The sequence below is a fragment of the Muscardinus avellanarius genome, assembly GCF_963383645.1.
Source record: "Muscardinus avellanarius genome assembly, chromosome: 2".
Classification (NCBI taxonomy): domain Eukaryota; kingdom Metazoa; phylum Chordata; class Mammalia; order Rodentia; family Gliridae; genus Muscardinus; species Muscardinus avellanarius.
Window position 1 is genome coordinate 149,160,056 of NC_137787.1, and position 72,089 is coordinate 149,232,144.

General features: G+C 45.3%; 1 protein-coding gene across 1 annotated transcript; it reads right to left on the reverse strand.

Annotated features, from left to right (window-relative positions):
- Positions 1-21,171: 21,171 nt before the first annotated feature.
- Positions 21,172-40,403, reverse strand: RGCC (regulator of cell cycle; the record flags this gene model as incomplete). The annotated part of the gene is made up of 6 exons (XM_080689465.1): positions 40,211-40,403; positions 39,500-39,685; positions 31,646-31,753; positions 29,524-29,644; positions 21,604-21,769; positions 21,172-21,333 (listed from the first exon to the last, which is right to left on the reverse strand). Exons 1-6 carry the CDS (start codon positions 40,257-40,259, stop codon positions 21,172-21,174), a joined length of 792 nt encoding a protein of 263 aa, XP_080545591.1. The 5' UTR covers positions 40,260-40,403.
- Positions 40,404-72,089: the final 31,686 nt, after the last annotated feature.

A 72,089-nucleotide genomic window follows, 5' to 3' on the forward strand; every position in this document is an offset into this window, starting at 1 on the left:
CGTACGCTTGTAATCCCAGCATTCGGGAGGCTGAGACAGGAGGATCGCAGTTCGTGGACAGCCTCAGCAACTTAGTGAAGCCCTTTGCAACTCAATGAGACCCTATTTCAAAATAAAGAATAAAAAAATAGGGCTGGGGGTGTATCTTGGAGGGCGAATGCCCCTGGGTTCCATCCCAGACTCACACACACACAAAAAATGTCCCTGGGTTCAACTCCCAGTACCACACACAAAACAAGAAATAAATGACTAGAAGGGGAAGAGCCCTCCACACCCAACTGCTCATTCCCATGGCCACCCATCCACTGGCCTCCTTTTCTCCTCGTTATTGGTCACATGTCCCCACTTGTCCTTTTTTCCATAGCTGTTGTCACTCCCTGAAATTATTTTTTGTCTATTTGTTTCATTATATGGGGGGGGGGCGGTGACTGGGAATGGAATTCTACCTCTGAGCCACAACTCAGCCCTATTTTATTTTTTAAGTTTTAAGTTTTTCCCAATGTAAATGTCAAAAGTAAAATATACTTTCAAGGATGGAGTAGATCAGAAATGAGAATAACAACAAAACGATGATTGAGGGAAAGACTGATCAGTTGTTATCAGTTAGAACTAAGAATTTCTGATCATTGAATCACACCATTAATAAAGTAATAATGTAAGGTGCCATATGGAAAAATAAACCATTTTCAATACAATTAACTTTTTTTTTTTAGATAAGGGCTCAATAAGATGTCAAAGCTGGCCTCGAACCTGTGATCCTTTGTCTCAGCCTCCCAAGTGCTAGGATTATGAGCATATGCCACTGTGCCTGGCTTATTTATTCACTTTCTTATCTTTAAGCCCACTGGAACTTACCTATTTTCCCCCTGGAACTTAAGTCCTAAGAGAGCAGCAACTCTGTTGGTCCTGACCACTCACCGCTGCATCTCCAGAACCCAGAACAACTCCTGGAGAGAGACAGAGGACAGCACCAGGTGGCCTGACTGAACATACTTTACCCTTTTGTGCCTCAGTTTCTCCATGTAATCATAGAGTGTGATAATGAATTCACAAACACATTTATTGAGTTAATATATGTGAAATACTTAGGCTAGATTCTAGCACATAAACAGCCAATACACATTATTTAAATTATTAACTTAGGACCAGGCCCAGACAAACCCATGCTCACCTCTACCATTGTGGCCTGGCCTCCTCTCATTTGCAGCCCTATTTGGTGAAGGTCCTGGTGTCCTAAAGCTCTTCCCCAGCTTCTCCAAACCTCATGTTGTACATCCATGAGAAGTACCATCTGGGGCCCATGCACACAGATCTCCAACACTCTCTCACTGTCTCTCCACTCTCCAGCCCATTGCTGGGAGACTAAAAATACTTGATTGACCAACTATGCCAAAGTATGTACTGGTTTCTCCTTTGACAAAACTGCTGCTTATTTTAACACCATGGTTGGCAGGAAGCAAAAATCTCAGCATGGATAGGGCCAGCCAAAAGACCTGACCCATATTCCCAAGAACTCCTGACCTTGGGCTCTCTCCATAATGATCCATATACTCAGAGAGGTTGGCCCCAACCCAGGCTTTGGAGTGCCCCCATTCTGCCACAACACAGCCAAAGTCAGCTGTTGCAATCGGCATTCTATTTTCTATGACCACATGACTTAAAGAAAGGAAGATTTATTTACTCACAGTCCTGGAGATTTCAAAGGTTCAGTCCACACTGGGACAGCTACATCAGTGGAGCTCTGGGCCTGGTGATGGGAAGCAGAGAAAGAGAGAGAGAGAGAGAACAAGTCCTGCGCGCTCACATCACGGAGGCCAGAAGCAGAGAGAGCAAGCAAGAGGATTCAAGGGCACAAGCACAATCCCCAAGGCCGTACCCCACCTGCCTAGATTACCACCCAGTAAATCCATTACAGTAGACTTATATCCATTGGTGAGATTGCAGCCTTCATGATGCAATTGCCTCAACTCTGAACATGAATGCATGAACTCTTCAGAAAACATTCTATACCCAAACCATGACAACAGCTTAGAGCATTTACTGACTTTCCTATTACTCAGAGATGAGAATCGTTTCTTGTCCTGGGTACCACCACTCTGCCCTTGGCTGGAGCACTCTGCCCTCTGCCATCCAGCTATGCCTCTCACCCTTAATCTCTGTGTGGATGCCACTTTCACACAGAGATGCCCTGACCCTATAACACTGGGCCAACTTCCCTTCTTGTGCCTGGTCTCTGCTCACACAGAATCATGGTGGTCACCTGATTACCTGTTTGTATCTCTGAGAACAGGGTCATGTCAGTGTTATCCAACTCACCATACCAAACACCCAGCTCAGGACCTGGCACGGAGTTACTGTTATGGATTGAATGTGTACCCCCATCATTCACATGGTGAAACCTTGGTGTGATGGTCTTAGGAGATCAGGCCTTTGGGGGTGAAGATGGAGGTGATTAGGTTACCAAGGTGGAGCCCTCATGAAATGGATTAGGGCCTTTATAGAAGGGAGCCCAGAACTCTCCTGCCGTCCGTGTGAGAGTCTGAGCTCACAACCTGGAACAGCGTCCTCACCAGAATTCAACCACACTCATCTCAGACTTCCAGCCTCCAGAACTGCGAGATAAACATTTCTGTTTTTTATAAGCTACCAGTCTCAGGTACTTTGTTATGGTGGCCCTAACAAGCTAAGGCAGTTACTATTGGTTGAGCTGCTAACCTGAAATTTTATTTCCATTTGCACTCCTGGATGATGTATGCTTTTCCTTCTGGACTGGAATTCAGCAGCTGCTATAGTATTGAAAAATGTATTTCTGTAAAACATGAGAAAGTAAAGGGCTTAAGGGCAAAACAAAAACCTTCTTCTTCATCCTGGCCCTAAGAGACTTTCAAGAGGTCAAAATAATGCACAGTGGCTGGGTCAGGCTGATCCAGAGGGACCAACCAGAGCCACCTTGTTCAGGAATCTGAGGATAAGTGGCTCCTCTCCCAGCCTTAATTTTATTTATTTATTTATTTTTTATTTTTTATTTTTTTTGCGGCACTGGGGATGGAACCCAGGGGTATTCTACCTCCAAGCTACACCTCCATCCCTATTTTTTATTCTTTATTTTGAAACAGGGTCTCACTGAGTTGCAAAGGGCCTCACTAAGAAGCCTGAGACTATCCTTGAACCACGATCCTCTAGTCTCAGCCTCCCAAATGCTGCGATTACAAGTGGGCACCACCATGCCTGGCCCCAGCCTTAATTTTTTTTTTTTTTTCTTTTGGTGGTACTGGGGTTCCTGGAAGCCCTTCTACCTCCGGGCTACACTCCCACGGGCTACACTCCCAGACCTAATTTTTAACTTTTTTATGTGGAAACAGTCTCTTAAGCCAACGAGGCTGGCTCCGAAACAGTGCGATCCTCTTGTCTCTGCCTCCCAAGTACGGGGATTACAAGCGTGCACCACCACACCCGGCCCCCAGCCTTAATTTTGAAATATTCTTAGATGGGGTAGGGTGAGCAGAGGGCCCTCTGGCAGGAAGCCCCTCACTCCCATGTGGCCTGTGAGGACCTCAGCTGTGTGGGACTCGCTGCAGGTCCTCAGTCTTGGAGCATGGTGACTCTTGCTTTCCTGACTTCACTGCTAGGAAAGCTGTCAAAGTGCATGACGAGCGCCTTCAAATGCATCCTCGGTGACTGCAGTCAGAAAATGCCGACCCTAAAGGCACTTTTCCTCAGGCAGAACAAAGGTCAGATATCTTCTCAATGGAAAGTGACATATTTTATAAAAAGGTGATATATAGCCGAGCTTGGTGGCGCACACTTGTAATCCCAGTACTTGAGAGGCTACGACAGGAGGATCACAGGTTCTTAGCCAGCCTCAGCTACTTGGTGAGGCTCTCCATAACCTAATGAGACCTTGTTTCAAAATAAAGAATTAAAAAAAATAGGGATAGGGGTGTAGCTTGGAGGTAGAAAATCCCTGGGTTCAATCCCCATTACGGCAAAAATTTTAAAAGTGACACATGCACACTGAAAAAAAAAGTCAATAGCACAAAAGGAATCTAGGGAGAATAAATCTCTTCCCGACTAAGACTCCAGCCCGCTCCATATAGGCTCTTCAAACATGGAATTGCTGGGCTGGGATGTAGCTCAGTGGTAAAGTACTTGCCTTGCATGCACAATGCCCTGGCTTTGATCCCAATTACAAAGAAAAGGAAAAAAGAAAGAAATCAAGCTCAAATATGGTACCACATTCTTTTTCTTTTCTTGAGGTTTAGGGATTGAACACAGGAGCAAGCTGTACTCTCAGCCCTTTAATTGTTTTTTTTTTTTTGAAACGGGTCTCATTAAGTAGCTGAGGCTGGTCTCAAACCTACAATCCTCTTGTCTCAGCCTCCCAAGTACTAACAGCCTTAACCAGTGTGCCACCACACTGGTACGTTCATTTTTATTACTTTTAATGTGCTATTTCTAACTAAATGTTAGTGTTGCTTTAGCTAAATGTTAAACAAATGTTAATTAAAATGTTTTTTATTTTATGCTTAAAATATTAAGACTCTTCTTTACATTTTTTAGAAATATGAATACATGATAAAGATTTTCTAAATTAAACTAACAAAAGAAAAGCAACAAAATGCCAGCAGTTTATAATGGAGCTACAGATGATTTTTTAAACTTCCCTCTTTTTATATTTTTTTCTGATGTTCTTGCCATAAAAATGTAATATTATGATACCGCTTTAAAAATCACTCTTTTTTCAAGCTGATTGTTGAAGTATAATTAGCATACAATAAACTATACATATTTCTTTAGAGTTTGTGTGTGTGTGTGTGTGTGTGTGTGTGTGTGTGTGTGTGGCAGTGGGGATTGAACCCAGGGACATTCTATCTCCAAGCTACACTCCCAGCCCTATTTTATTTTTATTTGGAAGCAGAGTCTCACTGGTTTGATAAGAGTCTCACTACTTGGTGAGGCTGGCCTTGAACCTGTGATCCTTTTGTCTCAGCCTCCCAAGTGCTGGGATTACAGGTGTGTGCCACTTTGCCCGGATTTAACCTGTACATGTTTAATACTTATTATTCAATAAGCTTTTTTCTTTTTTTGGTGGTTCCTGGAAGCCCTTCTACCTCCAGGCTACACTCCCAGACCTATTTTTACATTTTTATTTGGAAACAGGGTCTCCTAAGCCAGCGCGCGCGTCTGGCTTCGAACCTGCGCGATCCTCCTGTCTCTGCCTCCCCGGGGATTACAAGTGTGCGCCACCATGCCCGGCCAATAAGCTTTAACTCATACATATATCAGTAAGACCATCACCATTCTAAAGGAAAAAATAATTGTCTCTTCTATTTTGTGTGTGTGTGTGTGTGTCTGTGTGTGTCTGTGTGTGTCTGTGTGTGTCTGTGTGTGTGTGTGTCAATTGGAGATTGAACCCAAGGACATTCTACCTCCAAGCTACACCCCCAGGGTCTCTCTAGGTTGATGAGAGTCTCACTACTTACTGAGACTATCTTCAAACCTGCAATCCTCCCGTCTTAGCCTTAGTATTAGTATTACAGGTTTCTACCATCACGCCCAGCTTCCTCTATCTAACATACAAAAATTAATTCAAAACAGACCAAAAGACCTAAATGTTAAGAACTAAAGCTACAAAACTCAGGAAAAAACATAAGTTCAAATCTTTATGAGCTTGGTTTAGGCAATGATTTCTTATATATGACAACAAAAGTATACAAAACAGAAGAAAAATAGATAAATTGGATTTCATCAAATTTTAAAATTTTTACTTTAAAGGACACTATCAAGAAATTGCAGGTGGGTGGGCTGGGAGTGGTGATGCACACTTATAATCTCAGTACTTGGGAGGCTGAGACAGGAGGATAGTACAGGTTCAAAGCCAACCTTAGGTCTTGGAAATGATCTGAGGAAGTAACCGCTGAGCTAAAGCCGACCGGTGAAGTTAGTAGAGGAGAACATAGGTTCAACACTATAACATATTGGCACAGGCAGTAACTTTCTCAACAAAACCTCCAAAGCTCAGGAAATTAAAGCAAGAATAAACAAGTGGGATAACATCAAATTAAAAAGTTTCTTCTCATCAAAGGAAACTATCAATAACCTAAAGAGGAAGCCTACAGAATGGGAAAGGATCTTTACCAGCCACCATTCTGATAGGGGGCTAATATCCAGAGTATACAAAGAGCTCAAAAGGCTCTACACTAGCAAAACAAACAACCCAATCAAGAAATGGGCAAATGAACTAAATAGACACTTCACAAAAGAAGAGATACAAAGGGCTAATAGATACATGAAAAGATGTTCTTCATCACTGGCCATCAGGGAGATGCAAATCAAAACTACACTGAGATTCCATCTAACCCCAGTCAGAGTAGCAAGCATAAAGAAATCAAACAACAACAAATGCTGGCGAGGATGTGGGGAAAGAGGAACTCTTTTACACTGTTGGTGGGAGTGCAAACTAGTTCAGCCACTATGGAGATCTGTGTGGAGATTCCTAAGAAGGGTGGGAATAGATCCACCATATGATCCAGCTATACCACTCCTCGGTATCTTTCCAAAGGGGTTGAATTCAGAGAATTACAGCAACATATGCATACCTATGTTCATAGCAGCACAATTTGTAATAGCCAAAATATGGAACCAACCCAGATCACCATCAACAGATGAATGGATAGCAAAACTGTGGGAAATACACACAATGGAATTCTATTCAGCCATAAAGAAGAACAAAATTTTATCATTTGCAAGAAAATGGAAAGCCCTGGAGAGCATCATGTTAAGTGAGATCAGCCAAGCACAGAAGGAGAAAATACACATGTTCCCTCTAATATGCCCAAACTAGAAAACACAAAGGATACCAGTAGGACCCCAGATATTAGAGGGGAAATACTAGCTAAGTTTTAATGGAAAGATAGGAGAGGAGAAAGGCCGATCTTGATTAATGAAGGTCTACACCTGAACATGTGTAAAATTATGAATAAGACATGGTTAACCTGGACAACCATTGGTGGGGGGGGAAACAGGGGCGGGGGGGAGAGGGCACCAAATATAGTGTAAATGTATACTACTTATGTTCAATAAAAAATTGTTAAAAAAAAAGAAGTAGAAAAATTGAGAGAAAAATGGAAAGTAGCATAAAATTATTTTGTTATTAAAATTATCTTTTGTCTTAAATTTAAAAAAAAGCCAACCTTAGCTACTTAGGGGAGGCTCTCAGAAATTTAGTGAGACCCCGTTTCCAAATAAAGTATAAAATAGGTCTGGAAGTAGAGCCCAGAGGTAGAAAAGCCCCTGGGTTCCACCCCTAATACCACAAAAAAAAAAAAAAGAAAAGAAAAGAAAAAGAAATTGCAGGTGACTATGGTGACTCTCACCTATAATTTCAGCTACTCAGAGGCTGAGGCAGGAGGATCACTTGAGCCCAGGAGTTTAAGAACAACCAGGGCAACATTGGGTGACCCCATTTCAATAAAAAGGAAGGAAGGAAGGAAGGAAGGAAGGAAGGAAGGAAGGAAGGAAGGAAGGAAGGAAGGAGAAAAAGAAGTTGCAAAGGTGAACTACAGAAGAGATAAAATACTTGCAAATCATTATATATCTTATAAGAAACTTGTATCCAGAATCTATAAAGAACTTTTACATCTCAACAATAAAGTTCAGGGAGAGGATCAGGCAGGAGATAAAATTGTAGTCATCAGCATATAGATGGCATTTAATATCATGAGACTGAGTTGGTCTGAAGGAAATGAGTGTTAATAAAGGGCTCAGCCTTGAGGCCTCCAACCTGAAGATACGAAGATACAGAGAAATAGCAGAAACTGATAAAGAATAACCAATATGCAGAATGAAAATCAACAGTATCCCAGAAGCCAGGATGAGGTAAGAGCCCAGGAATGACAGGTGGTGCCTGAGGCCAAGAAGACCTTGAAACAGCTGTTTTGACACTGAAGGCTGAGTTCAAGTGTGGTGAAGAAAGAATGAAGCTGGACATGGTGGCACATGCTTGTGATAACCAGTACTTTGGAGGCTGAGACAGGAGGATTCACAGCCTCAGGTACTTAGTGAGGCCCTCTGAAACTCGAGAGAGAGAGAGAGAGAGAGAGAGAGAGAGAGAGAGAGAGAGAGAGAGAGAGAGAGAGAGAATATGATGGGAGAAGAGATCAGAACAGTCAGTGAGTGAGTGAAGCAAATCTTTTTTTTTTTTTTTTTTTTGCCATACTGGGGATGGAACCTATGGACATTCTATCTCCGAGCTACACCCCTAGCCCTATTTTTTATTCTTTATTTTGAAACAGGGTCTCACTGAGTTGCAAAGGGCCTTAGTAGCTGAGGCTGTCCATGAACTGCGATCCTCCTGTCTCAGTCTCCTGAATGCTGGGATTATAAGCCCAGCTAGTGAGGCAAATCTTTGAGGATATTGCCATCAAGGAGAGAAGAGGCTGGACCAGGAAGGGGATTTGGAGGCAGTGATAAAGTTCAGCGTGATAGCGGCATACATGCACACAGCACCTGGTGAACCCCCTTCCCGCCTCACCCCGCTCCCTCCTTTCCCCCCAGGCATGGTGGCACAGCTGTAGTCCAGCTACTCAGGAAGCTGAGGCAGGGGGATCCCCAAAGCCCACAAGTTCATGACCACCTTAGGCAATATGGCAAGACCTCATCTCAAAAACGAAAATAAAATAAAGATGAGAGGCATTAGAGCACGTTTGTGTGTCAATAGCAATAATGCAGGAGAGAGAAAGTGCTGCCAGAGGGAAGTCCTTCGTGGAGGAGAGAGAGGGCTAGCAAACACTGAGAGGCTGACCTCAGACCAACGTCCAGTCACAGGAGGAGGGCAGACAACAGGACAGCAAAACAAGCCGATGTGCAGGGAGCAGGTGGGAGTCCCATCGCTTGGCCTCTGTTTTCTCAGTAAAATATAGAGCAAGGTCATCAGCAAAGCAGAGGAGGGGGAAGAAAGAGGGTTGCAGTCAGGTTGCTGGCAAAACCCAGAGACCACAAGGTCGCACTCCTCACAGCAGGTGTGGACTAAATGACACAGCGTTCAAAGAAATGCAAAGGAGGGCAGAAAGCATGTGTGTGTGTGTGTGTGTGTGTGTGTGTGTGTGTGTGTGTGTGTGTGAGAGAGAGAGAGAGAGAGAGAGAGAGAGAGAGAGAGAGAGAGAGACTGGGGATTGAACCCAAGGGTGTTTTACCTCCAAGCTACACTCCTACCCTATTTTATTTTTATTTATTTATTTATTTATTTATTTATTTATTTTTATTTCTATTTTTTTGTGGTACTGGGGTTCCTGGAAGCCCTTCTACCTCCGGGCTACACTCCCAGACCTCTTTTATGCTTTTTTATTTTTGGAAACAGGGTCTCTTAAGCCAGTGCAGATGGCCTCGAACCTGCGCGATCCTCCTGTCTCCACCTCCCAAGCGCAGGGGAAGCAGTCTCGCTAGTTTGATGAGAGTCTCACTACTTGGTGAGGCTGTCCTTAAACCTGTGATCCTCTGGTCTCAGCCTTTCAAGTACTGGGATTACAGGTGTGTGTGGACAGTCTCCACTACTTAGTGAGGCCCTGTTTCAAAATAAAGATGAAGACGACGGAGGAGGAGGAGGAGGAGGAGGAGGAGGAGGAGGAGGAGGAGGAGGAGGAGGAGGAGGAGGAGGAGGAGGAGGAGAAGAAGAGGAAGAAGAAGAAGAAGAAGAAGAAGAAGAAGAAGAAGAAGAAGAAGAAGAAGAAGAAGAAGAAGAAGAAGAAGAAGAAGGAGAGCTAACAGGAAGCCAAATGCATGCCTGTAATCCCAGTACTTGGGAAGGTGGGGCAGGAGGATTGCAGGCTTGAGGACAGCCTCAGCAAGTATTGAGACTTCATTAACCTAGGGAGACCCTGTTTCAAAGTATATTCAAAGCCGGGTGTGGTGGCGCACGCTTTTAATCCCTGCGCTTGAGAGGCTGAGACAGGAGGATCGCACAGGTTCGAAGCCAGCCTCAGCTACTTAGTGAAGCTCTCAGCAACTTAGTGAGACCTTGTTTCCAAATAAAATATAAAATAGCTCTGGGAGCATAGCCTGGAGGTAGAAAGCCCCTGGGTTCCACCCCCAGTACCACCAAAAAAAAAAAAAAAGTAAAAAATAAAATATAATCTGGGGGTTTAGCATGGACGTAGAAGATCCCTGGGTTCAGTCTCTAGTACCACAAAAATAAAAGCTAAATGTATTTAAATATTATTTACTTTTAAAATGTAAAAAATTAGAAATAGCTAAATTGCTAACATTAGAGGATTGGAAACACAAATAACAGGACAACCATATATGAAATAGTAGCATTCATTAAAACCAATGTTTATAAAGAGTCTTTAGCAGCCAGGCATGGTGGTACATGTACCTTGGAGCCTGAGACAGGAGGATCACAGGTTCAAGATCAGCCTTAGCAACTTAGCAAGACCCTGTTTATAAATAAGTAAATAAATAAGGCTGTAGGTGTAGCTCAGAGGTAAAATGTCCCTGGGTCTAATCCCTAGTACCACAAAAGAAAAAAAATGGAAGAATTCTTAGAATATGAGGTTTTTTTTTTTTTTTTTTTTTTAAAGCAGGAAAAGGTACATTTTTTTAAACTAAGGGAAAGTTCCAAATGCCAATTGTAATTATCTACATGTGATAATTATAGGGCTTTTTTATTTTCTTCTTTATTATTTTCTGTTTTTCAAATGGGTATATATGTCATAATCAGAACTAAAATGCTAAGTTTAAATCATGTTTACTAAGTACTTAAATAACATAATTATAATCCCAAGTACTCAGGAGCTGAGGCAAGAAGATCATAAGGTTGAGGCCAGCCTGGGCAACTTAGCAAGACCTTGTCTCAAAATAAAATAAAAAACAAAAAGGACTGGAGAATGTAGCTCAGTGGTAGAGCCCTTACATAGAATGCTCAAGGCCTCAAGTCTGGTCCCCAGAGCTGCAAAACAAAACAAAACAAAACAGGGGTCCTTCCCAGAAGCAAGAGGAAGCTTGCTGGTGCCTGTGTTCTTCCTGCCCTGCAGTTCATGTGGAGCCTCCCATCTCACATTTTGGATTATACAAATTCCAGGTATATCCAAAAACTCCCACCCAAGCAGTCTCAGTTTCTCTCACCAAATTTTGAACACTCTAAAGCTTTAGCCCAAAGAGAGAATGGAGTCATTCATTTTGCAACAACCTGTTTACTCAATACCAGATTCTTATTCCAGAATGTTCAGCATCTCCTACCTGGAGGCGGCTTCCTGCACTTGGAAATGTCTTGATTCAAGGGTAGATCATAGCCAAGTTTTGGGCAAAATTCTTTTACTTGTAAGTTCAGTAAAGAGAACATTGGAGTGCAGCGAAAGAAATTAGTGCTAATTTATCAGTTATTACAACATAACAAACCCAGAATCTGAATGGCTCACAGTAGTAAGCATGCATGGCCCTAGTGTTTGCTAGTGTATTGGCTGGAGGAGTCTGATATGGGCCCAGTGTGTTTGAGCAGCTCTCTGCTGTAAATTGCACCTGATCTGCCTCATTTCTGTTCTCTGTAGACCAGAGGGCTAGCCTGGCGAATTCCTCTTGTGATGCCGGTAAAGGCATGAACACACACCCACCCGTGCAAATACATGTCAAATCCTTGCCTACATGTCTGTTACAGCCAGTGACCAAAGCAAGCCACAGAACAAGCCCAAAGTCAAGAGATAAGTCAGAAAACTCTGCGTCTAATGAAAAGAACCACAAAGACATGCGCAAAAGGTGTGAATACAGGAAGGAGGCTGGAACTGGAGTCTGTCTTTGCCAATGATAAAGAAGGAAAAACAAGTAAGATGCAAACATGGAAGGTGAAAACTAGTTTACAAAGTGCAGACTCCTCCTGCTCTAGGTTACTTTCTCAACATCTGTGTTGAAAACCAACTCCCAAAGTCCTAATCCTCACTCCTTGGACGTCTCTCCCACCATCTGCTCCAGAGGAGAGCCTGAAGCCAGATTTTGCCCAGATGGGGCAACAGCTAAGGAATATCATCCTGGGGAGGAGATGGAGTCCTTGGTTTTTCGCCTTCCCGGGAAGGGACAGCAGAGGCCTCTCCAGCCTTCTAAGCTAGTCCAGAAAGGGCCTCAGGGTCATCCGTCCAGAGCAAGGAGGAAACAGGTTTAGGGGGTCATTTCTCTCCCGGAGATCGCAGCCTGAGAGACCTCCTGTTAAGTTTCTTCTAAATGAAAGATCTGGGGATTCATTGTCGTTGCAGGGACCAGCATCCATCTTATGTGCAAAGAACATTGACTGATGGCCCTGGCCTGCCCTTAATTCCATTGCACACCGCTGAGGAGCTGCAGGGTCTGAGAGTGCATCTGAGGGCATGTGGCTCGGGCGACTCTCGAGTAGTGACCTGAAGGCCTCTGCTGGACATCATGGCTGGCCAGGCCCCTAGGGGTGACCTGTACCTCCCTTCTGGCAGATCGCGTGGACTCTGGGAGAAAGTAGTTTGCAACTGATGGGCACTTGGCTCGGGTGACACTTGGGTAGTGACCCTGAAGGCAGCTACTGGACCCCGGAGTTCCGACAGCCCCTATGGGGTGTTTAGCCACTTTTCTCTATTCCCTTCTGGCAGATCGTGCGGACTCCGGAAGAAAGCAGCCTGCACCTGAAGGCAATTCGGCTTGGGCTACTCTCAAGTATTGTCCTGAAGGCAGCTGCTGGACCCCAGAGTCCCAGCCCCTTTGGGGGTGTTCAGCCACCCTTGCCCCATTCCCTGCTGCTTCCAATAAACCCTTTACTCCCCTTCCAAAAAAAAAGGGGGGGGATTTGTCATTTTAGCGTCAAGCACAGAGCGGGTTCCCAAGTTCCTGCCCTGCTTCTCAGCAGCCGCACCAGCTCCGCCAGCTGACGGGAGCAACACCAGCTGCTGGCTCTGGACCTCCCCGGCTTCAGGTCCTTCTTCTTTTAAAACATTAATAAATACATGCGCACATTGGAAAGCTGTTTTCTTATCCTTGGAAAGTCTCCCACTGAAGCAGAAGGTAATATTTTGTGAGCTAGTAGGTTAATGATTGGAGTGATGGATTTAATGCTTGCCCAATTGGATAAGCTGCCCTACACAAAACTCTCCAGCTCAGCCAGGTTTCCCTATCACTTCCTGTGGGCCAGAGACTAGGGATACGGAATGGAGAGGAACTGCCCAAGTCCTTAGGAAGCTCCTAGGCTGGTGGGAGAGAATGACTTGTAGACAGACAGGTGTGTGGATATAGCAATGCCCTGGTAGAGGTGGGCAGAGGCCTCCAGTCTGGGCTCCCTCCATGGTCAGGCCTGATCTCCTTCAATTCCTGGTGTAAATTCTAGGGGGGAGGCCTCAGTGGGCCTTTCAGAAGTAGAAGACAGGAGAGGAGAAGCTGGGACATCAGAAAGAACTCAAATGAGGATGACTTCAGTACAATACTAGAGATCAGGAAACTCCAACCTGGAGGTACATTTAGAGGATACTGACTGTAAAGGGCACATAATGTTTTAAAAAAATCAAAACAAAGTCCTAGGCCTGCCATGATAACTAGGCTCATTCATTATAATTTTTTCAATAGTACAAAAATTCTCCACCATCCATTTCCCATGTACAAAGGTTTTTCATCTATGTGATCTCCTTTATTTCTCTTAATAAGCCTTAGATTAATTAGGTCACATCCTCTATGCAAAAAGCTCAAGCGTGAATAAATTAAATGACTTGCCCCAAATCACTCAACCAGAAAGTTTGAATCAGTTCTCCTAGCTAGAGCTCTATTCTTATTATTCCAGCTAACTTTAAAGTGGTGAGCCACATATATTTTTTTCTAACTGTAGAATTTTAAGGTCACAGTTTGCATCAAACCAGCCCCAAAGACTTCTCTGAGCTAATTCTAAAATGAACTCTTTGCAACTCCGTGTAGCCAGGCCTCTACCTGTGCTCTGGAAGCCTGGAGAGGAAGCCAGCCCGTCCCAACAGCTCCTGATCTCAGGGAGGAGAGGGTGCAGAACTCAGGAGAAGCAGGGTGTGAAACAGTTGCTGTGCTGGAGGTACAAGGGCCATGAGAAGGTGGGAGAGATGGCCGTGGTTTCAACAGCATCAGTCTCATCCCCAATAGGCTTGGCTGCCTCAAGGACCAAGCAGGGTAGCTGCTTCATTCAGCATCTCTATTACTTGACACGTGTGTGTGTGTGTGTGTGTGTGTGTGTGTGTGTGTAACTGAAGATTCAACCCAGGAGCATTCTACCTCCAAGCTACACTTCCAGCCCTATTTTATTTTTATTTTGAAACAGGTTCTCACTAGTTGATGGGAGTCTCACTACTTGTGAGGCTGTCCTTGGACCTGTGATCCTCCTGTCTCAGCCTCCCAAGTACTGGAATTACAGGCGTGCACCACCATGCCAGGCTCTATTGTTTGACTTCTAAAGGAACAGTTTCTCGAATTTCTCCAGGTGACTTCTCTTTTTTCCTCTTTTCCATGTAACTCCCCAGGCCCAGCCTTGGAAGCCAAGGGAAGTCCTAGAGTTTACTCATCAGCCTCCTCCCTGGCAGGCATCAAGTAGCCATGTCAACACCACACCTGGCACGCTTCAGCTTGAAGATAGGTGAAAACATTGGGTTTCAATGACAAGGAGTAACATCTATGAGATTTCTGCCTGATCGAAGCTCCAAGGAGCCAACCTCTGAGTCTCACACGGTAGTCAGCCGACTTGGGTCTTTCCTTGGCCATCATTTGCTATGATAGAAAGAGCATGCGCTTAACCCAGATGAGCCTCCGTATGGGCCAGCTCGGTCGCTCTCCTCTGCTGTAGCCAAGGTCTTCTCTCTGCAGCCTGGGATGACAATCCCCACCTGGCAGGGCTGCTCTGGGGATGAAAGGAGAGCTTCCACTGTAAGAGCCACAGACACTCTTACCAACTGGAATGGCATTCCCACCATAAAGATCTCCCGGAGCCTCTCATGGGAAGCTCTGCCATGGATTCCCTTATTATCACTTTCCAGCAGCCCTCTGCAGATGACTTCACACTTCTTAAAAACTAGGCTTGTCTATTTAAATCTCAGAACAGGATGTCTTTGCCCTCGGAAACCCCAATGTGACCTCTGAGGCTTCCGTGCTGCCTGCAAAGGGGAGATTTCATGTTCAGTCACTCGTCCTGCTGCACAGAGGAGAGGTAGCAAAAAGATGGTTTCAGGTGGCCCCAGGCAACGTGCTCATTTTTAGCCTGGCCCGCAGACTGTGTGCTGTTCCTCCATGGAAGTGGTACTCAGTTCACTAAATACAACAGCTCAAAGGGCCCACGGTAGAGAAGAGAGGCACAGACACAGAACAGAAAAACATTATTGTGTCACAGACCCACCCCCAACCCTCAGAAAATGTCTCCCCTAGACCCACTTGGACAAATAGTGATCTATCCAGAGCTAGACGTGGTGGTGCATATCTGTAATTCCAGTACTTAGGAGGCTGGCTCAGCAACTTAGTGATACCTTCAGTAATTTAGTGAGAACCTGTTTCAAAAATAATTTTTTTTAAAAAAAGAGCTGATCTGAGGCCGGGCATGGTGGCGCATGCTTGTAATCCCAGGATTCCGGAGGCGGAGACTGGAGGATTGCGGTTTGTGGACAGCCTCAGCTACTTAGAGAGGCTCTTCACAACTCAGTGAGACTCTGTTTCAAAAAATAAAAAGACTAAAAAAAAAAAAAAAATTGGACTGGGGATGTAGCTTGGAGGTAGAATTCTCCTGGGTTCCATCCCCAGTACCACAAAAAAATTTTAAAAATGTTTTAAAAGCTGATCTGGCTATACTATTCTTGGATGTCTTTCTAAAGGGGCTGAAATCAGAGAACTACAGTAATATATGCATAGCCATGTTCACAATTCACAATAGCCAAAGTATGGAACCAATCTGGTTGTCTATCAACAGATGAACGGATTACAAAATTATGGGATAGAAATACAATAGCATTCTACTCAGCAGTAAAGAACAAAATTGTGTCATTTTTCAAGAAAATGGAAGGACCTGGAGAACATTATGTTAATTGAAATTAGCCAGCCACAGAAAGTGAAGGGTCATATATTTTCTCTAATATGCTCAAATTAGGGAGTAACCGGGATATCAGAGGAACTCTAGGTAATGGAGGAGAAACCTCAGTGGAGCCAGGGAGGAGGTCTAAGGGAAGGAAAGGGGAAGAATGAGGTTCATTAATAGAATTACTACCATCAACTATGTGTACCTATGTGAAAATACCAATGTCAATCCCATTATTCTGTATTGGGGAGGGGGCAAGTGGGGAGGGGGCACCAAGTGCTGTGTGCATGCATGTCATTTTCTTTTTTTTTTTTTTTTTTTTTTTTTGATCCCATGCTCTGTCCTTGGCTACATGGAAAGCAAGTGAGTAAACTTTCCATTCATCTCTGTTCTGCAGACTATGCCCACTCAGCCCTTTGAAGGAGGGTTTTATTTCCAAACCCCTCTGTTTTTGCCTTTCCTGTGTTTCTCCCAGATTTTACAGCCGAAAACACACTCAAAAAACAAGTATTTGAGGTCCAGGGAAAGAAACAGGCCAGGCGTCTATCATCTTAAGGGGAAGAAAGTAATGATTGTCCAGCTCAGAGTCTTAATTACCAGGAGGAAATGCTAATGCGACCTTTCGGACCATTAGGTATCTGTCTCCTTTTTCTTCCCAGGTGGAAAACAAATTTGCCTTTAAAAACAGGAGATAATGGAGCTACATTCAAATATGTGTAGAAGTATGAATGTAGCTTGGTCAACCTGGACACTCATTGTTGGGAGGGGGAGAAGGGGAAGCGGGTGGGAGGGAGGGCACCAAACACTGTCTGACTGATGCCATTTTCAATATGATCCCCATAAAAATAAAAAGTATAAAAAATAAGAAAAAAAAAAAAAAACCCAGGACCTAATAGGGCAAAAGGTGCATTCAGGAGCTGAGAGGTGAACTGCGAAGGCAGAATGCCTCGGTGTGTACAGCCCGGCTGGGCTTGAAAAGCTTCATGCCTGCCAAGGAGAAGCAATCTGTTCATTTTCTCAACCAAGATTAAAATTTGAAAAGGATCCACATCTCATTTTCCCCAGTGGCTTGGGGACCCACCAAGGTCCCGACCTGTTTCCCAACCTCCGGGAGGCTCTAATCTTAGCACAATGGGCTTCCTTGGATCAAGGTGACCTCCCTGGCCAAGTGTTTTTCTTGTCTGCTGCTAGCCGCACCCCAGCCTGCTGTCTTAAGCAACTCTCTTGTCTGCAGGCAGGGAACTGGCAATTGAGTATCCTCTGGAGGCAGCTAATCACTCCATCAGCCCCAGATCACCATTGCCCTGGTTAAGTCTATTTTGGGTCTACGGAGCTCATTCCCCACATGCTGCATTCAGAGCTCTTACTTCACCTTCCTGTTTTTTTTTTTTTTTTTTTTTTTTTTTTTTTGGTCTGAGAGACAAAATGTTTGGTCAATCAGTCCTTTGGCTCCAACCTCAGCTCTTTCTTTGTCTCTAAAATGAGGTGGCTTGACTAGATGAGGGTTGTTATGTGTCAGCTCAAAGAAACGTAGCGAGTAGCCAGACATGGTGGCACATGCCGGTAATCCCAGTACTTGGGAGGCCGAGAGGAGGATCACAGGTTCCCAGCCAGCCTCAGCAATTTAGTGAGACCCTGTTTCAAAAGAAAAAATAACTGCCAGGCTTGGTGGCGCACACTTGTAATCCCTGCATTTGGGAGGCTGAGACAAGAGGATCATGGTTCATGGATAGCCTCAGCTACTTAGTGAGGCCCTTGGCAATTCAGTGAGACCCTGTTTCAAAAAAACAAAATAGCACTGGAGGTGTAGCTGGGAGGTAGAATGCCCCTGAGTTCCATCCCCAGTACCACAAAAACAGAGAATGAAAATAGGACTGAGATTGTAGCTCAGAGGCAGAATGCCGCTGAGTTTAATCCCCAGTACCAAAAAGGAAGGAAGGAAGGAAGGAAGGAAGGAAGGAAGGGAGGGAGGGAGGGAGGGAGGGAGGGAGGGAGGGAGGGAGGAAGGAAGGAAGGAAGGAAGGAAGGAAGGAAGGAAGGAAGGGAAATACAGAGCTGGAATGAGGATCAGATGCTATTAACTCTTGTGTGTGGAAAAGATCTGCCAGCCAGGCACAGTGGTGCACACCTGTAATCCCAGCCACTCTGGAGGCTGAAGTAGGAGAATCAAAAGTTTTAGGCCAGCTGCAAAAACTTAGTGAGACCCTTTCTCAAAAACTTAGTGTTCTCACCCCTTCCTCTTCCTCACCATTTGGTTCGATACCCAGAACTACACACACACACACACACACATATACCCTCACACACACATAAAACAGTGCTGCCAAACTGCCTTCCAGAATGATTCTTAATCTTCTTCAAGTTTCATGAAAAAAAAAAAAAAACCCAAAAGTTGTCAGAGTCAAAATGGAGTTGCTTGTGTCAACCCTACTAAAAAAAATTAAAAGAAAGTAAATAAAGCTGGGAGATTATAAAAGAAGGGTTTTTACATATGATGCCTGATAGTAACTCAAAAGACTCTGTCAGACCCCAGACAGAGCCCACCACAAACTTATACAAAAAGTACTTCAGCAAGGCCATCTGCCCAGCAATGTCTAACCTCAGACTGACGTCATTCTGTAATCACCGTGGCCAAAAATTACTGTGTCAAAATATATGACATAATCCTCCTTGTTCTTCTGAGATTATTTATTTTTAATACTTTTACTGGTGCACTGTAATTATATATCATAGTGAGGATCTAAGTGATTCAGTGTGACACACACACACACACACACACACACACACGCACACACACACTTGTATGTTTCCCTCTGGGTCCCACCCCGCTCACCTGTGATATTATTCCTGATTCGGCAGTGACGCCTTCATCTATGGATGTTTCCTTAGATGAAGGAACTGTTTCCTTCATCAGCTGTCTTTCTTCCCCTTCCCACCTCTCTTCCTCAGTCCCCTTCCACCATTCTACTGGTCTTTCTCCTTGTTTATCTAAAGTTCCTTTTGTTTCCTATTTTCTCTCTAGCTTCCACGTAGGAGAGAAAACATACAACCCTTGATTTTCTGAGAATCCTCCTTATTTTTGTCTTTAAAAACTTCCCTCTGCTTCAGTCTCCTTGATTATGTACATAGTTGACTACAGCACAAGTCTGCCCATTGTGCTGTTCTGCTACTCCCAAATAAATACCAGAACTCTTTGGGGAATCTCTGATTTTTTTTTTTTTTTAGGCTGGCAATTTCCTCCAAGTCTGCTCACCTCTCAGAAGCCCCACTAGGTAACTTTCCTCTCCAGCTGCTGAGGGATCCCAGGAACTTACTCCCACTTCCCCACTCGGCGCAGGGGGTGGCTCGCTCAGAATCTCTTCCCAAATGGCTGGTGCCTCCCCTTTGCTCCTTTCCCCACCCACAGCGCCCATGGCCTCCTCCTTGCAGCCCCAGGCCTCACGCTCAAGACACCCTTGACTGAGAACGAGGCGTCACCCTCTGGCCCTGGCCCTGTTCTTGGCTGGGTGGGGGCTTCCTTTGGCTCGGAATCCACAGCCAAGCCCCAGCTCTTCTGGTTCCAGAACTGGCTTTGGCTCCAGGCCTGGGACAGCAGGTCACGCACCTCCTGGGAGCACATGGGACTGGGCCTTTCCCATGTGATGCGTGAAACCCCAGCTAGGAATGGGAACCTGTTCCGTAACATTGACGAGCCAAGGCAAGCCTAGAGAGGGAGGGCAGGGCCAGCCCGGGAGGCAGACTGGACTGTTACCATATTTGCACGCAAGTCTGGTGAGCTGCCCAGCGCCAGATCCTCAGGACCCTGACTTCTCCTGAAGGCCTTTCAAGTCAGGGTCTATGTCTTGGCCTCCTGCTCCTTTTAGGGCATAATACGCACACAGGTATGCTTGTGCACACTTGAACATGGCAGACAGGCACACGCACACAGACACACACACACATACACACGGTGCTATAATACAATACTCGTTTCCAATGGGGCTCCAAAGATTTTGCTGTCTATAGAGTCAGAGTTTGAGGACAGGTATTGAAACTGTGTTAGGAGCAAGGCTGGCCTTTTTCCCCACTGCCACTCAGAGTGCCTGAAATTCTACCATTAGGAATTCATTCCTTTTGGCCTTCAAAAGTCTCTCAGAAGCTAGGCATGGTAGTGCATACCTTTAATCCCAGTACCTGGGAGGCTGAGACAGGAGGATGACAGGTTTAAAACCATCTGTAACTTAGCAATACTCTTTTCTTTTTTCTTTTTTTTTTTTTTTTTGTAGTACTGGGAATAGAACCCAAAGGCATTTTACCTCTGAGCTACACCCCCAGCCCTGTTTTTTATTCTTTATTTTGAAACAGGGTCTCACTAAGTTGTGGAGGTCCTCACTAAGTAGCTGACGCTGACTGAGAAACCTTGATCCTCCTGTTTCAGCCTCCAAGTACTGGATCACAAGTGTGCGCCACTACACCTGGCTTAGCAATACTCTTAACAACCTAGTGAGACCCTGCTTCAAAAAAAAAAAATTAAAAAGGACTGGGGGTGTGCCTCTGAGGTAGATAACCTCTGGATTCAATTCCCAGTATCAAAAAAAAAAAAAAAAAAAAGAAAAAGTCTCTCTGAGGTCCCTTCCTCCCCATGAGGTTATAAGTTACCAGAGGGGATTGCTGTGGGCCCCAGCACCAGTGTTGGGCCTGAATCAATTTCCCATATGCTGAGGTAGGATGAGGAAAAGGCCCTGGAGAAGAGGGAGGTACAGATCCCCGCGAGGAAGAGGACCAGGCCAACAAGCTGCCCCAGACACTGTGTCGTGCCTGGGCTGCCAGACTGTGGGAGAGGTAGGCATCCACTCATTCATTCTGTAGACACGGGCTGAACGTTTACGTGTGCCTGCTCCATGGTAGTCACTGGGGATATGGTGGCTAGCGGAGCCAGAGAAGGTCCCTGCCCTTGCCGAGCAGTCGCAAGAAGCCAAGGAGACATTAACTAAAAACTCACGCTAATGAACATTTCATTGCAAGCCAAGATGCATGCATTTAAGGAAAGTTCTACACAAACATAGCACCAATGAGCCAGTCAGACCTGGGAAAGGGAAGCAGTGATGCTTGAGTTCATACCAAAGAACCAGAATTAACTAGAAAAACAGCAGAGAGGGCAATCTGAGCGTGCAAAGGCCCTAGGGTGGGAAGAAGGCACCTGATATTGCCGCGTGGATAGTCATATTCTTAACCTTCAGTAAACTTTGAACTTGAAGGAAAATGTTCCCATCTAAAAATGTGCTTCCTTTTCCCCTTCCACTTAGCCTGTACTTCATACTGAGCCGTACAGAGAAGGTGCGCTGGGCAGGAGAAAACCTTAAAAAAAACAAAACTTGCAGACAGCTGCTATGACAGTCATTTCCTGTTTGGTGTCGCTCACCACAGAGCTTCTTAGCCAAATAAATTAACACAGGAAAACATTTTGGATGTGAGTGTGGAAGAAACACAACCCCCCCCCCCAAAAAAAAAGATCTCATTTGCTTTTTAAAGAAGAGGGGCAAGTTTTCAAGAGGGGCCAAAGTGCACCAGCTGAATAGACTGGGGGTACTTGGCCCCAGTCTTGTACTTACACTGGAGGAATCCGAGGCCAGCGGGGGTCGGGGTGGGTCAGCGGGGCTGGGCTTGAGGCCTGTCTCCTGGCACTCTGTCCAGTGTTCCTCGCTCCCTCTGGTCCCATCAGACCAGAACTGCTGCTTTCTCTTACTAGACAAGGAGCCATGGGGTTGGAATGACCCTCTACAATCAGAGTAGGTGACGCTCAACTTTGCCTCATGAAGAGGAAGAAGCAGTGGCAGACACTTGTTGTATTCTTTATTTTATTTTTGCAATGACTCTAGGAGACAAGGACCACACACCTCCATTTTGCAAATGAGGAAGCCACGCTGCTAAGAGATTGTGAATCTTGCCCAAGGTCACCCACCTACTATGTGGCTGAGCTAAGATCTTAACCTAGGCTGGCATGAAGGCCCATACTTTCTCCCTCTTGCCTGTCCCCACCCAGAGGGATAGTTCCGTGGAGATGCTTCCTCAATGTCCCCACCCGACTGATTGCCAGTAGACCAACCAGCACACGTGTGGCCCCTCAGCTCAGATGTGCCTTCTCAGCCCTGGCGCAGACGTGGTGTAGCATCTCGTGATTCCCAGGGAACAGGTGTCCTTGTGTTCCTCTGCCCTGTTCCAGAGGCTGCCTGGTGACTGAATATTTAGGCTGGCACTATATCCTCTTACTCAATATATTTTGTTTAGCTGTTCCTCTCAGAAGTTAGAGCAGAGCATTCCTACTCAGAAACACACCAGTTTTGCCTGCATAATATCCTATCTTGTTCAGAAAAGCCTGCTGGCTGATATTCTCCAGGTACCAATCAGTTTCTTTCTTTCTTTCTTTCTTTCTTTTTGTGATACTGGGGGTGGAACCCAGAGGCTTTCTACCTCCGGGCTACATTCCCAGACCCATTTTGTATTTTATTTGGAAACAGGGTCTCACTAAGTTGCTGAGAGCCTCACTAAGTAGCTGAGGCTGGCTTCGAACCTCCTGTCTCAGCCTCCCAAGCGCGGGGATTACAAGCGCGCGCCACCACGCCCGGCTGTACCAATCAGTTTCTAAGGGCCATCCTCTCCACACTCAGGTCTCAGAGGAGATGGGGTGCGATAGACACCACCACCACCCCCGCCGCGCGCTCTGAGCAAGGATACCTGTCATGGTGTTTCTACAGCATGTTCCAAGAACACCAGTGTGCTCTGGATTACTCATGAGTTTCCGAGCAATAGCAAAAGAAATATTATATATATATATATATATATATATATATATATATATATATATATATATATATATAAATGTATGTATGTATGCCCTAGGTCTATTAGCTACAGAAATTTTCAAGGCCTTCAATATACCATGACAAAGATGACTAGATGTCCTCCAATACCTGATTAACTAGTGATGTTGTTTATCTATCATGTACTAAATTATAGAAAGATCAATCTCTCATAATCTTTATGGTAAGTTAAAAATTTTTAAAAACTACCATTAAAATGAGATTTTTAAAAAACAAGGTGTAGAAGCCAAATATTTCTCTATTAACACATTATTAGTAATTATCTGTTGGTTTAATTATAATTATTTTAATTATTGTTATTATCTGTATTTTACTCAACTGCATAATTCAATTTATTACACACATTTACATGTGATAAAATCTCAGTGCATGTATTTCTCTTTAAAAACATTGTAAAGTATAGTCTTTATCTTTTATTATACTGATAAAAAACTTTTATAAAAATCTTAACAGATGTCTGTTTTTGTATTAGAATACTTAATATTTTATGAATTTTAGAAACCAGTGTGACTTGAATTACTCTGCTATATTTAAGTATCAGAAGTGCAATCTAAATGATGAAGTCCTCCTTTTTTCACATTATTTGCCACACTCTTGGCTCCTTAGGTGTCACTTCCTTGATCCTAATAGAATACTATCAGAAACACGTGAAGAAAACTGACTGTAAATATAAAAATTATAACTGCTATTTGTCTGGACAAAGCTCAATGTACATTTGGACACTTATCCTTAGGCAGGACAATATTATTAACATAACTCAGTATAAAATATCAAATTTGTCAATCAAAAAAGGATGGTAGAATATGTTACTTAAGAATAAATGAAGCCAGGAGTGGTGACATACACTTGTAATCACAGTATTTGGGAGGCTGAGACAGGAGGATCACAGGTTCATGACCAGCCGCAGCTACTTAGTGAGGCTCTCCACAACTTAGTGAGACTCTGTTTCCAAATGAAGAATAAAAATAGGGATGGGGTGTAGCTCAGAGATAAACGTCCCTAGGTTCAATCCTCAGTACCACAAAAAAATATTTTTTTAAAGAATAAATGAAAATAGACTTTTCAACAAATAGAGCTATTTTATGACAACTATATGTTGACAAGCAGAAGAATAAAGTTGGATTCCTAGAAAAATTACCTCAAAGTACATCGCCAACCTACGTATAAAAGCTAAAACAATTAACCTCTTAAAAGAAAGCATATGGGTAACTCTTTGTGATCTTAGACAAAGACTTCTTAGATAAGACACCAAAAACAAAAGCAACAAAAGAAAAAATACACTGGATTTCATCAAAACTTAAGACTTTTATGTTTCAAAGGACAAAAAAAAATGAATAAAAAACTCACAAAATAGAGGGGAAGATTGCAAATTATATCTCTAAAAGAGAGCTTGGCCCAGTGTTAAAAGCCAATAAAAGATTCAAATAGACATTTCTCCAAAGAGCTATCCTAAAGGCCAATAAGTACATGAGAAGAACTCTTTAGTTATATTGTTATGGTGTGAATCTGGAATGTCCTCCAGAGTCTTGTGTTGAAATCATGGTCTCTGTCTGATGCAGCAAGGTTCAGAGGTAATATTTTTAGGCAAAGATTGGGTTATGAAGGCTCTGACTTTTGGTATCCATTGATGGCTAAATGGACTAATGGGAGATGGGACTCCATTGGAGGAAGTAGATACTGGGGGTATACCCTGAAAGGGTCTAACCCTCCAGGCCCCTTTTTCTCCCTACCTTCTCCTCTCTCCTCCTCTCTTCTCCTCTCTCCTCCTCTACTCTCTTTTCCTCTTATTCCTGTCCTCCTCCTCCTCCTCCTCCTCCTCCTCCTCCTCCTCCTCCTCTTCTTCTTCTTCTTCTTCTTCTTCTTCTTCTTCTTCTTCTTCTTCTTCTTCTTCTTCATCTCCTCCTCCTCCTCCTCCTCCTCCTCCTCCTCCTCCTCCTTCTTCTTCTTCTTCTTCTTCTTCTTCTTCTTCTTCTTCTTCTTCTCCTCTCTCTGTCTCTGTCTTTCTCTCTCTCCTCTTCTGGGCCGCCATGAGCTAAGCCACCTTCCTCTGCCATATCTTTCTGCCATGATGCTTCTGCCTCATTTCAGAACCAGAGCAATGGAGCCAACCAGCCATGGACTGAGACCTCTGAATCACGAGCCAAAATAAACTTTTCTCTTCTAGGTTGTTCTTGCTAGGTATTTTGGTCACAACAGCTGACCTAAGCTGAGTAACACATATGGTGAGTAACAAAACTAGAATGAGATACCACTCCACACTCAGTAGACAGCTATGTTCAAAAAGAGAGACAATTACAAGTGTTGATGAGGATGTGGGGAAGTTGGGACTTAATACAATCCTGGTGGAAATGTCAAAGGGTACAACTGCCTTGAAAAAGTTTGTTAACTTCTCAAAAAGTTAAACATAGAGTTAACATATGACCCAGAAACTCCATTCCTAGTTATACGCTCAAGAGAAATGAAAACTTGCACACATATGTTTGCCCATGGATATTCATAACAGTAGACTTCATTAGCCAAAAAGTGGAAACAACTCAAATGTCTGTTAACCAATGAATGTATGAACAAAATGTGGTATACCCATACAGTGAAAATTATTCAGCCACTGAAAGGGATGAAGTACTGATTCATGCTACAATATGGATAAACCTTAAAAATACTTTAAGCCAGGAGATAGTGGTGCACGTTTGTAATCCCAATACTTGTGAGGCTAAGACAGAAGGATCACAGGTTTGAGGACAACCTCAGCAAGTAGTGAGACCCTGTTTCAAAATGGAGATAAAACAGGGCTGGGTCTGTAACTCAGAGATAGAATGCCCGAGTTCAATCCCCAGTACCAAGAAAAAAATAATAACCTTGAAAATATGTTAAGTAGAAGTCAGACACAAAACACCACATATTGTATGATTCCATTTATATGAAATATCCAGAATAGACAAATCCATACAGACAGAGAATTAAATAGTAGCGATGTTTGCGATATTTTTGAATATACTAAAAGCCACTAAATTTTTATGGTATGTGAATTACATCTCAATTAAAAAAAATATTTGCATTCAACCAAAAGCTTTCCCAGAAGCTTGTGGAAAAGAGAAAACTAAAAACAAAATTTATTTTCCCAATGCCCTAAAATCAGATCACATCTAATAGTTAGCTTTGGAAATACAAATATACAATTATAAGTACAATTATCTGTTGCTTAATAAAAGGAAAATGTTCTGAGAAATGCAGTTAGGCGATTTTGTCGTTGTACAAACATCATAGAGTCATCCACACAGACTTGGACGGCCTAGGTCGGTCATTCAGTGAAATCTAGGTGCTATCAAGAGACACAATAAACACAAGATGTTTGAGGCTGCTGCCCGCATCACACAGCATACTGGTTTACAGTAAACTGTTTACAAGTAGGAGTACACTCTAAAACAACGATAAAATGCATAGGGCCGCAAAGGTATGAACCAGTAAAAGTTGTTTATTGTTGTCCTCAAGGATCATATACTGTGCATAACTTTTTTATGACTGGCAGCACAGGTTTGTTTACACTAGCATCTCCACAAACAACAGACATGCTCCCCTATGACATTACGATGGCTGTGACTTCACGAAGTGGTGTAATCTCCCCCCAACATCTGCCTCGAAGTCTTATGGGACCACCATCGAATATACAAAGTTTGTTATCCACAGAAACACAGAAAGATCATTATGCAGCACTTGAGTGTAGTTACGGCTTAGATGTTTAGCGTTTTGGGGTGTTTTTTTTTTTCGGCAGTACTGGGGATTGAACACAGGGACATTCTAACTTTGAGCTGCACTTCCAGCCCTATTTTTTTTATTATTTATTTTGAAACAGGGTCTCGCTAAGTCGCCGAAGGCCTCACTAAGTAGCTGCGGCTGGCCGTGAACCTGAAATCCTCCTGTCTCAGCCTCTTAAGTACTGGGATTACAAGCGTGCACCACCACGCCTGGCTAGAGGTTTAGAGTTTTTAACTGACTTTATCCTGATTGTGAAAGCAAAGCCTGGTTATTTCAGAGAAGATTCTAAGATTAAAAGGCATAAGTTAAAAAAAATGATAAACTTTCCTGTTCTTATGCCTCTCCTCAGCCCTCCAAAGATAAATGGAGCTACATGTCATCAGTTTCTATCTGCAGAGACCCCCTACAGAGGCCCTAAATTTGGCCCCTCTGAAGCTGCCTGGACATCAATGGCATCAAGCCAGCGCCAATGACTCTTCCTTAGCGCACAGATCTAAAAGCGCCATCCATTTTAAGTCCTCCAGCTGCCCCAACTTTCCCTCCTATTAAGGGCTAGATTTGGAGGACAACTGCTATTTCCCTGAATTCAAAGACACAGTCCAGGATGGTAGAGATAGAAAAGGAACCTAACTTCCATCAAAGCCACAAGCCTCAAATTAGTTTCCCAGTCCCATTTGACAGCATGGCCCTCTAATGCAGTGCACAAGCTCAGAGGAAAACTTTGTGAATATGTCACACTCTAGTCTAGTTCAGTCCCCAGCACCCAGCACCCAGAGGGCTTGGTGTTCCCTCTGGAGCCTTAGTGAATGCAAATACATGGAGAGAGACAAAGAAAAAAAACTTACAAAATACAGATTCCAGTTCAAATTTTATTTGTATACAAAAATATATTATAATAGGGAGAGCATATTGCTATTTCCAACTATATATAATTAATTACAAATATTTTCATAAAAGCACTTTAAATTACAGGAAAGCTATGCTTTAAAAGAAAAATACAATGTGAGCAGAGATTATCTGCTCTAATACACTGCAGGCAGGTAAACAAAGTCAGTTTCACTAAACTGCCCAGAGATGAGCCCAAAGGCTAATTTTAAGGTGTGCCTGAGAATGGCCTGGTTGTAGGTGACTGGTCATCTCTGTCCCCTCTGGCAGCAGATTCTAGTAGCTGATTTTGCTAGGTCCTCCGAGCTTTCTGAAGCTTCTCTCTTTTAATAGAAGAACACCAAAACCCCTTGTTTCACATACCTGTAAACAGGAGATAGGAAGGTTAGCCACTCACAGAGAATCTCAATTCCTGTGCTCAGCCACATCGCATGGTTTCAGCTGTGCACCCAAACACCACTTAATGGCAGGCTTCCCACGTAATGTGTCTGATTAACTGGGATGACTGAGCATCCCACTGTAATTTCCATGAAGCAGACAGGCTTGTTACATAGGTCTAATACAAATTGGGTTGCAATTAGAATAACCTCTGTCAAAACAGGCCTAGGTCTTCTGTTGTGGGATGGCACAGCAAGTAAGAAGAAGGGCAATAAAATCATCAAGTAAATAGACATGGTATGAAGACTCTTTATCTGATATTTGATCTTTCTGAAAGAGTGTTAAAACAGAGGTTTTGTTTTGTTTTGTTTGTGGGGCTGGGGCTGGAACCCAGGGGCATTCGACCTCCAAGCTATACCCCCTACCCTATTTTTTTTTTTTTTGGAACCAGGTCTCACTGAGTTGCAGAGGACCTCACTAAGTAGCTGAGGCTGTCCGCGAACCGCGATCCTCTGGTCTCAGCCTCCCAAATGCTGGGATTACAAGCGTGCACCACCACGCCCGGCTAAAACAGAGTTATTTTTAAATGGCCATTTTGGGTCTGATTTTTTCGGAGTGTACTTGGCTATTTAGCAGAGTAAACTCTTTATATAGCATAAAATAGTTCTTATAGAAAATGAGCTCTTTGGGCCAAGCATGGTGGTACACACTTGTAACCTCAGTACTTGAGGGGCGGAGACAGAAATAATTGCAGGATCGAGGGCAGCCCCAGCAACTTAGCACTTAGTGGGACCTTGTTTCAAAATTAGAAAATAAAATAGGGCTGAAGGTGTAGCTCAAAGGTAGAATGCCCCTAGGTTCAATCCCCAGTAAAACACATACACACACACATACACAAATGCACACACACACACACACACACACACACACACACACACACACACACAAGAAAAGAAAAAGGAAATTAAATCTTTCACTAAAAAATTAAGGAACGAGGACAAACTTCCATCCTGGAGACTTGAATTGATCCTCCTGACTCTCGCCCTTTTGAAGTAAGGTATGTGGATAGGTTGTAAGGGTCCTTTCCTCTTCTAGACACCCCCCCCCACTGCAGTTATGATGTAACATCTTCAGTTTCCAACACTTTAGATCACATGAATTGGGTTACATTTAGTGTAATTCCCAAATAGGAAACAATAATTATATCCCTAATTCAGGTCATTTGGTTATTAGTATGTATCGCCTCAATAATTCTCTCTTTAGCACCTAACTTTTAGAAGGCAGAGGCACCAAGCCCCTGGGTCAAACCTGGGAAAATGACCCTGTGCCCTGAGACAGAAGCCTTTGGATTGCTGGGGTAATGCTTGGTGGGGTCAACAGCTCATTTCTTCTCTAAGAAACCTGGCAAGCCACCTCGATGGGAAAGCTCCCATCTTGTTCACTCTCCATTTCCCAAACAAAATACCATTGTTTGCTGGTGACCTGTCCCCACAGTTTAGAGAGGAATTTGGTTTACTTTAATGCAGGCTTATCCTCAGAATTTCTTACCAAGCCACTAGGGTCCTATTTCCAAAACTAAAGAAGCCTTCTGATGTAACTTCCAGCCCCCAGGCAAGCTGGTAAGCATTACAGCACTTTATCAGAGGTGGGGCCATTTTCCTTTTGATATTTTTAATATGAGGCAGGTACTCACTTGCTAATGTTCTGTCAAGATCAGCAATAAAGTCTTCTAGCTCTTTTGTGTCTCCTAATTTGGCTGCAAAACAGGAGAAAGAGTTCAGTTTCCATACCAAAGACAGCTGATGGTGCTGTGTGGAGCTCTCCAGGATTATGGAATGGGATTCCTATTTTACATCTATCTGTCTTCTGAGATCCATTCAAGCATGACTTGAACCAGCCCTGGGTGTCTGCTATGGGGGTTTCTTACAGTAAACTCAGAAGCTGGTCCTAAAGACTAGCCTCAATCGTTCTTAGTTCATTTCATCCCTCTCCCACCACCCCACCCCACCCCACCTCCTCCCAAGCTGGAGAAAGAATCTAAATTTGGGGAAAAGTGAGGAGAAATAAAACGTTTAATTTTTTTTTTTTTTTTTTTTTTTTTTTTGCAGTACTGGGGATGGAACACGGGCATTCTACCTCCAAGCTATACCCCCAGCCCTATTTTTTATTATTTTTTATTTTGAAACACGGTCTCACTGAGTTGCAAAGGGCCTAAGTAGCTGAGGCTGGCCTCGAACTGGGATCCTCCTGTTCCAGCTTCCCAAATGCTGGGATTACAAGCATGTGCCACCACGCCCGGCTAAATGTTTGATTTTTAGATTGCGTAAAATATGAGTGATCTGTCAAAAATATTCATTAAACATGGCGCTGTGCAGAATGGATCCCCAGGTTCTGCAATTCCTTCTGCTCTCGTCTTCTGAAGCCTTTTTGCTTACACCCATGGCAATGCTGTGGCCCTCAGAGATGTTCCAGCATGAAATAAATGAAAAACTGCTACTACTGTTCCCCATCAGTGGTAGAGAGAAGGCAACAGGAGTCTGCTGGGTCCCGGGCAGCCCTACTCTAAGTGTCAGCACAAGGTACTGAGTCCTTATCTAGGATTCTTTTCTCTCTCTCTGGCCTGAGATGTATAATTTTTCTGTATATTTTACTTTTCCTGTGGTTTATCACTCACGCCTTCCCTGAAATGCATTACTGGATATTTTTACGATTCACTCCATACTAGCTACAAATGCCTCATTGTTCCTCGCTTTTCAAGTCAAAGTGCCACTAGGGGCTCTTTTTCCCTCTTTAATTCCTACCTCTAGAGGATCAGGTAGCAAATCTGGGCACTACTGAAGCTATTTTCTAGACTGCCTGGTCTCTGAGTTCCACAGATCTATTACAGTCTGAATAATGGCCGAGTCTCCAGTGGCTCCTAACATTGCGGTATTGAGAAGAGAATTTAAAAATACCTCTTTCAAAAAAGAGAGAAGTCCTGTCTTAATGCCAGATTGAGAAAATGATGAAATCTTCATATTTCTTTTTAAATATGTCCCATTTTTAGTGCATTCTGCAACTATGTTCAGCAAGTATAACTTTCCTTGGGGGTGGGAAAGGGGGGAGAAGAAAACTTCTTTTGTTTTCAAAAGGGCACCGGTCCAATATAACAGAACATTCAGCTCTCTTGCTGGAGACACTTTGCCAATTCCAAAAAATAAGAAACTGTTCACGCATCCTTAAAAACTTCTTAGCTCTATTAATAGCATGGTAGACAGGCTGGGGCTGCTATTTTGAATCATATTAGAGCATTCTTTGTCTCATAATGATAATACCACTTAATTGCTAAATTTGCCATGTGAAAGCACTGGTTAAATAGTTAATGCAGTCGAAAGAATCCACCTTTCTGCAAAACCAAACTGCCGAGTTTTCAACTTGAAAACCAGCTAGTCTGGGAAGAGACTTGTGAGAAGCACTCTCATTTGGTACAGTCTTAATTCACACCGCATGAGAGAGAACAGCCTAGATTCCACAAGCAGTCCTTCTCCCTGTGGACGCAGGTTTCCTACTCCAAATGACGCGATTCTGTCCTCACACGGGTCAAAATCCAGGGGAACCATAAATTCTAATTCACTCTGCTGTGCTAAGGGATTAATGTTATCTGTTTGCTTTGCATGTTTGAAAACGACTGGCTGGGGAGAAGGAAAAGAGAGAAGGGGTTGCGAAGGGGAAGGGAATAAGAAAGCAGGACATCCCACGCCCCACCTCATGAGCTTACGTTTCCGAGGACTGACGGAGGGAGAGAGCAGAGCTGGCGTAGAATCCGTGGGAGAATTCAGTTTCTCATCGCTGAAGCTGAAGCTGCTCCTATAAAGCGAATCTGCACCTTTCAGGAAGGAAACATATTCATTTGAAATAGCGCTCACTAAATGGTAGGCTCATCAATCTGTAAAGACTACTACCTGTTTATCTCAAAGAGGAAAGATTGCAAAGCCACAGTAAAGAAAACAAGTGGACTTCTAGACTTCAGGCTTATGCCCCAAAGCATCTGTAAACGGGATCCTGTCTACAGTTAACCACACCAGAGGCCCTTGCTTCCTTAAAAACAGTGTCATGGGATCTCTGCAACCAAACTTCTGCCAGCACACAGGCGCCTACTGACCAGGTATCAGGCACAGCAAGCCAGTGCTTGGCTGATGGAGGTGGGGGAGGGTTGGGATGTTAGAAATATGGAATCATCTTCCATGAAAAATGCCCCTCTGCCCTGGAACCCCCTAAACTACATACTCACAGTTGGACCCTATGCCTTCATAATCAGTCCTCCCTCTCTGTTCATGAGAGAGCGTTTAGCATGGATTTTGCCAAGATCCTGCACTCGGGACAAGCTAGAATCAACAATAAGATTTCTGCTCCCGGTGGCCCATCTGTTACAGATGCAAGGGCTTTCATGGCTCCTTCTATTCCCATATCCCCCAAGTCCAGAGCAAGACAAGGTCCCAGAAGCAGGGCAAGGCTGTAGAAGTGCAGCTCAGTTGCCAAGTACTCAAGTGCCCTTGAGCGAGACAGTATCTCTGGGCCTCAGTTTACCACTCACTAAACTAGAAAGGTGAGCTAACCCTTAAAGTCCCTCCTGGCTCTGAAGAATGTTTCTCTGAGTCCTGCGGAGGAGCAGGAGGAAACCAGCCCACAGCCAGCCCAGCTGCAGGTGGCGGCAGAGAAAGAGCGGCCACGTCAAAGGGCTGGAAGGCAGAGCAGGCAGGAAGCAGGATGTGGCCACCGAGGTCGCAATGGAACAGCTTTCGGGTTAAAGCAGAACACGAAGCCAGCCAAGGTGTAGCAGAGATAAGCTCTGGAAGGAAAGCCTTCTCAGGTAAGCAAGGGCTGCTGAAAAACAAGGGACTGGCCACTCAGCTCCTCCCCAAAGCCAAGTCCCTGCGACCCAGGAGGAGGCAAAAACATCTTGTGTTGGTTCCCTTCACTAAAAACAAACTTGCCTAACTTACCAAAGATTTGCCCAGTATGAAAAGAATCATGTTTCAGAAAGAGGTTTCTGGTCCTGAGAGAGTTCGGATTCATCCCTATCAGGCCTCTACACCTTCCCAGGCACCCTGCTCTTCCTGCCTTCCCCCCGCCAGGCACCCCAGCTGCCATCTTGCCCCCCTCTTCCTGGTCTACATACCTTCTAGTCCACTTTCCAAATATGCCCAGAAGATCCTTGTGACCAACCCTCACGTCAGGAGGTGTGACCCAGACTCCCTAACTAGGGACCACAATAGTTTTTCAGGGCTTTGGTGATAAACATATTCTGAGATCCAAAACCCCCAACCCTGTACCTACATTTTCCCCCAAATATACTCCTCAGAATGCTAGTCCTTTGAAAAGAAGTGCTGAGTGATCAACTGAGTTTTAGAAACGCCTAACATCTTCCGTCATTCCCACTTTCTTTGTTCCTGAGACAACTCTTGATAAACAAACCAGTCTGGTCCTATTTCTCAAGTGCACTTAACAATGGGACACTTTTCCATGGCCCCCTTGCTCCTCTTCTCTGGCCACTGATACATACTCTCCAAATTTGTCTGGGGAAGCCCTCTGCATGGGTTGTCAGCAGAGCCTCAGGTAGAGGAGTCCCCTGCACAGGAAGTCGCCACAAATGTAGCCTGAGAAACTTATGGGGAGACGAGATAAGAAAGAAAACCACAGAGTGCCAGAGAGACAGGCCACCAAGCAGAGGTGGGCATACAAGGCCCTGGGCACATTAGCCTTGGCTCTGAAAAACATCAAGAGCATTACCCCGTCCCTTGTCCAGCGTTCCAGCTCCAAGCATCCCTGGCTCCAAGTACCCAGGGCCACCCCTCTGGTCGCTATCTCCCAACACAGCTGGCGCCTGGAAGCCAGCTTCAACAGCACATCTCATTCCACCCCACCTCACATGCAACACAGGCCCTTCCCCTGACTGTCAGCCCCAGCCCTCCAGCGAGTTATATCCACATATACTCATGTTTGGAGATAGGGGGAAGACACCTGAATCTGTTTGCCTTCCTGACAAGTAGACCAAACCGTAATAAGCTTCTGAGGAAGGAACAGTCTTGACATGAAAAAAGCCATTGTGGGGTAGAAAAAAAACAGCATCCAGTGAAGATTCAGGAAAAGCTCAGGCAACTCAGGTGCTTGGGGCGGCTCCTGAGAAGGAGCCATAGTCTTAGAGGACGGCCCAGTCCACTTCCGGTCCTTTACAGCCTGGTCCAGATGCTAAAGGCCTTGATCCAAGTCCTTTTCTCAGACACACATAATATACACACAGCCTGACTTCTACTTGACCGATAAATTCAGTGGCAAGCCAAACTATACCGGTGGTCACAAGTTGCCTCTTTTGTTACTGAACTCATGCCAACTGCCGCACGAGGGAGAAAAAGAGAAAAAACACTAGTTGCAGTATCTCTATATAAACATACACACAGTGGCACGTCAGCACAGCATCTGCTCACTTTCCCTTTCCCTACTCTTAACACACACACACACACACACACACACACACACACACAAGCTCACACCTCAGCAGCTTTTCATCACACCACGATTCCGTGTTCTTGACACCATCTGGGCTAAATTCTCTGGACTTCTCTTACCCTCTCCCCAGTAAAATTTCTTTCTGCGGACTTTTATGAAGAACAGTAGACCGACTTGCACAGCTGGTATTGTGGCACATTAAAAGGTAAGCAAGGCCTGGATTCCTGTTCCCGGGAGCTCTACTCCTTGTAAAATAGCAGCCTGCGAGTCGGATAAAATGACCGCAATGTGTGAGGGTGTGATAGCGTAGCCATGTGCTAGTGCCCCACCCGGGGAGCAGGCGCTGCTGTTAACAGGGGCTTGTGAGGGCTCGGGAACCTCAGCAGGTGGCAAGGCTGGATATCTCGGGGCCACATGACATCCACTTCAATCAGCTCTAAAGCCTATCTCAAAGCATTTCAGTCCTCACTGGGAACACTTCTGCCAGGTCCGTTTTGTGCACTGGGTCCCTCACATTCTGGAACTGTGTTTCTAACACAACATCAAAAGAAATAAGACTATATTAAACACACGACCATCTAACTTTAAGTGTGCCAACGGGCTTGAGTAACTCCACGGCAAAAAGAGGCTTGTTCAAAGGTAGATATGTTTTTGTAGCTGGGGGAGGGAGTGGGAGAAAGGTAATTTAGGGTTAGTACTGACATGTGCTACTCCAGAGGAAAGTAAAACCACAGACAGTAAACCTTGCCCAGAGCTCCTGTAAATATAGAACAATCCCACACGTTTACAGCAAGCAAACTATAGTAATTAACTGAGAAAAAGCAAGCCTTGGATCTGTTTCCCTGTTCCCACAAGAAATGGCTGGGATGGGGGTGAGGAGAGGATTCTTCTCTTCAAAATCTAAATTTTGACAGCCTCACTAGAGTGGGACACAGTAACACCCATTCTCAGTTTCTGCACCTTGGCTCCAGCTCCCCTTCTGGAACTGCTGTCCTAAATACTTTTGAGGCATCGGAGTTAAACCTGTCACTAACCCCAAATTCCCAGCACAGTGCCAGGGCATTCTGACAGCTCCTAGCCAGCCTCAGCCTCCCATGGGTAGTAAGTGCAGGGTCTATATCAGTGGCTCCTAAATCCATGTCAACCACCGATATGCTACCGGTCATTCCCGTCCCCTCTCCCTGGGCCAGACCAGAATAGCCTAGGCAAAGGTAGGCAGATGTAGTAAGTTTTGCTCATGCTAAAGAAGCCAGTTCCTCATTTCCCAAAATGATCTACAATATCAGAATATCCCCAGCATACACAGTTGACCACCGACCTTTCCTCTTAAGTAGCAAAACATTCACCCTCCAAGGAAAAACATCTGTGAGACCCCAAAACATCAAAGACATAAGTTCATGCTACCTTTTAAAGTTTAAGCTAATACTATAAACTTCTTCTGAAGTCAACCAGTAGAATCATAAGTTAACACACTGTTTAAAATGCGAATTATAATGAGGGAAAATTTCATTAAACATAAGCCGAGAAATCAGGCTGTACTTTCATAGTTTTAAAAATACTGTGGCCGGGGGTGGGGGTGGGGTGGGGGGGCAGGCATGGTGGCTCACATCTGTGTAATCCTAGTACTTGGGAGACTAAGACAGGAGGATCTCAGGCTCAAGGCCAACCTCAGCAACTTAGTGAAAACTTGTTTCAAAATAAAAAATAAAAATAGGAGTGAGGATGTAGCTTAGAGGCACATTGTCTCTGGGGTCAACCTTCAGTACTAAAGATTAAATAAATAAATAAATAAATAAAGCCAGCCGTGCTGGCACATGCTTGTAATCCCAGCATTCGGGAGGCTGAAACAGGAGGATCACGGTTCGTAGACAGCCTCAGCTACTTAGTGAGGCCCTCCGCAACTCAGTGAGACCCTGTTTCAAAATAAAGAATAAAAAATTGGGCAGGGGGTGTAGCTCATAGGTCGAATGCCTCTGGGTTCCATCCCCACACCCGCAAAAAATAACGAAATAAATAAATAAATAAAGTGCCTGATGTTACATGTTGGAATGCAAATCTACATAAAGGGAATAACTCTATTTGAATCAATTATCTTTTGGGGTTTTTTGTTGTTGTTGTTGTTGTTTTTTGTTGTTGTTTTTCAGTACTGGGGATGGAACCCAGGGACATTCTACCTCTGCGCTACATACACCCCAGCCCTATTTTTTATTCTTTACTTTGAAACAGAGTCTCACTGAATTGCAAAGGGCTTCACTAAGTAGCTGAGGCTGTCCTTGAACTATGATTCTCCAGTCTCAGCCTCCCAAATGCTGGGATTACTAGCCTGCACCACCACTCCCTGCTTTCAATTACCATTTGAATCCCATCCCTAAGGTGAAGTTAATCTGCAATTATTATTTTGGTCCTTTTCAAGTCTTACAGGGTCCATTCTTCTCTCCTAAGTAACCTGCTTCTTTGGGTGGAAGAAGGAATGCCTATTTTTCTCCTTTGGATGAAAGCAACATAAACTTATTTTTTAATGAGAAAAAGAAGTGCTCTTCAAACAACAGGAATGCTGTTTTGATCTACTTTATACTTTTGTTGCACCTTTAGAGAGGTAGAGCTGTAAAGGTAGAGAGAAAACCAAGGTAATACTGGTTTACCACTGCAGGCAGAGCATTTGCATGCAAGACACAGGCTTCAACAAACTCATCTAGGTGATATAGTCTGGTCTATGCCAGGCTATATCTCGAAGTTTTATTAAAGCAATAAACAGGAAAAATATTTTCTTCCTTATTACAAAATTATGGATGTTTCTAATAACACTGTTAAATAGCCTCCTTTCAAGTGTGTGTGTGTGTGTGTGTGTGTGTGTGTGTGTGTGTGTGTGTGTTACTGGGGATGGAACCCTTCTACCTCTGAGCTACACTCCCAGACCTATTTTATATTTTTATTTGGAAACAATGTCTCTTAAGCCAGCAAGGCTGGCTTTGGAACCTGAGGGATCCTCCTGTCTCTGCCTCCCAAGCCCGGTTATTACGTGCACCACCACACCCGGCTCTCCTTTCAATTTTACAGCTAGAAAAACTGAGACTCAGTCATTATCCAATGCATTGGCAAGACTCAGCCTGGGCTTCACTAACCTGACAGGTGGCCACTGTCTTAAAGAGACACCTTCAAAAACAACCACCATTAAAAAAAAAAAAATTGATAGACAGATGCATGATCCAGGATGAATGGGACCTCAGTGTATCACTGAGAACCCGGGTATCATCCTAGCCAAACGTCATGGTGACAGAGTCAGGCCATAGGGAGACATTCTATATAATTCTACTCTTTTACCAGAAAAGTGGAAATAACAGTACCTAACTTATAGGATGGTGGTAGAGATCCCCAAAGAGAAGACGTTTAAAGAACAGCAAAGAGATCGCTAATAGTGAGAGCTAATAAATACCAGAATACTCACAGTAAGGACTTGGTAAAAATGAGCCTCTGTTACTATCGTTATTCTGGTCATTCCCCTTCTGGAAAGCTAAATGTCAATAGACTCCCCCTCTCCCACAGAAGAGCATCACACGGACAAATGAGAAGGACCAATGTCAATGCTCAGTTCTTGGCAGTAATTAAGACGCACATATTATGCTTCCTTAAGAAATGACTATCTCGATGCACACAGCTCCTGCCAAGACTATTTCTAACTAGCCTTGTGGGAAACAGACTACACATTTATAGTGAGGATGAATGTCATCCCGGCCTTCTTTGGACCCTTCCCACTACTTCTCCAACCACCAAACTAGGGGTTAGCTTAACAGCTGACAACAAAAGCAGGAAGCAAAATACAGCCTAAGAAAGAACTACAAGTTCTATCCCGAACATCTCCCCAAACTGTTAAGAATGTGTTGCTGAGCCGGGCGTGGTGGCGCATACTCGCAATCCCAGTACTTGGGAGGCTGGTATTTAGTGAGACCCCGTTTCCAAACAAAATATAAAATAGGTCTGGGAGTATAGCCTGAAGGTATAAGGCCCCTGGGTTCCATCCCCAGTACCACAAAAAAAAAATAAAATTTAATTTAAATAAAAAAGAATGTGTTGCTAGTGCATTGTCTCTGAGACCCCTAAAAAACACATCCCAGATCTGAAATCCCACCCAGCGGAACTTGCAGTCTGCTATGAATGGGCCCACTCCGGCCATGTTGCAGCAGAGCCAGGCTGTGGCTTAGAAAGGAGCTGCTCTTCCCCACAAAGCAGGAGTGAGTGAAAGGCTGCCCCGGCTTTCTTTTCCTTGGAGGGGAGAATTTGTATTCAATTAACAACTTGCTCCATGACCCATAAAAGGAGACATGTTTGAGTTTGGCCATCGGGGTTGAGACGAGTTTTCAAATTTTTAAGATTTCCCTTTGACACTGAGAACAAGCAGCTGGGTCACTATCAATAAAATCCAAAAATTCTCAATGGGAAATTAGCAGCACACTCTCTTCCATCCCCTTTCTCCTGGAAAGCTATGGCTTGCTCTGATCAGAGGGACACCAAATCAACTGCACCTCCACTCTGGCTGTCCTTGAACTTGGCAGTGCCAGGGATTCTTTCAAAACTACATACAGTGGAGCAACAAGTCTTCGCGGCCAGAAGAAAGTACAAGAAGTTATTTCAAAAATCCCAAGAACAGCAGCTTATGAAATCTTTTCCTGGTTTCACAAATGTTTCAGTACCATGCCCTCCCCTGTGCCCAGCATCCCCGTGACACTTGATCCACAGACTCTCAAAACTTAGAGCTCACAGGGGGGAGAAGTGGAAGAGAAGGGGGTGGGGCTGGAAAGGCCTCTGCGCCTCAGGACCAGGTCCCCGGGTCCGCAGGGCTGGTGACACACCTGCCCCCCCCCCCCCCCCGCAGGAGACCGGAGGGCCCCAAGGACTTACTGTCCTTGCCCCGGAGGCATCCTGTGTAATTCTACTCTTGTATCAGAAAAATAGAAACAACAGCACCTAACTCATAGGATGGTAGTAGAGACCCCCAAAGAGAAGACACCCAAAGAACCTGGAGAGGGGGGTGGGAAGAAAGGGGGCTCCTTTGGCTCCCCAGGCCGCGCAAAGGGCGCGGGCCCCTGCTCCTGCCCCCCGCCCCACCCCCGGCCCGGGCCGCACTCACTCTCCGAGTCGCTGAAGCCGCTGCTGTCGCTGACGCTGGCGCTGCTGCGGCGCTTCATGCGCTCCAGGTGCTCCTCGTAGTGGAAGTGGCGCTGGTGGAAGGGGGACGCGAAGTCGGCCAGCACCGCGTCAAATTCGCACAGCGCGGCGGCCAGGTCGGCGGCGGCCGCGGGGTCCAGGCCGGGGGCTGGGGCGGGAGGCGGCTCAGGGCTGGGGCTCGCGGTGCCCTAGGATGCGGGGGCCGCCGGCCACGCGCCGCCCCCGCCCCAGCCCCCTCCACGGCTCCAGCCCAGGTCACCTCGCTGACCCGCAGCCGCGCTCTCCAGCCCCCGGCCGGCGGCACCACTGAGTCAGGGCGCGGCGGCCGGGGGATGGGAGGACGGGGAGGCCAGGGGGTCGCGCCGCCCTCTACTGTGCCTCCCCCATCAGGGCTTTCCTCCTTTTTTTTTTTTTCCTTTTCATACTGTAATTGAACTCAGGAGCATCCTACCTCCTAGCTGCACCCCCAGCCACCCTTAGCCCCTTTTTAAAAAAATTTATTTTGTTTGGAAACAAGGTCCCACTAGGTTGCCGAAAGTCTCGCTAAATTGCTAGTGCTGGTCTCAAACCTGCGACCCTCCTGTCTCAGCCTCCCACGCGCTGACAGGGGCCCCCACTCCCGGGCGGGGACTCGGGAGTGGGGGGGGTGGGGGGTCCCAGGCTCCGCGCTCACCTGTCGCGGCGGCGGCCGCGGGGCTGCGCTGCACGGCGGGCGGCTTCATGGGGGCGGCTGGCTCGGCCCGCGGAGTCCTGCGAGGTGCCGGGGGCTGGGGGGGCCCGGGCTGCCGCGATGCTGCCGAGATCCTCCCTCCCGCGCGCCCGGCGCTGCCTGTGCCCTGCGCTCCCTGCGCAGTGCTCCCGCTCGAGGCTCGCAGCGCAGTGCTCCCGCCCGGCCCGCGCCGCTCTCCCGCTCCCGCCTCCCCCCGGTCTTATAGCCGCGGGCGGGGGCGGGCCGGGGCGGGGCCGCGGGTCTGCCCCCGCCGACCTCGGGGACGCCCCGTCCCCAGGCGCCGCCCCCGCCACGCGCCCGCCCGGGAACCGCAATGACGAGCCGTCGCCGGATCCCGGGTTACGGCTTCAAATATTTACCCGTCGCTCCCCCCCCCCGCACCCTGACAACCCGCCCCAAGAAGTGTCCGCGGCGTCCCCAGCCCGAAGAGCGAACTTTAACTTCAGCCGGGCGCCGCCGTTTCCCGCCCGAGCCTCAGTTTCCCCGTGGGTGAAATGGACGCGGGAGTGAGTGCAGTGCCTCCCCCGCTCGCTGCAAGGAGTAAAGCGACCCGCGGCCCTGGGCGGCTCGGGGGGGGGCGTTGGAAGCGCCCGCTCCACTTCTCGGAGCACTTCCAAGACGTGGGCAGACAGGACGGACAGGGTTGAGGGGCAGAGGTCCGAGGAGCCCTTACTTGCTGTGACCCCAGACAGCCGGGCCTGGCTTGCAGCCGGGCTTGTTCCCTCAGCGCCCGCCTTGCAGCGGGGCTGGGAACCCGTGAGGTTCAGAAGGACTCCTGTCTGTCCAGGCGATCGCCCTACACTGCGAGCCGGCCAGTTACAGTAGCCACTTGCCCCACACAGCTATTTATTTAAACGTAAATTTAAAAGTAAAGCAAGGGTCTGGGGCTGTAGCTCCGTGGCAGAGCGCTTGACTAGCAGGACCCCCGATGCCAGGCTCTGTGTTCAATTTCCAGCACAGCAGAAATAAATACTATTAAAATGGACTGAAATGAAGATCTCAGTCCCTCAGTTGCACTAGACCCATTTCAAGCACTCAATAGTTATCATTGCAGAAAGTTCTATGGGGCAGCGCCTGGAGGGTCCCCATCCTCCCAGGGAAGAGAGGCGTCCTACCCAGGTGGTACAGGGCCTCCTAGGCGCTTGGCATGCACCAGTTCCAACCCGCCCAGCAGTCCTGAGAGGTACAGCTGCTTCCCCTGGTCTGCAGGTGAGAACACCGAGGAGGCAGGCAGGAGTGGTGGACCTCCTATAATCCCAGTACTTGGGAGGCTGAGACAGGAGGATTGCAGGTTCTAGACCAGTCTCTGCAACTAAGGGAGACCCTTTTTCAGCCTAAAAAATAAAAGAGGCTGGGTGGGGGTGATGCCCTGGGTTCAGTCCCCAGAACCAAAAAAAAAAAAAAAAAAGAAAGGAAAAGATAAACAAAGAGTGCACAGGCCTAAGAGCCGGCTAGTCAGTAATAGAACAGCAGGTCCATCTGGTTTCAGAGAGGCTTTCAGTTTCACCACACCCTCCCTCTGAAGGTGAGGGAGGTGGCGAATCCACAGCTGGGAGGAGACTGAAGTGGGAGAACAGATAGCCAGGTCCTGGAAGCCACAGACAAGGCACCTGCTCCTTTCATTTGATTTTTCTCTTCCTCTTTTCCCCATCCCCTGCAAATCCTTTTCTCTCCTCTCTCCTTTCTCCTCTGTCCTCTCTTCTCTCCCCTTTTCTCATTCCCTTCAGCTTGCCCATGGTGCCCACTGGCCATGCCGGGCTAACAGAGTAAGTAGCAGCCAGTCTGGGGGCTGAGACCAAGGAGCTGCCAGTGAGAAGTCCGTGGATGGAGAGCAGTGCAGTTCTCTGCCGACACTCTCGATTGCATCTGATCTTTATCACATGCAGTGCTGCAGTCCTCATCCTTGTACGTGTCGTAGTGCACACAGGTGAGGCCATTTCTAGGTTCATCTTGATGCCTTCCCAGGACCAGGCAAAGGCAAAGGTTAAGCCCTTTATCCCCTGAGCCTTCCATCCGGCTCCCATTTCCTGTCCCAGGGCCTTTGCTGAGATGATGGGTGACTTCACTGTTCAGGTGCGACCTGTCCCTCTCGAGGAGGGATGGGAGCTGTATCTTTCACCAGGTCTGAACCTAATTAACCATAATGTGCTTATACCCACACACCAAACCTCGGAAGGTCATTTGGTCACACAGAAAGAACTGCTTCCAGGAAAACACTCCAGGTAGCCTTTGATTTGAAACAGGACAACCACAGTTTCTTATGCATTTGTGTGTGGGGGGGGGGGTACTGGGAATGGAACCCAGGGGCCTTCTACCTCCGGGCTACACTCCCAGACCTATTTTATATTTTATTTGGAAACAGGGTCTCTTAAACCAGCTGAGGCTGGCTTCGAACCTGCTTGATCCTCCTGTCTCAGCCTCCCAAGCGCTGGGATTACAAGCGAGTGCCACCACGCCCGGCATTTCTTATGCGTTTTAAAGATAAACTATCTTTCTGGGGGGATCAGAGACAGGCAATAACTAAGGGTTGAGCTCAGAGTCATTCTACCTCCAAGCTACACCCTCAGACACTTTCATTTTGTTTATTTATTTATTTGAACCCAGGGGCATTCTACCTCTGAGCTAAATACACTCCCAGTCTAAAACAGGATCTCACTAAGGTGTAGAGGGCCTCACTAAGTAGCTGAGGCTGGCCACAAACCTGTGATCCTCCTGTCACAGCCTTCCAAAGACTGGGATCACAAACATGAACCACCACGCCTGACTCGTTTATTTATTTATTTATTTATTTTTTTTTTTTTTTTATGTATGTATGTATGTATTTATTGCAGCTCTGGGGATGGAACCCAGGGACATTTGACCTCCAAATACACCCCTGCCCTGTTTCTTACTCTTTATTTTGAAACAGGATCTCACTAAGTTGCAGAGGGCCTCACTAAGTAGCTGAGGCTGTGGGCGAACCGTGATCCTCCGGTCTCAGCCTCCAGAATGCTGGGATTACAAGCGTGCGCCACCACGCCCGGCTTCATTTTTTATTTTAAAACAGGGTCTTACTAAGTTACTGAGGGCCTCTCCAAATTGCTGAGACTGGCCTCAACCTTGTGGTCCTCTTGTCTCAGGCTCCCAAGTACTGGAATTATAAGAGTGTGCTACCATACCCATCTCCAGCTCTTGTGTGTGTGTGTGTGTGTGTGTGTGTGTGTGTGTGTGTGTGTTGCTAGGGATTTAATTCAGGGGCAGTCTGCCTCTGGATTTGCTAAATTGCTAAGAGTTTCACTAAATTACTGAGGCTGGCTTCCAACCTGTGATCTTCCTGGCTCAGCCTCCCAGGTACTGAAATTACAGGCATGCACCACCATGCATGGCCCATATGTTTACCAAAATTGATATGTCTTAGCCTATTTGTGCTGCTATAACAAAATACCACAGACTGGTATTTTATGAATAACAGAAACTGTTTCTCACAGTTCTAGAGGCTGGGAGTCTGAGATCAAGGAAGCAGTGCTCGGTATCTGGTGAGGGCTTCCACTTCCTCACATGACAGAGGGGTGAAAGGAACACCCGACCCCCTCCCCTGTCCTCTGATAAGTGCCCTGATCCCACCCATAGGGGCTCACCCTCAAGACTGACCACCTCCAAAAGCCCCCCCGCCTCTTAATACTCTCATATTTGCAATTAAGTTTCAATAAACAATTTTATTTTTCAGAAGTGGGGATTGAGCCCAGGGGCATTCTACCTCTGAGACACATAGCAGCCCTATTTTTTTTATTCCTTATTTTTTGAAATAGAGTCTCACTAAGTTGCAGAGGGACACGTTAAGTAGCTGCGGCTGGCCTTGACCCTGTGATCCTCCTGTGTCAGCCTCCCAAGTACTCGGATTCCAAGCGTGCGCCACTACACCTGGCTTTCAACGCACACATTTTAAGGTAAGGTTTAATACATTGAGACCGCAGCAGCATCTTGTCACCTCCGCCTTGGGGACCATCCCTCCAGAGCTTGTCCTGAGCGTCCCTTGCACTGTCTCATCACTGTTCTCGGGCCAGGCTAAGACGTCCTCTGTATAATCACCAAGCTCTAGCACCCAGCATGTCCCTTCCGTCCCTTCTGCTCACTCTGCAGCCTGTCCACATCACCTCAGCCCCTTTTAGAAGCATAACTGAAATTTGCTAGCTTTCAAACTTCTGTTTTTATATCTGATATTTTACCCTGAAGTCTCTTTCTATCCAATCACTGATGGGACTCCTGTACTTGATGTTCCTTTCAAGGTGCTCTGGAAGAAATTTCTGGCTGTTTCCTAACATTAGATTTCTCCTTCCTGTTTATTAATAAGTAGGTGAACTCATAGAGTCCTGAAATGATATATTTCCAGCCCTTTCTGAGTTAAGAGTGGTAATGCGACTCAATTTCGAACAATAAGTAGAGACGTGCTGTGAAACCTCTGGGATTCAGCTGTAAGGGAAGCCTGCAGGTTCCCTCACCTGCTTCCTCCTGCTGAACAAAAGACAGATATGAGTTAGATTTTACACCACGAAAGCCAGGCGTGGTGGCGCACGCTTGTAATCCCCGTGCTTGGGAGGCTGAGACAGGAGGATCGCACAGGTTCGAAGCCAGCCTCAGCTACTTAGTGAGGCTCTCAGCAACTTAGTGAGACCCTGTTTCCAAATAAAATATAAAAATAGGTCTGGGAGTATAGCTCGGAGGTAGAAAGCCTCTGGGTTCCACCCCCAGTACCACCAAAAAAAAAAAAAAAAAAAAATTTTACACCATGAGGTAGAAGCCATTTACTGAGAATGTAGGTAGTGAAAAGACAGAAAAATCCAGAGGGACACGGAGGTGCACTTCTGTGATCACAACTACTTGGGAGGCTAAGGCAGGAAAATTGCAAGTTCGGGGCCAGCCTGGACAACCTCGTGAGATCCTATCTCAAAATAAATTAAATTAAATTAAAAATAAAAGGTCTGGGCACATAGTTAAGTGGTAGAGTGCTTGTATAACATGCAGGAGGCCCTGGGTTCAATCCCAGTACAGAAAAAAAAAAAAAGGAAGAAGCATAAAGTCACACTACCTAGAGTTGTAACATTATAACTGTAATTATAACTGTGGAATTTGTCAAGAACAGGCAAACTAACCACTGGAACAGAATAGAATACAAAAATAAACACATTATTGGCTTACTTTTTTTCTTTTTTATTTAGTTTATTGATTTTTAAGAAGTGTCAGTGATATTGAATAAGTAAAGTTTTTTTAATAAGTGACTCTGGAATAACTGAATATAAATACAAAGAATAATGTATTATAACATCCACATACACCTTATATAAAAAGTTATTTTAAAATAGATTATGGAACTAAATGTAATAGCTAAAACTATAAACTTTCCGGAGACAACATAAGAGAATATTGATTCTGTATTTTTTGAAACAGGGTCTCACTAAGTTGCAGAGGGACTCATTAAGTAGCTGAGGCTGGCCTTGACCCTGTGATCCTCCTGTCTCAATCTCCCAAGTGCTAGGATTCCACGCACGTGCCACCACACCTGGCCTTGATAAAGGGGAAGATGTTTTAGACAGTATAGAAAAGGAACTAATAACTTTCTAAAATTAGGAAATCAGACCTCATCAAATTTAATACAGTTTGTTTCCCAATGACACAATTATAGCCGGGTATGGTGGTGCACACCTGTAATCCCCCTACTTGGGAGGCTGAGACAGGAGGATCGCAGGTTCAAGGACAGCCTCAGCAACCTAGTGAGACCCTGTTTCAAAATAAAAACAAAAAGGGCTGGGGATGTAGCTCAGAAGTAGAATGCTCCTAGGTTTTGTCCCCAGTACAAAAAAAAAACAAAAACAAAACAAAACAAAAAAAACACCATTCACCCATTCACCATTACAAAAAAGAAAACACAAGTCATAGACTGGAAGAAAATATTGCATTACATATGCTTGATAAAGAATTTATTTTTAGAACACAGAAAGACCATCTACAGACTAATAATGAAGAGACACACAACCTGGTACAAATTAAAAATGGGCAAAACACTTGAACATACACCTTAAAAAAATGGATATATTCATGACCAATAAACATGTGAAAAGTCAAACATACAATTACCCTATAAATTAGCAATTCTACTACATGCTTAACCAAGAGAAATTAAAAACAGCTGCTGGGTGTGGTGGCACATGCCTGTACTCTTGGGAGGCTGAGACAGGAAAATCGCAGATTCCAGCATAGCTTTAGCAAGCAGTGAGACTCAGCAACCTCGTGAAACTGTTTCAAAGTAAAAATAAAATAGGGGTGGGGGTGTAGCTCAGAGGGAAAATGCCCCTGGGTTCAATTCCCAATACCACACACACACACACACACACACCTGAGTGTGGTGACCCATGACCAAGTACTTAGCTACTTGGTGGGCTGAGACAGGAAGATCTCAAGTTCAAGGCCAGACTTGGTGACTTAGCGAGACCCTGTCTCAAAATAAAAAGGTCTGGGAATATAGCTCAGTGGTAAAACATCCCTGGCTTCAATCCCCAGTGAGGCAGGAAAAGAAGAAGGAGGAGGAGGAGGAGGAGGAGGAGGAGGAGGAGGAGGAGGAGGAGGAGGAGGAGGAGGAGGAGGAGAGGAGGAAGAGGAGGAGGATAAAGAAAGGAGGGAGGGAGGGAGGGAGAGAGAGAAAGACAAAAGAAGGAAGGAAGGAAGGAAGGAAAAAAGGGAGGGAGGAGGGAGGGGGGAAGAAGAAAAGGGGAGGAGAGGGAGGATGGAAAGAAGAAAAAATAATAGAAGAATTCAATTTCTATTTATGATAGTCAGGAACTGCTAAGAGCCCAAATGCCCATCAACAGGAGACTAAATAGAGAGACCTGTGCTTTTTCTACAGCAGAATACTGCTCAGCAGTAGAACAGATCACTGACACACAGAACAATTTGGGTGATTCTTAGAAACACTGTGTTTGCAAGAAGGGCCGCGGTAGGCAGAATAATAGCTCCTCAAAGGTGTGTACCCTAGCAGGGCTCAGCAATACATGCCTGTAATCCCAGAACTTGGGAGGCTGAAACAAGAATATTGCTGGTTAGAGGCCAGAGCACAGTAACGTAGCAAGACCCTGTTTCAAAATAAAAATAAGTTAGGCATGATGGCACATGCCTATAATCCCAGTGCTTGGGAGGCTGAGACAGGAGGATTGCAGGTTCGAGGACAACCTCAGCAACTTACTGAGGCCCTCTGCAACTTAGTGAGATCGTGTCAAGATAAAAAAAATAAAGGAAGGCTGGAGATGTAGCACAGAGGTAGAATGCCCTTGGGTTGAATCCCTATTACTGTTGCAAGAAGCTAGGTGCTCAGAGACAAGAGACAGTGGCCGGAATAGGAAAGCAGGTTACTTTATTCACCGGTGAATGTCCAGTAAGTAAAGCTTTGGGTCTAAGCCCCGAACACTGAATATACAAGTTCCATTATACATCTGGTCACCTAATGTTGGGAGGGGAGGGGTAAGCATGAGATTTATCTCACTTAGTGTAAGTGAGAGACAGAAGCAGGATGGTGTTTAGTGGGACATCATTCAGTTGCCTAGGGAAGCGCGGCTTGTTCATCTCTGAGGGAGCCTGTGCCCGTTTGTACCTCCTGACCCAGCTGTGTTTATGTCTTAGGGGGCCTGAGCACTGTCTTATCTCCCAAGCTACTTGTTAACATTGGAGGGGGCTATGAAGAAGCCTTATTCTTTTACTTATCTAGGCTTCTAACCAAGAATAACTTTAAGGATGGCCAAGCTCTTGCCTCAGTACCACAAAAAAGAAGAAAGAAAGAAAGAAAGAAAGAAAGAAAGAAAGAAAGAAAGAAAGAAGAAAAGAAAGAGAAAGGAAGGAAGGAAGGAAGGAAGGAAGGAATGAAGGAAGGACGGACTTGGAAGGCTGGGACAGGTGGATCTTGGTTCAAAGCTAACTTCAGCAACTCAACAAGACCCTCTGCAACTTAATGAGACCCTGGGGTAAACCAGCTCAATGGAAGAACACTTGCCTGGTATGAGCAAAGCCCTAAGTTAATTCCCCAGAACTACATACAGAAGAAAAATAATGAAAAAAACAGCCAGGAAAAGGAAACTTGTGAGAAGTCAAAACCACCAGAGAGGAGCCCACAGGCAGGAGCCCACCAGCCCAGCCCACAGCTGCTCACCTGTGGCCACCATGAACTCTTCTCACACGTTCCTGCCCCACCCCAATGCCAGCCTGTCACCAAGCCAGGAGAGGCTCAAGGAGGAGCACGAGGTGGCCATGCTGGGGGGGTCCCCAAGGCTTGGCTCCCGAGACGACCACCGTGATCAGCATCCCCCAGGAGACCCCCGTGACCGACCACGTGGTCTGGTCTCTGTTCAACACACTCTTCATGAACTTCTGCTGCCTGGGCTTCGTGGCGTACTCCTACTCTGTGAAGTCTGGGGACCGGAAGATGGTGGGCGACACGACCGGGGCCGGGCTTACGCCTCTACCGCCCAGTTCCTGAACATCCTCGTCCTGGTCTTCAGCCTCCTCTTAGTCATCACCCGCCCTCGTTCTCTTCACTACCCTACCACAGCTGTCCATATAAGAGCAAGGGTCCTGAGCCCCTGCTCCTGCCCCATTCCCACCCTCTGCAGCACTTCCTGTCCACGGTGGAATCAATAAAGTGCTGTCACTCCTAAAAAAAGAAAAAAAAATTAGTTTACTCCTTTTTATTGCCGACTAATATTCCACTTTATGTATATACCACAATATGTTTATTCACTTTTTGGTGGGCATTTTACTTGTTTCCAGTTTGAGTTATTACAAATAAAGCTGATATGCAAGTGTGGCCAGATGTTTGTTTGTTTGTTTGTTTATTTGTTTAAATACATAAGTAGAAAGGTTGGATCATATGGTAGGTATACGGCCAACTTTTTATCTCTGAAGGAAAGAAAAACACTTTCATGTGATCTTAAAGCAAAACAACCCACAACTCTTCTCAGGGAGCCTTCAAACAGGAGACTTTGTGCAGCCAGTTCTACAACTTTCTGCCACCACCATCTGAAAACAAAAAGAAAAGAAAGCCTCTCTGGTTGAGCCCCAGGCAGGGTCTGCCCTGCTTCTCTGCTGTCTCCAGCTGACCCCACCGCACCACACCCACAGCTATAGCTACAGCTACAGCTACAGCTCACGGAAGGATCATTTGACTCTCCTGATTACAGGTGAGGAGTTTCTAAATGGTTCAGCTACCTCAAAACTCACTGGGGAAGAAGGAGGGCTCTAGTTCCAACCTACTTTACACTTCAGCATGACATAGTAATGTCACAGGGGGAAAAAGAATCCCAAACGATAGAAGTAAGCTAGCACTCTCCGTGCAACCCAAGCCATCTTTGCAAGCTCTGGTGTAAAATGGGTGTATATGTACGCTGGCATCTAGCACATGGTGAATACTTAATTTGCATTTGTTGAATGAATGAATGATCACCAAACACATTCCTTTACTTAGTAAAGATGCAGGTGGATCATGGCAAGCACACCCAAGGAACTGGAGGCTGGAGGTCTGGGAGCTGGCACTTGTTCTGCGGCCACTCTAGCTGTGCCCGCAGGCAGGGTGTCCAATATTTCTAAACCTCCATCTCTTCATATACTAGGAAAACACTGACTTCTTTAGCTTTGGAGATGTTGAAATAAGAGGGCCACATGCAAAAAAAAAACCTTTTTAAATGCTTAGTGTGCCACAAATGTAAAATGTCCACTTTCCAGGTGAGGTGGCACATTCCCATAACCCCAGTACTCGGGAGGCGGAGACAGGAAGATTGCAGGTTCGAGGCCAGCCTCAAAAGCTTAGCCGTGGCTGGGGCAGAGTGGCTTTCGCTTGTAATGCTAGCATTCTGGAGGCAGAGATTGGAGGATTGTGGTTCGCAGACAGCCTCAGCTACTGAATGAGGCCCTCTGCAACTCAGTGAGCCCCTGTTTCAAAATAAAGAAAAAAACAGAGGGCTGGGAGTGTAGCTCGGAGATAGAATGCCCCTGGGTTCCATCCCCAGTACCACAATAAATAAATAAACAAACAAATAAACAAATAAATAAACTAAAACAAATAGGGCTGGGGCTGTAGCTCAGATGTAGAATGCCCCTAGGTTTCATCCCCAGTACTGGAAAAAAAAAAAAAAAAAAAAAAAAAAGCTTAGCCAAGCCCTCAGCAATTTAGCAAGACCCTGTTTCAAAACAAAAACAATAATAAAAAGGGCTGGGGATAGAATGTCCCTGAGTTCAACCCCCAGTACTAAAAACAAAAAACCAAATGTATTAGCAAATCCCCTCCCCAAAAAACAAATTTGTCTTGTGTATTTAATTCTATGTGGTTAGTGAGTTAAGGAAGAAAAAAAATTTGCCATTCATCACTAATAAATCAAGACTCTGAGCCACACAGAGGTTAACTGAGTTTCCCCGCAGGGAGTCATTTTTCAGGCAAATTCAAATCTGGCTCTCCCCTCTACTGGGCACCTCTCTGTCCCTCCACATTCCTGGCAGCACTTCTCTGCACCCTGTGCGTCTCCCGCCGTCCTCGTGTGGAGACAGGCTCTGCAAGTGTTTGGAGCCAAAGGCATCAATGAGGATGATTACGTGCGCCCGGTCATGTTACGAATGATGTTAGCTGAACCTTCTCAGATGAAGACTGCCGAGTTCACTGATAGCAGAATACAATTAAAGTAGCAGGCTATCGGTGACGGAAATTATTTCCACCACTGTTAGGAAAAATAAAACATATGCTGAGATCTAAAATTGCTCGGAATGGGTCAAATTCTCACTTGACTCTCATTTGTCCTCCTCTGCGTTCACCGCACACAGCCCATCCCCACGACCTGCAATTGCTTTAGATGAACATCTGTTCAGGCTCGGCATCAGGGTCAGGGACAGAGCTGCAGATGTGAAATGGTAAACACGGCTTTCTGAGGACCACGTGGTGGCTCTTCTGCCTTCTATTTCTGTGTGTGGGACCCAGGGGCGTTCTGCCTCTAAGCTATGCCTTCAGCCCTCTTTACTTTTTATTTTGAAACAAGGTCTCAATAAGTTGCTGAGGCTCTTCATAAATTGCTTAAGCTGTCCTCAAACCTGCGATCCTCCTGTCTCAGGCTCCCCAAGTACTGGGATTATAACCGCATGCCACTGTGCTGGGCTAGCTCCTACACCTTCTAGTGCCCCATGGTACTAACTGTTGCATACCTTCCAAGTGAGGAGATAGAAAGGAAATAGGCAGATAGGGAAGAGGCCTCGGTAGAAAAAAGTTAATTTCCTGAGTTTCTGAGGGGCGACAAATATCTGAAATTCCAAAGGCTCAGAGATAAGAAGAACCAGAGCTTCACAAAGCCATCAGTTTACTAATCAACAAACCCAGGAGCCCAAACCCAAGAGCAAGTCTCTGACTTCTGCTGAAAGGAGATTCTTCAAGAACTTGCAAATACCCTAAGCAAATCCTGAGAGCTGCTTCCCAGAATTCCCAAAGTCACCCTAACCAAAAGAGGTCTCACAAATGGTCAGGCCTTTGCCTAGGCGATCAGCAAATGGGGGCTTTTCCCTCTCGGGACCCCCCTCCCCTTTTGGGAAGCTGTTCTCTCTTTCTCAGGTCGTGTTGGCCCTGAGAGGAGGCAGAGTGCAACTGAGGGCATGTGGCTCAGGCTACTCTTGGGTAGTGACCTGAAGGCCTCTGCTGGACATCAAGGCTGACCAGGCCCCTAGGGGTGACCTGCACCTCTTTTCTGGCAGATCACGTGGACTCTGGGAGAAAGTAGTTTGCAACTGACGGCACTAGGCTCAGGTGACACTCGGGTAGTGACCTAAAGGCAACTACTGGACACCAGGAGACCTGACAGCCCGAGTGGTGTCCTGCCTCTTTTCCTATTCCCTTCTGGCAGATCGCGTGGATTCTGGAAGAAAGCAGCCTGCAACTAAAGGCAATTCGGCTTGGGCTACTCTCAAGTATTGTCCTGAAGGCAGCTGCTGGACCCGAGTTCCAACCCCTTTGGGGGTGTTCAGCCACCTTTCCCCATTCCCTGCTGCTTCCAATAAACCTTTTACTCCCCTTCCTAAGGTCTGCGGGTGTCATTCTTCGCTCACTGTAGATAAGAACCCTATAAGGAGATGCTGAGTTTCTTCTCAAGAAACACCGTTTCATCTATGATGAAACTCCAGGTTTCTTCTCAGGAAACCCCCCCGTTTCATCTTGGGGGGCTCAGAAGAAACCCTTGTTTCACAAGGAGATCACTTTACTCTTTCCGGAGTTCTAATACAGGTGCTCATGGGAGTATAATTAAATGAACACACATAAACTAGGTTAATGCACCACTAGCATCGTATGTAGAGGGGAAAAAAATGAATTCAAAATCCCCTCCTGAGTAGCATCCTATTCCAGAATCCCTGGGTAGGGAAAACTTCAAGATGACCATATAATTACAATGAAATATGACTAAGACCACAATATGCTTTCAATAATTAAAAAATCAGAACAGCTACTGGGGTTCCCAGGGCTGTGGAATCAATGTATCTCATGTTATGCTCTGAGTCAGGGACAGGAATTCATTGTAAAACTATCCTCATCTTCCCCAAAATCATATTTTCAGCCACTTGAAATGCTCTTCAGAAGGATGATCTTTTGAAAAAGAAATATCACCTAATTTAATAAAAAAATTTTTTTTGCAGTACTGGGGATGGAACCCAGGGGCATCCTACCTCTGAGCAACACCCCCAGCCCTAGTTTTTATTCTTTATTTTGAAACAGGGTCTCACTCAGTTGCAGAGCCTCACTAAGTAGCTGAGGCTGTCAGTGAACCGTGATCCTCCTGTCTCAGCCTCCCAAATGCTGGGATTACAAGCATGTACCATCACACCTGGCTTAATTTAATAAATTTTACATGTTAAGAGTTTGGGCACATACCTGTGATCCCAGTACTTGGGAGGCTGAGAAAAGAGGATCACAAGTTGGAGTTCAACTTAGTAAGACCCTATCTAAAAAGAAAAAAAAAAATGGCTGGAGGTGTAGTCAGAGGTAAAATGTCCCATCTTTAATCCCCAGTAATACACACACACACACACACACACACACACACACACACACACACAAGTTTGGGTATCTGCCTAAAAAACAAAAAAATGAAATTAAGCTCTATGTGGTTAACATAGTAGAAAATTTTATTTTTATTTTTATTATTTTGGTGGTACTGTGGTGGAACCCAGAGGCTTTTTACCTCCGGGCTATACTCCCAGACCTTTTTTATATTTTGTTTGGAAACAGGGTCTCACTAAGTTGCTGAAAGCCTCACTAAGTAGCTGAGGCTGGCTTCGAACCCGTGCAATCCTCCTGTCTCAGCCTCCCAAGCGCAGGGATTACAAGGGGGCGCCACCACGCCCGGCAGATAATTTTAGTGTTCAATAAAACATCATACTATGAGGAAAGTAAAATAAAGTTGTGCTAAAGCAAGGGGAATTGGTGTACATAAGAACCTTTATACTCTCATTAAATGTGGCCAATAACAGCATCTGTTCTTTGGATCCTCTCAGGTAGATGTGAGCACCCCTAGGACTAAGGTTTTGTTCCCTAATTTCACTCCGTGGAAAAAGGAGTCCTTGGAGAATAGCTGCTGCCTGAATGACTTCAGAGAAGCAAGAAAATATCACTTTGAACCTAGAATATCTGATTGTTTCCAGAAAGCAAGGATGCCTCTTTTATTTGGGGTGTGTGTGTGTGTGTGTGTGTGTGTGTGTGTGTGTGTACTGGGGGTGGAACCCAGGGGCCTTCTACCTCCGGGCTATACTCCCAGACCATTTTTTAATACTTTATTTGGAAACAGGGTCTAAGTTGCTGAGAGCCTCGCTAAGTAGCTGAGGCTGGCTTCGAACCTGCTCGATCCTCCTGTCTCGGCCTCCCAAGCACGGGATTACAAGTGTGCACCACCACACCTGGCTCAAGGATGCCTTTTTTTTTTTTTTTTTTTTTTTTTGGTGGTACTGAGGATGGAACCCAGGGGCCTTCTACCTCCGGGCTACACTCCCAGACCTATTTTATATTTATTTGGAAACAGGGTCTCTTAAGCCAGCTGAGGCCTGATTCGAAACTGTGCTATCCTCCTGTCTTGGCCTCCCAAGCGTGGGGATTACAAGCATGTGCCACCACGCCTGCCAGGGATGCCTTTTTTAAATGCCTGGAACAGAGCTCAGGACGGGGCTCTCGCTGCCATGCAGTCACAGTTTAAGCATCAACATCTTCGTGTACAGGGTCAGTTAGTGGTGAGCATCAGAACAAACGTGGAGGTGTCGAAACACACCTTGCTGGGCACACCTGCAGGTTTGTTTTTTTTAATCTAGCAGGTCTAGAGGGAGGCCGAAGAATCTGCATTCCCAACACATAACCAGGTGAAGCTGCTGCTGGCCCAGAGATCATAATTTGTGAATCAAAAGTCATCCTAACTCTGATATTCAAAAGAGAAAAGTAAATATGAAATGTGCAAAGAGAGCCGGGCCTTGTGGCGCATGCACACCTGTAATCCCAGTGCTTCAGAGGCTGAGGCAGGAGGGTTGAAGGTTCAAGGGCATTTTCATCAGGTACGGAGCCTCTCATCAACCTAGCAAGACCCTGTTTCAAAATAAAAATAAAATAGGGCTGAGTTTGGAGGTAAAAGGCCTTTGGGTTCAATTCCCAACACTGTACACACACACACACACACACACACACACACACACACACACACACTGTACAAAAAGGTAGTCGTAAAATCTATTTTATTTATTTATTTATTTTTGTGGTACTGGGGATTGAACCCAAGGGCTTTCTACTCCTGAGCTACATGCTCAGACCTGTTGTTTATTATTTTGAAACAGGGTCTCACTAAGTTGCTAAGGGTAGCCTCAAAAATTGAGATTCTCCTATCTTAGCCTCCCAAGTACTGGGATTACAGGTATGGGCCACCATGCCCAGCTTATAGTACCTTTATTAGTGTATATAGAAGTCTGTAAGTTGGTCGTGGTGGCGCACGCTTGTAATCTCAACATTTTGAGAGGCTGAGACAAGAGGATGATGGTTTGCAGCCAGCCTCAGCTACTTAGTGAGGGAGGCCCTTTGCAACTCAGTGAGACCCTGTTTCAGAATAAATAATTAGAAATTTGGGCTGGAGTGTTGCTCAGAGGTAGAATGCCCCTGGGTTCCATCCCCAATACTGCAAAAAAAATTTTTTTGTATCTCCACTTATTTATTCTTTACTTTTTTTTTATTTTTTGCAGTACTGAGTATTGAACCCAGGGCCATTCTATCTCCGAGCTACATCCCCAGCCCTATTCATATTCTTTATTTTGAAGCAGGGTCTTACTAAGTTTTGGAGGGCCTCACTCAGTAGCTGAGGCTGGCTGTGAACCTGCGATCTTCTTGTCTCAGCCACCCAAGTACTGAGATTACAAGCATGTGCCACCATGCCTGACTTCACAGATTATAAATTTTAATAATTAAAGGAATAAAACATTGTTTCATTAATAAAGCATGATAGAGAGGAGTAGTCCTTGTTTGCACAAAAGCCAATTACACGTTCAATAAAGCGTCAACATAGATCCACACAAATGCACCTGCAGCCTTTACCAGCATACACCTCTTCACACACCAGAGCTGTAACCAGTGTGCATGGACTACCTAGGGTTGTTTTCACTTGGTAATTTTTTTATTTTTTGGTGGTACTGAGGATTGAACCCAAAGACATTCTATCCCCAAGTTACACCCCCAGTCCTATTTTTTATTCTTTATTTTGAAACAGGGTCTCAGTAAGTTGTGGAGGGCTTCACTCAGTAGCTGAGGCTGGCCACCAACCTGCGATCGTCCTGTCTCAGCCTCCCAAGTACTAGGATTACAAGTGTGCACCACCATGCCTGGCTCACTTAATAGTATTTCATATATACGATTTGACCTGTAGAGATAGTCCCAGACCTTTTTAAAACTCTGTGTGTGTGTGTGTGTGTGTGTGTGTGTGTGTGTGTGTGTTTTACTGGAGATTGGGATTGAACTCAGGGCCATTTCATCTCTGAGCTACACCCCAGGCCTTTTTACTTTTTATTTTGAAACAGGGTCTCCCTGCATTGTTCAGAGTGTTGCTGAGACTGCCTGGAACCTGTGCGTCTATCTGCGGGCACTGACAGGTCTGACTGTGAGGCCTGGCCGGATGAGATGGAGAAAAGACTTTGGGAAAGGCAGGGAAATGCCTCTAACCATCCTCCTGCCCCCAAACCCATAAATTACCTGGCCTGGCCTGGCCACCAATCAGAGAAACACATCACTGCCCCAGTCTCCCTCCCTTTTAATGCCCCATAAAAAGCCCCTCGTTAGGAAGGGGCTCCTGACTCTGGTGGACTCTCTCCTGGTAAGCCCCCGTCCCAGGCTTTACTCCCATTAAAGAGCCTGTTCTGGTTGGTAGAGTTGTGTTTTTAATTTATCCTTATATTTCCTAAAAGTACTGGAATTACAGGTATGAGCCACCATGCACAGTCCCTGCTTTTTATTTATTTATTTATTTATTTATTTATTTATTTATTTATTTATTTATGCTGCTAGGGACTGAAACCAGGGACATTCTACCTCCAAGCTACACCCCCAACCCCATTTTATTTTCTTACTTGGGAACAGGTTCTCACTGGGTTGCTGAGAGCTTCCCTAAATTGCGGAGGCTGGCTTTGAAGCTGCGATCCTCCTGTCTCAGCCTCCGAAGTGCTGGGATTACAAGCGTGCGCCACCACGCCTGGCTATTGTAGCGGTGGTCGCGTGCGCCTCACAGCCCCTGTTTTAGAAAAGCGCATCCGGCTGACGTCGCGGTCGGTTTGTGTGGTGTCTGTGCCATTCCCATCTGCCCCTCTGCTCTAATGTGCCCTAGCAGTGCCCACTACGAGCTTTCATTTCAGGGCCTTGGGTATGGACGCTCTTCTAGCTGTGCCCATGTCTTCTTATAGGTTAAATCCTATTCTTCCTTCAAGTGGATGTATTAGGCTCATAGCCAACAAAAGGCACTGTGCAGAGGAGGATCGTGTTCCGGAATCCTAATTAGGTTCTTAAAAGTGTGTGCCCATTGGTTCCCTGTCTGAAAGAAATCAGAATTAGGCTTGGTGAAAATCATAGTGAATCAATCAATTAACCAGCATTGAGTGACAACCATGTGTAATGTAATGTTGTGTGTGTGTGTGTGTGTGTGTGTGTGTGTGTGTGTGTGTTTACTGGAGATTGAACCCAGGGTTATTCTACCTCCAAGCTACACCCCTAGCGCAAAATTTTTATTTCTTTGTTTTGAAACAGTCTCACTTAGGTTGCAGAGAGTCTCTAAGCTGCTGAGGCTGGCCTCAAACCTTAGATCCTCCCAAGAACTGGAATTACAGGCATGCACCACCACACCTGGCTGAAAGTTAATTTTTTAAATACGTGCACAGGGCTGGGGTGCAGCTTACTGGCAGAGCACTCGCTTGGGTGTGGTCCCATATGGCAAGAAAATAAAAAATAAAGATATAATTGATAAATATTCTACTTACCTTTGGTTTTAGTTGATTTTCCTGGGAATGTTGACAGTTTTGCTGCTTGTTTTTCTAGATGTTTGTTTTCTCTCTCTCTCTCTTTTTTTTTTTTTTTTTTTTTTTGGTGAGTCTAGGGATGGAACCCAGGGGCATTCTACCTCTGAGCTACACCCCCAGCCCTAATTTTTATTCTTTATTTTGAAATAGAGTCTCACTAAGTTGCAAAGGGCTTCACTAAGTAGCTGAGGCTGTCCGTGAACCACGATCCTCTGGTCTCAGCCTCCCGAATGCTGGGATTACAAGCGTGCGCCACCACGCCCGGCTTCTGTGTTTTTAATACATCCTGGTTTTCCTCAAAAAATGCTTTTTAAATTTGTGGAGATTAATTCTCAACATGAGAATTGGCCCTGGGTGTTGCTTCTTCTGTGAAATGTCCCTGTATGTCTTTTCTTTTGTTATCAAGTTGTATTCGTGTGTGTGTGTGTGTGTGTGTGTGTGTATGTGTGTGTGTTTATCTCTGTGTGTGTATCTGTGTGCTGCTGGGGATTAAACCCAGGGGGCATTCTACCTGTAAGGTACACCCCTCACCCCTCACCCTATTTTATTTTTTATTTTGAAACAGGGTCATATTAGGTTGCTGAAGGACTTGCTCAATTGTTGAGGTTGGTCTCAAACTTGCTATCCTCCTGTCTCAGCCTCCCAAGTACTAGGATTACAAGCGTGAGCCACCATGCCCAGCTCCAGTTCAAGTTGCACCTTGCATCCTTTCCTTATTGATGTGTGTGTGTGTGTGTGTGTGCACGCACACGCGTGTGCACTGGCGAACCCAGAAGCATTTTTCTTCCAACCTACACAGGGTCTGGCCTTGTTATGTTGCTGAGGCCATCCTCAAACCTGCAATCCTCCTGTCTCAGCTTCCCAAGTATAAAAACATATAATTTTTGAGGGAATGGTTTATGTTCACTCAAACATACTGGCACCTACTCTCCAAAGACTGTCTGAGAGACAATGATCACCAGAGAGGGTCGATGGCACAGGCCCTGCAGCTGGTCCTCACGGCCTCTGCCCCTCGTAGAATGAGAAGCAACGCAGGCTCTTGTTCAGGGATGGTAATAGAGCATGAAGTGTCACATAGACGCTCTCATGACACAAATTTCCGCTTTCCTTCCAGGCAGTGGTCCAATGTGTAGTTTAGATTCCTTCTTTTGCATCCATCAGCATCTCTACCTCCTCTTTCATAAGCCAATCTATATTTTGCCCTTATATTTTTAATCATATTGAGTAATGCAGCTACTGTCGAGGCCAAAATCAGATCGGTTTGCTTGTGACCATGAGTAACACAGCAGAGAATATAAAGAAGCAAGCACGTAGAGATGATTTGCTCCAGAGAGGGACACGGGGTTCCCCAAGGAGTGTCATGCTCTCATTCAGAATTGCCCAATATTTCATACATTTCTCTTTTTATAAACTTTATTAGATCTGCTTACCATTTGTGCTTCCTTTTAAAATAGTCATATTGAGATATAATTCATACCTTTAAGGATTCGACACAATTTTTTAGTATATTCAGAGAGTTGTACAGCCATCACCATAATCTACTGTTATGATATTTCCATCCACCATGAAGAAAGTTCATACCCATTAGCAGTCTCTCCCTGTCCTCCTCCCCGTGACCCAGACACACTTCTCTCAGCCCAAAGAACCATTGATTTTCTTTGCCTCTATGGATTTGCCAGTTCTGGAAATTTCATATAAATGGAACCATATATTTTACAACTAGAGTATTTTCCTTAAAGTCTTCAAGATTCATCCATGTTGTAGTATGGATCTGTGCTTCATTATTTTTATTGCCAAATAATATTCTATTATATGAATATATCATGTTTTATTTACCTGTTCATCAGTTGTTAGAATTTATATGGTTTCCACTTTTTAGTTATTATAAATAATGCTTCTCTGAACATTTGTGTACAAATTTTTGTGTAGACATAGGTGGTTTTATATTCTCTGAGAATAAAATTGCTAAGTCAAAAAAAAGAAACTCTAATTGGGTAGAGGGGCACACTTGTAATTGAAGGGTCGGCGCAGGAAAGACCCAAGGCCAGCCATCAGAGATAAGCAAGCAAGCAAGCAAAAGCTTTATTAAGACAGCCCAGCTCCCTTTTATATCAGGCAGCTGGGAGGAGGGGGCTTCCGCTCACAGCGGAAGATCGCACAAAGTACGGGGCGTTTACTGATTGGATGGTTCATACCCCAGTGAGTGTGTTATCAGGGGACTGGTTGTTGGGCATCCCGTGGTCCCTTTGGCTGGCTACGAGGTAGTCAACACAATCCGGAAGAGAAGCCGGAGAGGCGCCATCTTTGGCATGACTGGGCTGCTTATCCTAACAGTAATCCCAGTGCTTGGGAGGCTGAGACAGGAGAATCCCAGGTTTGTGGCCAGCCTCAGCTACTTAGTGAAGCCCTCCACAACTTAGTGAGACCCTGTGTTTCAAAAACAGAATAAAAAAATAGGGTTGAGGGTGTAGCTTGGAGGTAGAATGCCCCGGGATTCAATCCCCAGTACCACAAAAAACAAAAAGAAGGAGGAGGCGGAGGAGGAGGAAGAGAAGGAGAAGGAGAAGGAGGAGAAGGAAGAGAAGGAGGAGAAGGAGGAGAAGAAAGGGAGGAGGAGGAAGAAGAAGAAGAAGAAGAAGAAGAAGAAGAAGAAGAAGAAGAAGAAGAAGAAGAAGAAGAAGAAGAAGGAGAGAAAGCAAGCTCTATTCAGGTGGGGTGGTATACCATAAGGTATCCTATCTGTCTTTTTGGTCAGAGCCATACTAGTGGATGGGAAGTGGCATCTTATTATGGCTTTTGCTTCCATCTCATAGAACACTGTTAAGGAAAGCCCAAGACATCCTATCTTTTCTGAGGGCTTTCTCCCCTCTGTAATCAGCATACCATTCCCATACCCATGTAATGATTTCAAATTAGGGTATATATAACACAGGAGAGAGCATTAGACTTTGAAAGGCCAGTGCTTCCGAAGGGATTTGTCACGGGCAAGCTTGTAAGGACACCTTCATGGACACAAATACAGAACAAGTTGCAGAGGGCCTCACTAAGCAGCTGAGGCTGGCCACGAACCTGCGATCTTCCTGTCTCAGCCTCCCAAGTATTGAGATTACAAGCATGTCCCATAATACCCGACTAGAGTCTGTTAACTCAGTAATTTCATTCTCAGAGAATATAAAGCCATCTATGTCTATTTTATACCAAAGCAAATCTCACAATAAAAACATTAACCCCTCATGAGGGCAGAACCCTGAGGACCTCATCAAGATATAAAAACAAGGAGGCTGAGACAGGAGGATCCAGGTTCACCACCAGCTTCAGCTACTTAGTGAGGCCCTCTGCAACTTAGTGAGACTCTGTTTCAAAATAAATAATAAAAAAACAGGGCTGCGGGTGTAGCTCAGAGGTAGTATGGGAATATAGCTGAGGGTGTAGCTCAAAGGCAGAATGCCCCTGAGTTCAATCCCCAGTATCACAAAAAAAGAAAGAAAGAAAACAACTTCGATGTCTATGGGCAGATAAATGGATAAAGAAAATGTAGTGTATACATACAATAGAATATTACTTGGCCTTAAGAAAGAAAGAAATTGTGCAATAAAAAAAACAACATTAATGAACTTTGAGAAATTGTGCTAATTGAAATACGACAGCCTCTTTGCTTCTGATAAATTATTCCTTTAAGATAAATTCCCAGGAGTGGAATTGATGGGTCTCTTTGTCACAAGATCATTTTAGAATTGTGAGAATAAAAATAGCTTGTGGCCGTCAGGTGTGCTGGCACACACTTATAATCCCAGTTCTCAAGAGGCTGAGAGAGGAGGATCACAGGTTAAGACTAGTCTCAGGCCGGGCGTGGTGGCACATGTTTGTAATCCCCGCGGAGGCGGAGACAGGAGGATCACGCTGGTTCGGAGCCAGCCTTGCTGGCTTAAGAGACCCTGTTTCCATATAAAAAGTAAAAAAAAATAGGTCTGGGAGTGTGGCCCGTGGGAGTGTATCCTGGAGGTAGAAGGGCTTCCAGGAACCCCAGTACCACAAAAAAAAAAAAAAAAAAAAAAAGACCAGTCTCAGCAATTTAGCAAGACTCTTGGCAACCTAGCAAGACCCTGTTTCAAAAACAAAAAATTAAAATAGGGCTAGGGGGTCTCAACAAACCAGGTCCAGCCATTCACCCCAAAATTCAAACAGAAAATAAAGTGGTAAAGAGCAGAAAAAGAACTCTGATCAGTCTGGCCATGTTGGGAAGGTGAAGTGAGCTCCAGCATCTTAACCCTGTGCTCAGGCTGCTGATAGGAGCTTTGGGTTAAAACAGAGAAAAGATCAGGTAGGTGCAACAGGTGTGCATAATCAAGCAGCCCTGCTCCCCCTGGGGCCTGGTTGCATTCTCTCAGTTCTGGTTCTGCGAGGTGGCTCCAGAGAAGTCTTTATCACTCCAGCGGGCAATCTCCACTTGCTGCTCAGATGTTTATCTATCAGAATCGTGGTCCTGGAAGGAGCAATGACTAGACTTGCGATGTTGTAAAACCTATCAGCCAATGTCCCTGCAAATCGTGTCTCAGTCTTTAGGTTAGGGCTGAGAAGCCTTGTATGACCTGGGCGTGGTGGCGCACGTTTGTAATCCCAGCATACAGGAGGAACTGAGACCGGAGGATCGCAGTTCACGGACAGCCTCAGCTACTTAGTGAGTGTATGGTTGGCGACTTCTACAGACACGCGAGATTATCCATGCAGGTGCCATAAGTATTTATTAGATCAGCCCATTAGTCCCGGGCAGCTCCCTCCCCCACCCCCGTGTCGCGGGTGCGGGGTGGGGGTGGGAGAGATGTGGAAGAGAGCCTTCCACGGATGTAGAAATCTCTCTGTCCCACAGGCTTCTTCTGATCCTAGATCGCGCGTCCCCTTTTTATCAAAGGGTAGTGGCTTTCCGTGGGAACATCCTGGGGCCTCGCAGGGTAGGCGGGTCAGCCCCGCCCCTGCCCCATATGGGGAGGTTCCAGAACCTAACAGTGAGGTCCTTAGTGAGGTCCTTAGTGAGGCCCTGTTTCAAAAATAAAGAATAAAGCCAGACGAAGTGGCGCACGCGTATAATCCCAGTACTTGAGAAACTGAGACAAGTAGGATTGCGCAGGTTCAAAGCCAGCCTCATCTACTTAGTGAGGCTCTCAGCAGCTTAATGAGATCCTGTTTCCAAATAAAATATAGGTCTGGGAGTGTAGCCCGGAGGTAGAAGGCTCCTGGGTTCCATCCTCAGCACCACACACACACACACACACACACACACACAAAAAAAAATAGGGCTGGGGGTGTGGTTTGGAGGTAGAATGCCCCTGGGTTCCATCTTCAGTACTGAAAAAAAAAAAAAAAGAAAAAAAAAAAGAAAAGAAAAGAAGAAAAAGAAGCATTGTGTGGCCAGTTTTAGATGAACACTCCTTAATGATTAGCATGTCTCTGTGCAGAGCTGAGCAGGGCCCTGAAGACAAATACATGCAGAAGGCGGAGATGCTAAGCTTCTAGTTACCCACTGGGCACCTACAGGTCTAGGTAAAGTCACTGCTTTTAGCAAAGGCAGCCTCTCTAAGCCCCCATACATTAGTATGTGCTATTAAAAATCATCAACGTATGCAGGCATGGTGGTGCATGCCTGTACTCCTAGTACTTGGGAGGCTGAGACAGGAGCGTCACAGGTTTGAGCCAAGTCTTAGCAACTAAGTGAGATCCTGTTTCAAAAAATAAAAATAAAAAATAAAAATAGAGCTGGGGGTGTGCTTCAGAGGTAGTGTGCCCCTGGATTCAATCCTCAGTACACAGTCAACGTGGAGGTGGACGTGGTGGCCCAGGCTTGTAACCTTACTACTTGGGAGGCCGATTTGCCGCCAGCCTCAACTACTTAGTGAGGCCCTCTGAAACAGTGAGACCGTTTCAAAGTAAAGAATAAAACTAGGGCTCAGGGTGTAGCTTGGAGGTAGAATGCCCCGGGTTCCATCCCCAGTACCATAGAAAAAAAGAAAAAGAAAAAGAAAAAAGAAAATGCTGGGGATGTAGTTTGGAGATAGAAAGCCCCTGGGTTCAATCCTCAGTAGTGCGCGTGCGTGCACACACACACACACACACACACACACACACTCCTCCTCATCATCATCATCAATGTGAAAGTTACTGTGGGTTTTTGTTGCTGTTGTTAGTAATTCCTTATATGAAGATATTAGGGTTTCCCCTTAATTATTCTGGGTACATCCCAATGCTGTGCTGGACCTGACTCATATGAGCCTACTGTGGCTTCTCTTACCAGCTTCTCAATTCTGTGTGCAGTGGTATTAAGTTTGGTAGCTGTAAATCAGTCCGAATTCGAGTATTTATACCACAAAACCAGCAAATTCTCCCTGTCAGGGCTTTCTCCCCTCCCACTTCCCAGACACAGTTATTAAACGTTTACCAGCACAGAACACAACTGACTTGCAATCTCCCCATTTTCTCTAGATGCTCCCCTTAGAATAAACTCAAGAAATGCCAGGACGATGACACTGACTGACAGTACAAACGCGAGAGGCCTCACAGGCTGGCTTCCAGACCCGCTCCCCCGCGCCCCTGCTCCTGCCCACATCCTCCACCAGACGGCACTCCTCTGCGTCTTGTCGTTTCTCTTCACTTCTTCCATAGATTTTAGGGCAATAATCAATGTGGCAGGCCAGGCGTGGTGGTGCACACTTGTAATCCCAGTACTTGGGAGATGATGAGACTGGAGGATTGCAGGTTGGAGGCCAGCCTCAGCAAACTAGCAAGACCCTGTTTCAAAATAAAAAATAGCCGGGTGTGGTAGCACAAACTTGTAATCCCAGGACTTGGGAGGCTGAGACAGGAGGATGGCAAGTTTGAGGCCAGCCCCAGCAATTTAGCGAGGCCCTCAACAACCTTTAGTAAGGCCTTGTTTCAAAGTAAAAAAATAAAATAGGGTAGTGAGCCGGGCGTGGTGGTGCACACTTGTAATCTCAGCATTCGGGAGGCTGAGACAGGAGGATCGTGGTTCGCGGACAGCCTCGGCTACTTAGTAAGGCTGCCCGCAACTTCGTGAGACCCTGTTTCAAAATAAAGAATAAAAAATGGGGTGGGGGTGTAGCTTGGAGGTCGAATGCCCCTGGGTTCCATCCCCAGACCTGCAAATAAATAAATAAATAAATAATACAGGGAAGTGGGTATACCTCCAAGGTATAAAGCCCTGGGTTCTATTCCCAGTACCACACACAAAAAATAATACATAAATAAATGAGCAAATAAATAAATAAAAAGAGCTGTGGATGTAGCTCAGAGATTTAATCTCCAGTACCACACAAAACAAAACAAAACAAGCCGGGCGTGGTGGCCCACACTTGTACTCCCAGCATTCGGGAGGCTGAGACAGGAGGTTTGCAGTTTGCAAACAGCCCCAGCTACTTAGTGAGGCCCTTTGCAACTCAGTGAGACCCTGTTTCAAAATAAAGAATAAAAAATAGGGCCGGGGAGGGTATAGTTTGGAGGTAGAATACCCCCGGGTTCCATCCGCAGTACTGAGAAACAAAAACAGAAAACCTTGACATTTCCCAATGATCTATCACTACGCTGACGCTGACGAGGTGACTGGTGGTTAGGGCTGGGAGAGCTTCCTGTTGGGGTCCAGGCCAAGGGGACTCAAGCATGTGACGAGAAGGCTGGAGCTTTCAGCCCCACCCACCCCCATCTCCAGAAAGTGGAGGGAGCTGAAGGTTGAGTTGATCACTTGGCCAGTTTTAAAATCAATCATGCCTAATGAGTCTTCACAAGGAGAGGGTCTGAGGAGCTTCCAGGTTCCCCTGAGTAGCTGGAGGCTTTGGGAGGGTGGGGTCCAGAGAGGGCAGGGAAGCTCCCTGTCCCTTCTCCCGCCCTAGCACTCTATCTCTTCCATCTGCTGCTCATCTGTATCCTTTGCAATATCCTTTATAATGACCCAGAGATTATAAATGTTTCCCTGGGCTCCATGAACCATTGTAGCAAATTACTCAACCCAAGAAGAGGATCGTGGGGACTCCAGTTTATAGCCAGGTGGTGAGAAGCCTGGGCTTTCTTGGGGGTCTGAGCCCCAAACCTAACTTCAGGTAGACAGGGTCAAAATTGAATTGTAGTGGGAAAAAGATTTACTGAGTCTTAGAAATGTCCACAAACCCTGGGAATATAAGGAAATGTCCACAAATCTTTGGTATGCAAAACAAGCAACCCAGCCCAGTCCTGGCCCTCATGCTTGGTCCATATCCTTGTCTGTAAAGGTAACAAGAGGCTCGGGCAGTGCACCAGCAGAGGAAGCTGGTGTGAAACTGCGTAACCTCTGACTCCCACTCCACCTCGTGTCCAGCACCTAGCTACTGTCCCTCCATAAAAGGTTACACACGGATCAAGGGGTTGCTGTCTCTCCCTCTGCACATAGCCCCCATTCTCCTTTTAATGTGTATTCCTCGCTCCACCCCCTAAACTTTTCACAAGATGGTTACATTCCTCCTTGAATGCATATCTGCTTTTCTTTTTCTTTTCTTTTTTTTTTTTTTTGGTGGTACTGGGGTTCCTGGAAGCCCTTCTACCTCCGGGATACACCCCCACGGGCTACACTCCCAGACCTATTTTTTAACCTTTTTCATTTGGAAACAGGGTCTCCTAAGCCAGCGCGCGCGGCTGGCTTCCGCTGGCTGCGAACCTGCGCGATCCTCCTGTCTCCGCCTCCCAAGCGCGGGGATTACAAGCGTGCGCCACCACGCCCGGCCCGCATATCTGCTTTTCTAAATAAGTTTGTCATTATCTCTGACTGGCGCATGCTGAAATTCTTTTCTGTCATATCCACCAATGACCCCACTTGTCCCCGACCCAAGGTCGCCCTCTCCGGTGACAGTAGGGCACCCAGCTGGTGTCAGAGGACTGGTCCATGCCGAGCAAACAGCCACACATTGAGTGTTGAGAAGCAGTTTTCTCTAGGATTTATTTGTGCCAGGGAAAAGTCCCAGTGGGGTAACCAAAATGGGCCTCCTAGTTTAAGAAGAGGGTTGTTGGATACAGTCACCTAGAAAACCCTCCTTCCTTTAAAAAACAAGATATAGGGAGCATAGAGAGGGTGTGGCCTGCCTGCGACCAGTCCCCATTCCCTCTTTCCTCAAGCAGAGTCACCTCCCACACAAAATTCCCACACTGCCATGGGCTGTCCAGGTGATGGGAGTTAGCAAAAGCTACATTTGAATTTTGAACCTCACCCCCTACTAGGGATTGGACCCAGTGGCATTCCACTTGAATGATACTCCCAGCTCTATTTATTTTTTATTTTGAAATAGGGTCTCACTAAGGTGCAGAGGATCTCATTATTGCTGAGGTTAGATTTGAACTGCGATCCTCCTGTTTCTGCCTTCCAAGTACTGGGATAACAAATGTGCACCATCATGTCTGGCTTGCATCTGAAATTTTTAATCTCTACAAAAGGTAAGTATCAGGACACACTATACCAGAAATCTACATACTAGTCAAAGAAGAAATGCATACACATCCAACATGCAGGCACAATTAAATGCCCTAAAACTGAACACAATTCAGGACAATGTACAGTCGTTCTTTTCATTCTTAATAAAGTAGAAAAGTAAAGCTGGGCATGGTGGCGCATGCTTGTAATTCCAGTGCTTTGGAGGTTGAGACAGGAGGATCGCAGGTTCGAGGTAAGTCTCAGCAACTAAGTGAGACCCGGTTTGGTTTGGTTTGGTTTAAAGACAGGCGTGGTGGCACAGGCTTGTAATTCCAACATTTGGGAGTCTGAGACAGGAGGATCGCGGTTTGTGGCCAGCCTCAGCTACTTAGTGAGGCCCTCTGCAACTTAGTGAGACCCTGTTTCAAAATAAAGAATTTAAAAAAAGAGAGAGAGGGCTGGGGGTGTAGCTCAAAGGTAGAATGCTCCTGAATTCAATCCCCAGTTCTGCAGAGAGAGAGAGAGAGAGAGAGAGAGAGAGAGAGAGAGAGAGAGAGAGAGAGGAAGAGAGAGGAAGAGAGAAGAGAGAAGAAGAGAAAGAAAGAAAAGAAAAGTCAGAAAAGAAATAAATTTGAGTTGGAAAGCTTGCCCTCTAGGGGCAATAATGAACTATCCACACACCTCAATGTTGCAGAAAAACCATTCTGGCTCAGAACCACGTTAACCAAGTGTGTCATCTAGATGACAAATGTAAGCCTAAGTCAGGGAACAAATATAAGCACCTGCGATGGGCTTAGCCAGGCCTCTGCTTTCAGAGTCTTCCTAGTTGAGGAGACAACATGGTGCATGATTGAGAGGAAGGAACACAGTTCACAGCTGAAAGGAATAGGATTGTATCCTGCTCTGTGCTGAGAAGCTGAGTGAGTGGCCCAGGAAGAGGCTTGCATCCTATTAGCTAGTGTCAGGTAAAATTAGGATGACACAGATGCCTCTCCTGCTGGATGTGGTGGCACCAGCTTGTAATCCAAATGCTTGGGAGGATGAGACAGGATGATCGTGGGTTTGAAGCCAGTCTCAGCAACTTAGCAAATCCTCAGCAACCAAGCAAGACCCTGTTTCAAAGTAAACACTAAGATGGGCGTGGTGGTGCAAGCCTATAATCCCAGTACTTAGGAGGCTGAGACAGTAGGCTCAGCTACTTAGTGAGGCCTCCACAACTTAGTGAGATCCTGTTTAAAAAATTTAAAAAATGGGCTGGAGGTGTAGCTCAGAAATACAGTGCCTCTGGGTTTAATCGCCAGTACCACTAAAAAAAAAAAAAAAAAAAAAAAAAAAAAGCTGGGGGTTGGTCTGGCTCAGAGGTGGAATGCCCCTAGTTTCAACCTCCAATACCAAAAGAAGCCCCTCCCACTGAGCAATGGTGAGGGCAAATGACACAACTAACATACTTAATGAGAAGCGTTCATTGATTCATTGATGATGATCAATATTTGCTCTGTGCTTCACAATTCAAACAGAGCAGGTTAGTGACCTCAGGGAGCTGATGATCACGATAAATGGACAGAACCAAGTGCCCAAATAAGTGGGCAACTGCTAGCATATATAGCTCCCTCATAAGATTTGAAAAAGGCATCCTTTTGGCTGGATGAGTTGCCAAATGCCTCTGGGCTCAATCCTCAGTACCACAAACAACATAAAAAAGAGCCAGGCTCAGTGAATACCTGTAATCCCAATATTTGGGAGGCTCAGACAAGAGAACTGCAGGTTTAAGGACAAGTCTCAGCAATGAAGTGAGACTCTCAGCAACCCAGCAAGACCCTGATTTGTGTGTGTGTGTGTGTGTGTGTGTGTGTGTGTGTGTGTGTGTGGCAGTACTGGGGATTGAACCCAGAGGCATTCTACCTCTGATCTACACCCCCAGGCCCATTTTATTCTTTATATTGAAACAGGGCCTCACAAGTTGCTGAGGCTAGCCGTGAACCTGCAATTCTCCTGTCTCAGTCTCCCAAGTACTGAGATTACAAAGGTGCGCCACCGTGTCCAGCCAAACCTTGTTTTGAAACAGAAAACAAACAAAAAGGGGGGGACTGTGGTTACCATGACACAGAAGTAGAATGTCCCTGGTTCAATCCCCAGTACCACAATAAATAAACAAATAAATAAATAGATAAATATTAATAAAAAGGATAAGAATAAAGACTTTTGTCTTATTCTTTCTCTATCACTCTTCCTTAAGGTAGATATGGTTTTTTTTTTTAATTCATTATTTTGAAACAGGGTCTGAGTTGCAAAGGACATAAATAGCTAAGGCTGTCCATGAACCGTGATCCTCCTGTCTCAATCTCCCAAATGCTGAATTACAAGCATGCGCCACCATGCAGAGCTTGCTAGATATGTTTCTGACCTGTGGGAAGCCATTAATGTTTTCCCCTAAAAGAATACTTCTGACTCAGCTGATTGTCCTTTGCCCAGAGTCAACAAGGTTTGGGGTTATGGAAAGTTCAATGTAAAAGGTTTGAGAGAAGATCAGGTGGTGATGGTATGAGGGTACTGATTAACCTACCTGTAATGTATGTGCTTTGGATTGGTCTCTATTGTATTCTAGTGGTGATAGCATGAGGATATTGATTGACCTGTAACTGTATAAAAACCTCTAGAAAAATAAACCCATTGTCAGCCTAATAGAGAATACTGACCCAGGAGTAGTCGTCGACCAGTAGAGATATTGACCCAGGAGCAGGGGTCGGCCAGTAGAGATAGTAAGCTGGCGGCCCCCTCACATTAGAATTAAATATTCTTTGAATCAAATTCTTAAGAGTTGAATTCTTCATCCTCACGCCTCTCTTCAGAACCCATACTTTTGCTGGCTGGCTCCGGCACTGACCTATATAATTTTTAACATTTCTTGCAAGACAGGTCTAATGGTGACAAACTGTCAAATTTTTGTTTAAGAAAACCCTCACCACTTCTTTTTGAGGGGGGGGGTACTGAGAAATTGAGCTCACAGGCATTCTAACTCTGAGTGCCACTCCTAGCCCGTTTTGAAACAGGATCTTGCTAAATTGCTGAGTCTCACTACACTATTAAGGCTGTCGAATCTCTTATCCTGTCTTCCAAATACTGGGATTATAGATGTGCACTACCATGTCTAGCTTCTCCTTCACTTTTTAGGGTGGGGGATACTAGAGATTGAACCCAGGGACATTCTACATTTCTATTTGGAAACAGGTCTTGCTAAATTGCAGAGGCTAGACTTGAACCTGAGATCCTTCCAAGTACTAGGATTATGGGCATGTAAGACACAGCCAGCATCATCTTCACTTTTTTTTTTCTTCTCTTTTCTTTTCTTTTCCTTTCAGAACTGGGAGTTGAACCCAGAAGCTTTTACCTTCAAGCTACACCCTCAGTCCTTTTTGTTTTTGGGGTTTTTTTTGCAGTACTACGGATGGAACCCACAGATACTGTACCTCCGAGCTATAGCCCCAGTCCTATTTTTTAGTCTTTTTAGCTTTTGAAACAGGGTGTCACTGAGTTGCGAAGGACCTCACTAAGTGGCTGAGGCTGGCTGTGAACCATGATCCTTCGGTCTCCGTCTCCTGAATGCTGAGATTACAAGTGTGTACCCCCACGCCCGGCCTACTCCTATTTTTTATTATTTTGAAATGGTCTCAGCAAGTTCCAGAGGGCCTCACGAAGTAGTGGAGGCTGGCTGCAAACCTGTGATCCTTCCTGTCTCAGACTCCCAAGTACTGGAATTACAAGCATGCACCACCATGCCTGGGTCTCCTTCACTTTTGAAGGATAATTTTGGTGAATACAGAATTCTAGTTTGCTGAGTTTTTTTTTCCCCACAACACTAAATATTTCTCCTTACTCTCTTCTTGCTTACTTGGTTTCTGAAGAGAAACTTGATGTAATTCCTATCCTTGTTTCTCTACAAGTAAGGTTTTTTTTTTTTTTTTTTTTGGTCTTCTCCTGTGACTTGTAAGATTTATTTTACAAGTTTCAAGATGCTTATATTAAAATATATAGGAATGCACAAGTACCTTTACTATTTCATATGTTGCACACATTGTTCTAGCAAGGGTCTACAAACTACAGCCTGACCTGTAGGTCAAATCTGGACCAAACCATATTTATAATTTTACTAAAAAACAGCCCCACCCATCGATTTATCTACTGGTGGTGGCTACTTCACCCTACATCAGAGTTGAAATGTAATGACAGAGACAGGCATGGTGGTACTCACCTATATTCCCAGTACTTGGTAGGCTGAGACACGGAGGATCACAGGTTCAAGGACAGCCTCACCAAATAGTGAGACTCTCTTCAATCTAGCAAGACCTTGTTTACAAGTTAAAAAAAAAAAAATAGGGCTGGGGGTGTAGCTCAGAGGTAAAAACACCTCTGGGTTCAATCCTCATTACAAAAAAAAAAAAAAAAGAAGTGTAAAAACAGACAACAGACCTATAGGCCCTTCAAAGCCTAGACTAGGAGGACCTGGTCCTCTGAGAAACTGCAAATACTTATTACAGCTAGTAACTGAATCTAAAATCTATTGTGGTTCTTTACCTGCTAGGTCTTTGCCCATTAAGTTCAAACAATTCCACAAGAAACCTAAAGCCAAGTTCATAAATTATAATAGCAATGCCTTGTATTTTCATCTTTTCCTGTTAAACTTGACTGATCACTCTGAACAAACTTTTTGATTAAGACTAAATACTTCTCTAAGTATTTGGTCCTTAGATGCCTCTCTTGGGCTAAACCTTACTCTTCCCTTAGCTTTCCTTTAGTTTTTAGCCATCTCCCAGTGTGGAGGGC